Source organism: Dromiciops gliroides, chromosome 2, assembly GCF_019393635.1.
Source record: "Dromiciops gliroides isolate mDroGli1 chromosome 2, mDroGli1.pri, whole genome shotgun sequence".
Taxonomy (NCBI): Eukaryota; Metazoa; Chordata; class Mammalia; order Microbiotheria; family Microbiotheriidae; genus Dromiciops; species Dromiciops gliroides.
This window is the reverse complement of record NC_057862.1, coordinates 538,507,134-538,579,222: the sequence shown is the minus strand read 5'-3', so window position 1 is coordinate 538,579,222 and position 72,089 is coordinate 538,507,134. Positions and strand designations below refer to the sequence as shown.

General features: G+C 40.0%; 1 protein-coding gene across 1 annotated transcript; it reads left to right on the top strand.

The window, feature by feature from the left end:
* The first annotated feature begins 13,215 nt into the window (after positions 1–13,215).
* Positions 13,216–40,302, top strand: SLC18A1 (solute carrier family 18 member A1). The gene is made up of 16 exons (XM_043987928.1): positions 13,216–13,227; positions 14,856–14,967; positions 15,807–16,170; positions 16,632–16,690; positions 23,209–23,292; positions 23,937–24,029; positions 25,346–25,435; positions 25,811–25,854; positions 29,662–29,722; positions 29,805–29,900; positions 35,157–35,235; positions 36,515–36,566; positions 38,255–38,318; positions 38,772–38,891; positions 39,171–39,304; positions 40,189–40,302. The coding sequence occupies exons 1-16, from the start codon at positions 13,216–13,218 to the stop codon at positions 40,300–40,302; spliced, it is 1,578 nt and encodes a 525-aa protein (XP_043843863.1).
* Positions 40,303–72,089: the final 31,787 nt, after the last annotated feature.

Below are 72,089 nucleotides of genomic sequence, written 5' to 3'. Positions count from 1 at the left end.
GAGCTGTTGTCAGTTCAGTTTGATGAGATCTAAGTAAGGTTGCATGGCTTGGAAATTCTCTAGATGTAATATGGCTTATATGAGTGGCTGGCAGATGGGTGGGGAATATTGCAGTCTATATGAAAAGATGCCTGCTTGGTGATTATGGAGACTTAGTACATATACTAGAGATAATTTAAAACAGCTAAAAAAGTGATCTCTTTATTTGTCCCTGCTTGAATTTTTCAGCCTATTCTAGGTGTTCCAGGTTTTTGTGATCTGGATGGACCACTATGGTTTTCTGGATCACATCAAATGATGACATTATTTTGCCATCAAATGCTAGAATTATTTTGTCCTCACTAATACCAGTTCTTTTTCCCCAAAATCACATATGTATTTTTGACTGCAAAGAATTTCTATGAACAAGATGTAGAAAGATAAAATATCATGAGAGGGTAGCCCATTTGGAAGAATGATCCTACTGATATATTAGATACGTCTTTCCACAACAGAAGGCTATGGTGGATTTAAATATGATGTTGCAGAGATAAAGGTGAGCCATCTTTTTTAATTCCTTAAAAGTAACATCAGTAGCAGAGATCCACTGAAAATATATTTGTTTCTAGAGAAAATCTGTGTAGGTTGTAGTCAGAGCATAAAAGTACAGAACAGAATGGAGGCAATGGCCTACAAATCCTAAAAGGTTCTAAAGCCTTTATGGTTGTGTGTGTCCCCTATTGCCAAACTGGCTTCACCTTTCTTGGGTCCATTAATACCCTTCGCTATAACCTATTATATCCTACAAGAACTCTATTTCCTCTTACTTAAATTTGCATTTCTCCAATTTCATAAAGAGTTGACACTGTCACAGCTCTTAAATTACTAATGGACAGGGTTTTTTTGTTTGTTTGCTTTTTGTTTTGTTTTGTTTTGTTTTTAGTGAGGCAATTGGGGTTAGGTGACTTGCCCAGGGTCATGCAGCTAGTAAGTGTTAAGTGTCTGAGGCCGGATTTGAACTCAGGTACTCCTGACTCCAGGGCCAGTGCTCTATCCACTGTGCCACCTAGCTGCCCCTAATGGACAGTTTTTAATACAGATAACATACTGATTGGGGTTCCAGGATTAGATCACCATTCAAAGTAGAAAACAAAGTAAAAAAAATTTTTTTTTTGGTGAGGCAATGGGGGTTAAGTGACTTGCCCAGGGTCACACAGCTAGTAAGTGTCAAGTGTCTGAGGCCAGATTTGAACTCAGGTCCTCCTGAATCCAGGGCTGGTGCTTTATCCACTGCGCCACCTAGCCGTCCCCCAAAGTAAAAATTTTAAAGAAACACACACATACATTGGTAGGAGCTTGTGAACTATGGTTTTCATTGTATGCTGGCATTTCCTGTCCCCCCCCACACACACACATACAATGTCGCTCAAACCTGGGGTGGTGTTTGTAGGCTCTCCCAGATGAGAGCATCCCCTGGTGCTACATGTTAATTTGAGTTCATGAATGACTAAAACAAACAAAAACACTCTAAAACTGTATTGGCATACTGCATACTCCAAATAGCACCAGTCTCAGTCCAAACTGAGAGTTCTGAAAAGCCATCATTTTCCATTACATTGCACTAAGAAGAAGATTGAGTATCCTGGATCTGGGACCAGGAAGAACTTGGTTCAAATTCTACCTGGAATATTTACCTTTGTAACCACAGGCAAATTGCTTAACCACATAGAGCTATTGTGGGACTCAACTGAGATGATGTACATGAAATACTTTGTACATTTTAAAGGGCTATATAAATGTCAACTCTTTTTATTATTACCTTCCTAAACAAACAAACAAAAAAGGTTGTAGACCTGGGTTAGTTCCAATTTAGTGAACTGAATCTTCATGTACCTCTCTAACCAGTGGAAGATAAGAGGCAGAGTGAGCCCTTATAGTGAACCTTAGCCATTTGGTTTTCCCAACTCCATCCCTACTAATAGCATGAAGGGCTCAGAAGGGGAGGTAGAAGGACTGATTAATCTCTTTTGCAGGGTTTTTGTCCTCAATTCCCAGCATGCTTAGTCCATAGGTCTTAGTTCAGTCATATCCAACTCTATGTGACTCCACCATGGGGTGTTCTTGGCAAAGATACTGGAGTGGTTTGCCATTTCCTTCTCCAGTGATTCCCCATTTTTACATATAAGGAATTGAGGCAAATAGGGGTTAATTGACCTGTCCAGATTCATACAGATGGTAAATATCTGAGACCAGATTTAAACTCTTCCTGATTGCAGGCTTGGTGCTCTACCCATTGCATCACTTAGTTGTCTCTTTATTAGACCTATTCAAGGAATAAATAGAATTTGAGGGGTTGAAGGTTCATGGGACAAGATTGATTAAACAATTTCAGTCAGAGGTGCTCAAAAAAATTGAAAAAATACTGAGTCTACCAGATGCCAGCTTTAGAGTACCCATTCTCCTAGACATTTGAGGCTAAAGGTCAGGAATATGTGGTTTGAATTTCTAGAAGGGTGAAATATTTGCTTTTGGAGGCCCTTCCATCACAGAGCTCTATCTCCTTTGGCCTTTAGATGAACATGTCACCAAGTAGTATCTGAACACCATGACAGCATAAGCATTCTTTCTCTAGGTCAATTTTGCTGGTGTCTATTTGAGTCTGGTATCCTCTGGGTTACATGGTTTTGTTGTTGTTGTTGTTGTTGTTGTTTTGTTTTGTCTTTTGAAGATGAGGCACAATCATGAATTAGAGAATGAAGTGGGTGTGGCCATTGAGGGGGTACATTGTTGGTTGGGTTGGACACTGATGTAGGTCTAGGTTCCAATATGATATTTAATGAGCTCTGAGAGGGTTTTTGCTAGCTTAATTCTAGATAGTTTGATTCAAATGATATCAGCCATGTCCTTCATTAATTGATCCATGAGAGCTGACTGGTCATATTGGAGTTCATGAGAAAACATCGATTTCTGGAAAAATCCACATTAGTGCTCCCATGGGGTTTACAGAACCACTGGTTGGGAGATACTGAATAGAAGGTATCATAGAGTGCTTTTGAAACCCCCAGTCTCTACCCCTCCACATACACACACTTCATAGAAGACTTGTGTGAATTGATATGGGTAGCTAGGTGCCACAGTGGACTGAATGCCAAGCCTGGTGTCATGAATTTCTGAGTTCAAATCCAGCTTCAGACACTTATTAGCTGTGTGACCCTAGATTTAACCCTGTTTGCCTCACTTACCTCATCTGTAAAATGATCTGGAGAAGGAAATGGCAAAACACTCCAGTATTTTTTATAAGAAAACACCAAAAGAAGGTCACAAAGAATTAGGCATAACTGAAAATGACTAAACACCATCAACAAATGACACAGAATAAAATGAGAAAAATCTGAAAACCAATTTTAAAAAATTTAGGGGCAGCTAAATGGCGCAGTGGATAGAGCACCAGCCCTGGATTCAGGAGGACCTGAGTTCAAATCCAGCCTCAGACACTTTACAATTACTAGCTGTGTGACCCTGGGCAAGTCACTTAACCCCAAATGCCTCACCAACCCCCCCCCAAAAAATTTAAACAATTCCCTTCTCTCCCACCCCACCCCCAATTAACAAACATCAGGAAAACAATTTACAAATGACCACAACAATATAAAGGAAAATAACTGTGGAAAAACTTCAGAAGTCTAATTGATACAGTGACCAATCATGACTTCAGAAGACTGTTGATGACACATGCTATCAGCAGAAAGGTGATGGACTAGAGACCTGAGATGAACAAAACATTTTTCAGACATGGTCAGTATGTTGATATTTTTTATTTCACTATACTTCTTAGAAAGTTGGTTTCTTTTGGTGTTTCAGGGGAATCAGTAGGGACCAGTAGAAAAGCAAAAGAAAAAATAATAAAGACATCAGTGAAGCATTAAAAATACAGAAGAAAACAAAAAAGGAAGTTCAGAAGGAGATACAAACAATACACTTACTTATTAAATATAATATATCCTTAAAACCAATCATATAACAGAAGTTCCCCTGGTTCATGTGTAGTCTTTTTGTTGTTGTTGTTGTTGTTCTTTGTATATCAAAATATTCCTGTTGTTGTCCCTAAAGGGCTGTATTCTTAATCACAAAAGAGCCTAGTTCCTGCCTCAGGAAAGAATTTAGACCTGCATGTCTGACACCTCTATTTGGAGATAGTTCACCAAAGTTGTCAGTTCCCTCTACCAGAGTGGGGTCACATAATGAGGGTGGGAAAAGAGTGGGCTATGATGTTTAACCCCTGGGCAAGGAGACAGGTAATCAGGGGTCTGGTGAGAACTATTTCATTGGGGGTGCCAAAGTACTCCTTGAATCATTTTGTGTTTAGAAAACTTAAAGAGAAAAGATAATGAAGATATTCCATCAGTAATGGCAGTTGGAAACCAACACTAGTACCTTGGTGAATGGATCAATGAACTGGAAAGGGTTGGATATGAGAAGTGAAATCAAATGGGAACATTGATAGAAAATTGAAACACATAACAAAGTTGGGCATGATGAAGCAAAGTCTCAGTTATAGGGATCAGGTGACAGATGAGTTGATGCATGAGCTCAACAAAGAAAGCACATTCAGTTTGTTGAATCCAAGTGGTGTGTAGATGCATTTGATTTTCTAGGCTAACTTTATGTCAACTAGCTCTTTTATCTTATTTTTCCAGCCCACTCAAGTGGCCCTCATTAACCTTCATGGAAACTATACCCCAGTCTCTGTCAGCTAGGGGATAGATTAGTGATAGACATGGATGACAGACCCAAATTCAAATTTCTGTCTCATTTACTTACTAACTGTGTGACTTTGGGTCATAACTTAACCTTTCTCATACTCAATTTCCTCATCTATAAAATGAAGAAAATAATAGCATGGAGCTCATGGGGTTGTTGTAAGGTTAAAATGAGGACATGTTAAGTGTTTTTGCAATCCTGGCTACTCATGGGTGGTATAAGACTACAAGCTGCCACACACAAAAAGTCAAAGGCTCTTACATATATCTTCGCGGATCCTTCTCACTACCTATTGTCTAAGCAGATCCATAAGAGGATAGTTCAACCCAAACTACCACCTTCTTGCCATTGTTATAGTGGCCTGCTCTTGCCAGCCCCAAAAGGGTTGGAGACAAATTCTGTGTTTTATGGGGGATATGGTAGCTACCACTGGAGGGTAGGGGGGGGGTAGGGGAATACTGTCTTCTTTTAGAAGCTTTTTTTTTTAATCCCAAATGCAATGATTTAGAGTTGGATAGGACCTCAGAGACCCAACCACATCCCTTCAGAAAGGAGGAAATTAAAACCCAGAGAAGTAATCTGCCCAAAGTAGTCTAGATTGTATTCTAGTCTGAAAGGAAAGAGGGAACAGAAATTTAGGAGTTTGTTAATGAGAAAGGGGTAGATAGGTTAGTTAGAAAAACCAGCTGAAACCAAAACATCAAGTATATTTCTTGGGGAAACCCAGACATATTGACTCACCCACTTTATTTAATTGTTAGTGAGAAGTCTTCCTTCTCACTATTGAGGAAATGAATATCTTTCATACAGCATGAACTTAACTATTTGGCCCTAATTATAGGCCACATTTATAAAATACTTTAAAGATTGTGAGGTAGTTAACGTACATTATCTCATTTGATCTTCGCAACAACCCAGTGATGTAGTCACTATTATTTTGTTTTCCCTTAAAATCTTTTTTTAATTAACAAGCATTTATTTTCTCTTTCTCCCAGCCCCAATTAAAGAAAAGAAAAGGGGGGAAAAAAGCCCTTGTAGCAAATGTGCATAGTCAGGTTGCTATTATTATTCTCATTTTTTTGTTCAGTCATGCCTGACTTTTTGTGACCCCAATAGGGGTTTTCTTGGCAAAGATACTGGAATAGTTTGCTGGGAAGGCTCTACCCCAGGTTGGGCACAAATAGTACATGTTAATATTTGGAGCAAAGATGTCTCTAAATTTATGTATCTCATGGTTTTTCTTTGTTTGTTTTTTAGCTGCTGAAATTCTCTTTGCTTATGGAGCACTGCAACTTCTTTGATGTGGGTACACTATGCTGGTCAGTCCTGTGCCAGCATCTCCCATGTCTCACAATTGATAGCAAAGTTCTTCAGAGAGACCTTGAGAGTGTCCTTGTATTGCTTCTTCTGACCTCCATATGAGTACTTGCCTTGTGAGAGTTCTTCATAAAATAGTCTTTTAGGCAAAGATACCTTTGGCATTCAAACAATGTAGCAGCCCATCAGAGCTTTGCTCCTACAGTGGGGTTTGAATGCTCAAGACAGGTCCTCAGGGTCTAGTACATTACCTTGTCAGGTGATCTTAAGATTCTGTCTTAAATGATTCTGTCTCCTTGACATGGTTCCTGTGTGCTGTCCAGGTTTCACAGGCATACAACAATGAGGTCAGCACAAGCGCTCTGTAGATCTTCAGTTTGGTAGGCAGCCTAATCCCTCTTCTCTCCCATAGTTTCTTTTTGGGCCTACCTAACACTGGGCTAGCTCTGGCCACACAATCAGGAAAGGGTGGGGTAAGGAGGTCAAGTCTGAGGAGAGGACATCATTTTCTAATTCTTTTCCCTAGGTATTTAAGTTCCAGGTAATTATAAGTCTCCTTTAGGGCCTCAAAATTACTAGTCTCCAGAGACATTCTGGGAGGAAAGGTTGAGTCACTGTTATCAGTCATTACTTTCTACTTAAAGGACTTTTTATTTACAGAACTGTGTGCTGGGGTTGTGGAGGACTCAAAGCTGAAGATAAGATCTTGATTTACTGGTATTTACATTTTCGAGAATAGAATCAAGTTTTAACTAGAAACTAGTGTTGTTGGTTTTGTGTGTGTGTGTGTGTGTGGTGTTTTTTTTTTTCATGCAGAGGGGAAAGTATGTGCTCTCAAGTAAAAATTTTAACATAAATTCACTTGAGGGAAAAGAGCCTATGATGTGAGATATCCAGAGGGAGAGACAGAGATCCCAAGTCACCAGTTCCTCTGAGATGAGAATCCCAGAGACTGGGAATCTGCTGTCGTTGAGGCCTCTTCTAGTAGAAGAAACAGGAGGCTATCTCAATTGCTAAACTCAGCTCAGTATTTGAGGAAGAACAGGAAGCAAAATGTACACTGTCATGTGGACAGGGAGCAAGATCAGTCAGTCACCTAGCATTAAGTGGCTAGTGGGGAAAGGAATAAGCATTTATATAATACCTATTATGTGCCAGGCTCCATGCTAAGTATTATTTGGTTTAATTCCCCCAACAATCTTGGAAGGTGGGTGGTATTATTATTCCCATTTTATAGTTGAGGAAATTGAGGCAAACAGAGGATAATTGACTTGTCCAAAGTCTCAGCTAGTAAGTTCCTGAGCCAAGATTTAAATTCTGGTCTTCTTGACCTGAGGCTTTGAGCCTTATCCATTATTCCACCAGCGGCTACTGTTGGGTAAATTCATCAACTTAGTCACTGTCAATAAGCCAGCACCAGTAAGAGACAGATTTTACTACAGCTTATTCAATCAGTGAAGGTGGTACTGGCTAATGATTCCTGTACAATACCCCCCAAGATATAGCCTCTTTTACACCATTCAGTTACATAAATAATTCACAGAGATAGGTTCAATCGAATTTTACAGATAACAGAAAGAGATCAAGATTTCTCCATTATGAAAAATAGGAAACTGATCATTTAAAACAGGAGCCCTCATTGAAGTCAAGCTTATTTTTGCAAACTTCAGCAGGGTGCATGACACGCTCATTAAGCAAATGACAGCAAAAAGTTCAAGGTGGAGCCTGAGTCAGAGTTTTTCTTCTTAAATGACTTACTAAGTTCCAAGCACCGTGCTCAGTCCTTGCAATACAAAGAAAAGCCAAAAATGAAAACAAAAACAAAAACCTGTCCCTGCCCTCAAAAAGCTCACAGTCTAATGGAGAGATTTTGCAAACAAATATGTAATAATAAGAATATTTCTATAAGTGCTTTAATCTTTGCAGAGCACTTTGCAAATATGATCTCATTTTATCCTTACAACAAACCTGGGAGGTAGGTGCTATTATTATTTTCAATTTACAAATGAAGAGACTAAATCATACAGAAAATCTTAGAAGGAAGGCACTAAGATTAAGGACTGGGAAAGGCTTCTTGCAGAAGGTAGGACTTTAGCTGAGACTTGAAGAAAGCCAGGAAAACTAGGAACCAGAGGTAAGGAGGGATAGATTTCTGGATAAGAGGGGCAGTCAATATAAGAATGCTGGCAAGGTAGGAAAGGGCCAGGTTATAAAGGCTGAAGGCTTTAAAAGTTAAACAAAGGATTTTATATTTGATGCTGAAAAGAATAGATTCATTGGTGTTTATTGAAGAGGAAGTGACATAGTCAGACTTGACCTTTAGGAAACTCTTTTTGAATGGAAGATGGATTGTAGGAGGGAGAGACTTGAGGCTGGGAGACCAAAGGGAAACTGTTATAGTTATCCTTTCCACATCATGACTTTTCTGATCTTAGTTTTGCTATATCATGCATTGGCATAAAGAATTAAATGGAAATTTGGGGGGAGTTTTGTAGAAACTGCAGATGATACATCATGGCCAACAGATGACACAGAGCCTTTGACCAAATACTTAACCCAAATTTTAAAATAAGGTACTGTAAACACCCCATAAAAAAATTCAGTCTTCTTCTCTGGTATCAAGGTAGGGCCAAAAATTTTATGCAGATATTCCAGATGACAGGGGCACAGCACCCCTAACCACCCATGATGTGGAAGGGATAACTGTGTATAGTCTAACCATGAAGTAATGAGGGTGTGCACCAGGATGGCAGGATGGTGGCACTGTTACAGGAAAGAAAGAATCATAGAGAGGAGATTTTTTTGTTTGTTTGTTCTTTTTCAGGGCAGTGGGGGTTAAGTGACTTGCCCAGGGTCACACAGCTAGTAAATGTCAAGTGTCTGAGGCCGGATTTGAACTCAGGTACTCCTGAATCCAGGGCCGGTGCTTTATCCACTGTACCACCTAGCCACCCCTAGAGAGGAGATGTTTTGATGTTAGAATTGACAAGACTTGGCAACAGATTGTATATAGAGGCTGATAGAGAGAGGAAGGAGTTGAGGATGACACCTCCATTGTAATCCTGGGTGACAGAAGGATGGATGGTAGTGCCTTCAATAGTAAGAAAGTAAAGAAGCAAGGAGAGTCTGGAGGGGAAAGATAGCCAGTATAGTTTTGGTCATGTTGAGTTCAAGGTGGCTATACTACATCCAGTTTGAAATATCTAATAGGTATTTGATGTGAAAGTAGAGGTCAAGAGAGAGGTTAGGGCTAGAATAAATAGATCTGAGAGCATTTGCATAGAGATAATAATTGCATACAGGCTTGGTGCCTCAGTTTCCTTATCTATAAAATGAATGCATCAGACTTAATAGCCTCAAAGTTTTCTTTCAGCCTCATCTATGAGCCTCCCAAATGCATATATAAAGTTCTATTTTTTTTACTTTTTTAGTGATCTTTGCTGTATTTTCAGTCCATCCACTTTCCTTCCTCAACCCAGACCTAAAAATCCTCGATTATTATAATGAGCTCTTTTCAATTTGCTTCGAAGTGCCCAATTTACCTCACAGATTCCCCTTCCCCTTCTCCATCTATTCCAGATCCACACCCATGACATCAGGCAACTGTCTATGTCACATCACCCTAGTCCTCTTTTTGGTGGTCAAAGAAGGAAGCTATCTTTTGTTCCCCATATTCATTGAGTCTGGGACACGGACATCTGCTTGTTGATATAAGGGGAAAGACAAGCGGCTGGCTAAATATTTGACCAGCAACAGCAGCAGCAGGAGGAGGAAGTAATACGGAGTAATAGTGTAACTCCAGATCTAAGCAAGATAGTAATTTACTCAGCAAGGTTTGGCAGAGACTGCATTAATTAAAACCAGAGGTGAGTGTAATCCAGGCAAACATGTTGCCAGGCTTGGAAGGAAGAGACTCATCTGAGAATTACCTCAGCTGTTAGGTCATCCAAACCACTCCATGTACGTGGAGGGCTGGTAACTGAACATCTGAATTTTCTCTCATGTGGACCATCCAGTCCCTTGCTCTTACAACTAATTCTATCCAAGCAAATGGTTCAGTATGTATTGAGACTGAGTCTTGGAGCTCAATTTAAAACTACTGAAGAATGGTGAGAACTATTTCCAACATTGAGTTTCAAAGTGTGGAATACAATCCCTGTTCACCTCCACCTTTCCTCGAACTTCAACTCAGGCGTCACTTCCTAAGTAAAGCCTATCTTAATGTTATACCATTTGCTAGTGTCCTACTCTCCCTCAATATCATTGTATGTTTACCTTGTTGATGGTTTGTGTTCATATGCATACATCAGCAACTAACATGATTTGATCTGTGGGAATGACATTCAAGACAAGGCTTTACCATCTGCTTTGCTATTCACCTTAAGGAAGATGAGACCATTCCATCTAACTGGAACAGAAACCTTCCATATTTTTATTTATTTATTTATCTATCTATCTATCTATCTATCTATCTATCTATCTATCTATCTATCTATCTATCTATCTATCTATCATCTATCTATCTATCTATCCATCTATCTATCTATCCACCCATCCATCCATTCATTTATTTATCTATTCATCTATTTCTTTATTTGTTTATTCATTCATTCATTTATTTATTTATTGCAGGGGCAGTGAGGGTTAAGTGACTTGCCCAGGGTCACACAGCTAGTGAGTGTCAAATGTCTGAAGCCGGATTTGAACTCAGGTCCTCCTGAATCCAGGGCCAGTGCTTTATCCACTGTGCCCCCTAGTTGCCCCCTGGAAACCTTCCATATGTATTATCTCCCCCATTAGAATGTAAACATCTTGTGAGCAGGGGGTGACTGGCATTTCACTTTTCATCCCCAGGGGTCACACAGTTCTTTGCACATAGTAAGTGCCTAATAAATGCTTTAATCATTCATCTGCCAACATATTGTTTTTCCCCAGTAAAATGTAAACTCCTGAAAGGGAGGGCTGTTCCATTTCTGACTTTTTATGCCTTGGCACAAAGAGGAGTGAGGGAATAAACATTTGTTAAGCACCTTTTATGAGATGGGCACTATACTAAGTGCTTAACAAATATTTTTCTCATTTTTCATTATCTCACTTGATCCTCATGACAACCCTGTGAGGTAGGTGCCATTATTATTTCTGTTTTTTAGTTGAGGAAACTGAGGCAGACAGATTAAGTGACTTGCTCAGGATCACACCTAGGAAGCATCTGATTCTGGATTTTAACTCAGGTCTTTCTGACTCCAAGACCAGCATTCTCTGTCCACTGTCCACTCTGTCCAGCTGCCCAGATGCTTTATTAAGCTGCTTAATTATTGTTTATTGAGTGAATGAACTATTGATACTTGGAATCTCAAGAAATACATGCAGATACTACTGTGAGCCATATCTCCCTCCTCCCATTTTTAATTACTATCTTAAGAATAAACAAAACTCAGGGTGGCCCTGGATTCAGGAGGACCTGAGTTCAAATCCTGCGTCAGACACTTGACACTCATTAGCTGTGTGACCCTGGGCAAGTTACTTAACCCTCATTGCCCTGAAAACAAACAAACAAGCAAGCAAACGAATGAATGAATGAATGAATGAATGAATGAATGAATGAATGAATGAATAAACAAAACTCATGGCCATTTTCTGCTATACATCCCTCATTTCCACATCACACCATATTCTCCACTGGGACAAAAGAAAAGATAAGCACTAAGGAACAAGAAAGAAATCAAGTCAGACAGCACCTATAACATTCTTTCCCTACACTTCTCCACCACTACCAAGAGGAAGAATATATGTTAAACATTCTGTTCTTCAGAACCATGATTGTTCATTGCCATTTACTGTCTCAGCATTTGGGCTAGATTATGTTGAGGGCAACCAGCAGGCTTCAAACCCATGGTAAGTTAGGAGGATGTATACCTCAAGCGTACAAAGACTTCTTCCATTGGTGGAATGGATGGATGAGAACAATTTGTTCCAATAGCCATGAAAGTGGCTGAAGCAGGGGCTGTGGAGGACTTAGAGTTTGGTTAGACATCAGGGCCTGAGCCATCATCAGATGTCTTGCCACTGGACTCTGGAAGAGAGAGTGAGGCTGACAACTTAGTGCAACTCTGCCTCCCTTAAATCCAATTTATGCTCAAGTCAAGACATCACCCTATGATGTCATTGGTCCTCTTAGAAAATGAAGGACAAATGGATGAATGAATGAATGATTGTTTGTGTATATTGTTTTCTTGGTTCTGTTTTCTTCACCTACATGAAGGTGACCAGGGACTGAGCCTCAAAATATTTGTGAAGAAGAAACAGCAGAAACATAATAGCTGCTTTTGAATATTTGAAGGGTTCTCATGTGGAAGAAGGAATAAACTTAAGTCTATTTGGCCCCAGAGGGCAGACCTGGGTGCAGTCATGAAAGTTGCAGAGGTAGAGTTAAGCTCAAGAGAAGGGAACACTTCCATGAAATTAGTGATGTTTCAAAGTTCAATGATACTCTGGAAAGAGTGAGTCTTCTATCACTTGAGGTCTTCCAACGAGGTTTGGAAGATCAATTGTTAGACATGGGGGATCCCTGGGCAAATACAATTTGGACTAGATTATCTCCAACATCTCTTCCAGCTTTGGGATTTTGTAAACCATATCCTGGTCAGGTGTTTTGAGTGCACAGCTCAAGCTAATTGTTGGTTGGCAATTATTTGAAGACTTCTTTCATTCTTCTGCAAAATTGTATAGAAATTCATTTTCATCGGTTCACTGAACATCTGAATTTTCTCTCATGTGGACCGTCCAGTTCCTCAGTTATTGCCCTTGTGAAGGCAGTTGAGCCCTCAACTATTCTAAAACATCTCTATTCTAGAAACCTATATGGAGAGAGACTTGGGCAATGGTTGAGTCTGATGATAGATAAGCATTGATGAAAGCCAGCTGAGAGTCACTGTATCTTTGCTTAGGATAATCACTTTTTTTTTTCTTTTCCCTGGTCCTGCCTTCCTGCCTCTGACGTAGGATGCTGAGTCTAAAGGGAACCTGTTGGAGGTTCCAATTAATTCTTTGTGGAAGAAAGACACTCACTGACAGATAAAAGGCAATAATAAATCCATCCTTACTGCCAGTTTCACACAACCCAGTTTCTTCTATTAACAGCTAGTACTTCAGGTCACAATGTGCTTTAAGGTAAGAGTTTTATTCTTTTGGATAAAATGCTATCCCTGTTTGTGATTCCCCATCCAAAATACAAGAAGTATTTGACTTAAAATCTCTTGCTCTTTGACTCATTAACTAATTCACCTGTGTCTCCTTTATTTTGGGTATTTCTCATCTCTCACTTCTCTTTTCTTGTGTCTCTCTGTCTCTGTTTTATTTTGCTGTATTTCTTGGGCAACTTTTCTAAAGCCTGATCTCTACATATGATGAAAAGCATAACTGAATTCACGAAGTTCTCTGTAAACTTTATTTTTTTAACCAGGGAAAGGATTTTGATTCTGGCACTGAAGTTAATGTCATCATTGTCACATAGAGGATATAGACTGTTGGACTCGAAGTCAGAAAGGCTTTTGTTCAGATCCTCCCTCTGAGGTTTATTAGCTGTATGACCATGGACAAGTCACTTAACACCTCTTAGATTAGGTTATTTCACTTCTTAAATGAGAGGGATGAACTAGATGTCTTCTTAGGTCCCTTCTAGCTCTAAATCTATGATCTGGTATCAATCAGTTGGTAAATTAATTGATCCGGAAGGTATTTCGTAGTTTCAGGAATATTCTACTTTTCTGTCACTTTTTAGAACAGATGATATTTGCATTTAAGGAAAACAAATTATTTGGGGGATCTTAGGGGAAATCTAATGCAAGTATAAAGCTGTCTTATTCATTTAGATCCCTGGCCCAACAGCTGTTGTTAGTTCTTGACAAACCCTAACATTGATCTTATTTTTCATTTTAAAATTACATCTTTGATACCACCTCAATCATTAAGATAAAAAGACAAGGGAAATTAAATTTACCCCAGAAACTATTCAATCAGCAGATTTAATGTTTGATTATAAGGCAATAGAGGATAATGATATGAAATCTATTTACATTTAAAAAAACAAACCCTGACCATGAAATTCTGTATTTTAGCTACACTAAGTAACAGAATCTATCTGAGGAGGGTCTTATGGTAAAAATAAGGAGTGGAGATTCTTGGCCTCTGCTTGTAGCTTTCTTACTACCAAGCACCATGTTATAATGAGAAGAAAACTGGCCTGAGAGATGGATGCCCTGGATTTTAGTTCTAACTCTGCTACTAAGTAGCTGTGTGTCCTTGAGCAAACCATTTCCCTTCTCTAGGTCTTAGCTTCCTTATTTAAAGAATGGAATGGGAGAAGGGTAGATGAAATGACTGCTGGGATTCTCTCTAATGCCCACATTTGGTTAAGAATTTTTTGATCTAAGCCATTACTAATCTTACTCTCCTCAGAATGTAGAATTAGTCTGCAATAATTATTTACCAAGAGGGTACTCTGAGATGCAAGTAGAACAAATGGTAATTATGGAGGACAATTAGAAACTAGTATGCAGAAACAGCCAGAGTTTAGTTAAATATTTAAAAGCTAAGTATATAAACATAAAGTTAAACTAATGGACTTGGAATCCATTATACTTTGGCTAGATAGCTAACAGAGAATTTTGGCAGTATTCTATCTCTTTGTATTCCCACAAAGGAAATGGGAGACCTGTAGCTTTGATAGAATCAATTAGATTCTGGGGTGGTCATGACGGGAAAGACAACAGCACACTGGACTTTCTACTCTGTTCTAGGCTCTCTGTACTTCCTGCCGATGGCTGAAGGAGGGAAGAGAGTCCCGAAAGCTGGTGTTGGTAGTGGTATTTGTGGCGTTACTTCTGGATAACATGTTACTGACTGTGGTGGGTATGTTCTGGGGGCATCCATGGGCAGGGTGAAGTTATCCTACAGTCTTCTCTATGCTTGTTACATCTCTCACTACAGCAATACTGGCTCAGAGGTTGCTTGTGGCTTAGGAGGGAAGGATGAAGACTGGTGTTTCCTAAGTATCTCAGATGGAGAGAGTCAGCATCAAGGCAGATGGGTGTGAAGGGAACTTCAGAGACCAAAGATTAAAGAAAAGCCTGACACTAGGCAAAATTGTGGAGTTCACCAGTTACTCCATTGTCACACTTTTATTTCCCCTTCAATATCCTCCCAAGGTGCCCTGTAGATTTACACTATTTATGCACCCCTACCCTAGCTGCCTATTACTCCCAAATGCGGTATCCCAACAGAGATTACCTACCCTCTTCTCTGGATTTTTCCAGCTACCATCCATCAAATTACTTGTCGAGCTTCCTATTCCATTTTTGCTTTGTTTCCCTACTCCAAATTACAGCCCGACAGTCTGGTTTGACTTAATCTGTTCCATGCAGCGAGAAATGCCAATAGGTTATCACTTCTGGGTAACATACTTTTGAACAGTGGCCTCCTGGACATTCTATTAAAACATTTTATCTAAGCCTGAAGGAACAACCCTAAAGATGGATGTTTTTAGGCACACTGGCAGTTGGAATGGTTTCAGGTAGGCAAGCCCGTGTTGTAGGTACCCTTTCAAATCTCATCATGGAGATCTACTTTATATGCACAGGTAGCCTGTTTTTCCAGCTTTTCATCTGGACCAGATAGTAGCAGAATTACAACCTATCATGTCATCTGTCACCTACCCTGTCACCTACCATCTGTCTTTACTTGGATTCTAGTGCCCATCGTACCTACCTTCCTTTATGCAACTGAATTCAAAGGTGCTGGTGTAGCTGAGACCTTGCCCTTTGGCAGCAGCACCCCAGGGATTCTTCACAATTCGGACTTTTCTTCTATCTTCTCCTACTTTGATAATACAACAATGGTGGCTGAAGGAAGCAATCACTCAGAAAAGGAATGGATGAATGGTACTTTTGCCACCCTACCTCCACAAGTCACTGGACCCAGCATGGCACCTAGGAATAACTGTCTGCAAGGTACTGAATTCCTGGAGGAAGAGAACCTACGCGTTGGACTTCTGTTTGCCTCAAAGGCTATAATGCAGCTTCTGATCAACCCCTTTGTGGGGCTCCTTACAAACAGGTATATTTTAATGGGGACTCAAAATTCTCAAGGTGTTTGGGAGCTCAGACAAGGCAAAGATATTACCTATTTCTATCAAGAGACATTCTTTTTAAGCTAGAGGAAGAAATTGGGGAACTTCAGCTTTTATGGTCCCTGGGCAGAAAAGACAACTTTGAATATTTATAATAATGAAATGAAATATTCAAGTCATAAGCCTGACCCCCAGATCTGTTTGCAGTATGCAGTGGCTTGATGCTTTCCAAGCCCCTCTCCCCGAAAAGGTCAGCATGACAAGCCAGAATATATACTATAGATATAGATGGACAGACAGACAAATAGAGTTAGATATCCCTTATTATCATCATACTTATTCTTTTGCATTTTAAATGTACTTATGTTCATGCATGTAAATACCTACAAAATATACAAACTCACTCTAACATGAAATACTCTTAGAGTTGTTTTTGCTTCCCTCATAGGATTGGCTATCACATCCCCATGTTTGCCGGCTTTGTCATCATGTTTCTCTCTACAGTCAGTAAGTCCTGGGTTTCTCTGTCATCCTCCAATTCTATCTTGTGATCAAGAGGCAATGACGCAGGGTCAGATTACCTAAGAGAAGTATCAGGAATTTTAATTCAGGGTCCTTGAACACACAATCTGAACTTTTTGCTCTCTGTGTGTGTGTGTGTGTGTGTGTGTGTGTGTGTGTGTGTGTGTGTGTGTGTAGTGGGGAATGGAGGATGAGGTCAGGGCAGGAAGAGAATAACAAAGGGTTGCTACCTCTGAAAATCCATTCTGGCAATGTAGCATCTCAGAAATTTGGTAGGAGTTGCCCAATCCTGGAATAAAGGAGAGACACATTTAGGGATGGGAAGTGGGAGTTGAAAATGGGGAGGAGCAACAGGAACTCCATTACCTTTAACTTCGGAAATCATGATCACCACTAAAATGTACAACCTATGTGTCAGTTGTCTGTGTGTGCTCACATCTGTCTATATAATACCTTGGACAGGGTTAATATAAGATTATCACATCATTGGAAGGGACAAGTTACAGGTCTATATTTAAAGTGAAAGTTCATGAGCAGAGGATGGAATTATAGCTAATGGCAAATTTCCAGAGTCTACCAATAGTCAGGATAAAATTGACAAAGGTTATAGGCAACTGAAGTACAGTAAAAAATGAAATAGACAAATTATTTCTTAGAAATAAATATGGTATAAATTCCTAATAAAAGGGAGATTCAAGGAAGAGAAATCACTAAATGAAATAAATGGTAAGAAATGATAAGGGTCAAAAGCTGGCTGATCACTTTGTACTAGCCAAACTTTGATAACACCAAAGTACCACCAAGGGGACCTGACAGCGTTGTTGGTAAACTTGAAAAGTGAATGAGGTATAATAGATTGAGTCCTGTTCTTGGAGTCCAAAAGACCTGGGTTTGAATCCTATCTCATATACTTAAGGAGTTGAGCAAACATGGGCAAGTCTGTAATCATACTTGAGGCTGTTTCCTCATATGTATAATGGAGTTAATGATAGCAACACCTACTGCACAGGGTTGTGTGAAGGATTAAAGGAAATAATGTATGTAAACCTCTTTAGAAGCCTAAAAGCACTATATAAATGTGAATTAATTTTAGCTCCCCTTTAATCAATCCACCCTCTCCTATCTCTTTTTTGCCCCTCAGCTTCCTATGTTACTTTATCCATTTTCCTTTTTCACCTTCCCTCAAAAAATCAACTTTCAAAAACATTTATTTCTCACCTACTATGTTCAGAACTCTTTACCATTTTTACTTCTCTGTATCCTCAGAATTTAGCATAATGTCTCCTCCTCTTTTTTTTTTTTTGACCTGTAATTTCATTGGCATGGGGAACTCTTGGTGTAGAAATTACTTTCACTAATGCAGATCAATATCACTTGTAACTTATAGTATTGATAGTTACCTGGGGCACTTGAGAGGCTAACTAATTTAACCATATTCAAACAGCCAGACTGTGTCAAAACCTGAACTTAGGTCTTCCTAACTCCAAGGTTGGCTCTCTGTTCCCTTCTACCATGAAGCCTCTCTTCTCATTCATACTAGGTGCTTAGTAAATGTTTCTTTATTTAATTGAGCATTTACTGTGCCCTCGGAACTATACTAGTTACTATGAGGGGGGAAAGCATATCATTAAATCTCAGATGAGTAGTTTCAAATTCAAATGGTTTGTTCGTTTGGAGTTTGTAGCTCTTATTTATTGGTACTACTGGTCTCTCAAGCTCTATTTCTCTTTGATTTGTTGATGCAGTTACATATTATTCTCTGAGCAAAGGGACAGATAATATACCTTAGAGACTGCAAGAAACCTGATTTCCCAGTAGGCAGTAGCGCTGACAAGCTTACTAGATGTTAAGTGCCAATGCAGTTCAGAGAAATGGAAAAGTCAGGGGAAAATTTTACACAGAAGATGCAATTTAATTTGAGCCTTAAAGGACAGGTAAGATTAGAAATGGGTAGAGAAGGGGGAGAGGACATTCAAGATAGGATTAAAATGCCAGTGAATAAAGGAACTAACACTATGATGACTCTTAGGCTTTAAGTAATTTCAATAATAATAATAATAAAGAATAATTAAGCATGATGAACAAACAAATTTTAAATGTGCAGCAATACTTTAGGAAAAAATAGGCCTAACTTCAGAAAGCAATAATAATGATTAAAAAATAGGTATTTGTCCAATGTCAATCACTAGTCAATAAGTATTTACATACTTTCTATATTCCAGACACTCTGCTAAGCACTGGAGATACAAAAAATGTCAAATCAAATCAACAAATGTTTATTAAGCACCTATTATGGGCCAGGCACTGCTAAGTGCTAAAAATATTTTTTAAAAAGCAAAAAAAAAAGCAGTCCCTGCTCTCAAGAATTCAGTCTAATGGGGGAGACGTAAAAAAAACCAAACCAAACCCAAAAACCAACAACAGCAGTGTATAAACAAAATATGTACTGGAGAAACTAGAGATAATCTCAGAAGGAAAATGCTAGCATTAAGGAGACTGGACAAGACTTCTTGAAGAAAGTGGAGTTTTAGCTGAGACATGAAGGAAATCAAGTAAGCTAGGAGATGGAAACAAGGAGGGAGAGAAATCCAGACTTTAGGGACCAGACAATAAAAATGCCTAGAGTCAGGAGATGGAGGGCCTTTTTAGAGGAACAGCTGGGAGGCCAGTGTCAGCAGATTAAAGAATAGGAGGAGTGAAGTATAAGAAGCCCGAAAAGGTAGGAAAGGAATAAGTTATGAAAGGCTTTGAAAGCTAAATAGATGTGTGTGTATATATATACGTGTACATACATACTGGTTAAATACAGGTTAAAGCTTAATAGATATGTATGTGTATGTGTGTGTGTGTATGTGTGTATGTATATACCTACATGCACACACACACATACACATACATATGCATGTATGTATATAATATTTTTCCCAATTACATACTAAAACAATTTTTAAAACATTTAAAGTTTTGAGTTCCAAACTCTATTCCTTTCTCCCTCCCTTTCCCATCCCCTCCCTGAGACAGTTAGTAATCCAATATAGGTTATACATGTTCAATCACATAAAACATTTCATATTAGTCATTTTGTACAAGAAGACTCAAAAAAAATTTTTTAAGTATGAAAAAGGAGCAGGAAGGCAAGGAAGGCAGGCAGGCAGGCAGACAGGAAGGCAGGCAGGCAGGCAGGCAGGCAGGCAGGCAGGCAGGAAGGAAGGAAGGAAGGAAGGAAGGAAGGAAGGAAGGAAGGAAGGAAGGAAGGAAGGAAGGAAGGAAGGAAGGAAGGAAGGAAAGAAGGAAGAAAGGAAGGAAGGAAGGAAGGAAAGAGGGAAGGAAGTAACAAAGAAACGAAGAAAAAGAAAAATAGCATACTTCAGCCTGTATTCAGACAGTATCAGTTCTTTCTCTGGAGGCAGATAGCATGCTTCATCATTAGTCCTTTGGGATTGTCTTGGATCATTGTGTTGCTGAGGGAAAAACAAATCAAATTCATTCACAGTTCTTAGTTGTAAGGTAGAGGCTTTTATATTCTAGCCTGGAGGTAATAGGTAAATAGATAAACCAGAGTTTATAAAATTGGGCTCAGGGTTGGGGGGTGGCATGATCACACTATGATTTAGGAAGATTACTTTGATAACTGAGTAGAAGATGGATTGGAATGTAATAGTCCAAGTGTGAGGTGATGAGGTCCTTCACCAGGGTTGTGGCAGTGCCAGAGAAGAGAAGGGTAAGTATAAGAGAAATGCTGTGTAGGTAGAATCGACAGGACTTGGCAACAGATCAGGTGTGAAAGGTGAAGTTAGGACTCACCTATGATTCCTAGGTTGCCCAAGGCAAAAACATGGTCTTTGCTCTAAAGTAGCTCACATTTGAATATAACTGAAAGTGGTTTATCTCCAGATGGCTATAAAATAACTATGATCCCAGTTCAAAATCACAAGATGTTCCATGGATGATATCCACATAAACTCAAGCAGTGAATTGTTGATGAAGAAGTGTAAGTCAAATGGCTTAGTCATGCAGGATTTATTTATGGAAATAGAAGGGTTTATGATAGTGATTTGTGATCATACCATTGCCATCAGAAATGTAAAAAATGATACCCATTAGGGGCCCAGACATGATGATTGATGGAGATTGTGCAATGAAGTGATGGGCACTGTGCAACATATCACTGCAGGTCACAAAAATTTTATATCTATGGGATATTTAGAAAAATACAATCAGGTGGCTAGAATTATACACCAGAGAAGTTAACAGACAACAAATGCCCATACTACAAGTACAAATCCCAAAATATCCTTGGGAATTCAACAAATTGTACAGGAGCCAGAGTGCTATTGTCTCCAACCACTGAAACAACACATTGATCCTTAAAAATTTAAGACCATTCTTAATGGACGTCACCATACTATGTACTCAAAATCTCCAAACTACATGGAATGAAAATTTCTCAAAATATAGAGACCTTGTTGAAGAAATTAAAAGCAGATAGGAATAGGATGAGGTATATGTCATTTCTTCCAGACTATTGGAAGATTCATTAGGTTAGTTTACAGAAAAACTTATAATCTAATACTCTCATTCAGTTACATTTTATCCCATTGGATAATAGTGCACAGAACATTTAGTCATGAAAGAATAATAGCAGAATAGCAATATGTCTTCAAACCATTTCTATCTGAACTCCATCAAAAAGATGAGAATGAGATCGTAATAGTTTACACATGCAACATTTCAATATATTTTTATTGTTGTAATTTAATTTTGCATTTCCTAAATTTCCTCTGTAGTCATGTCCATCATCATTCTACAGAATAATCTGTTATAACTAAGAATTATTTTTTAAGAAAAGAGGGGAACATTTCAATAAAACTCATCAACACATAGAAAAAAAATCTGATGCATTATGGTCCATACGTATGGACCTCCACTTCTGCAAAGGATCAGGGAAAGGTCTCTTCTTATATATCATCTTTGGGAATGTTTATTCTTTATAAAATTACAGCATTCAGTTTCAATTGTTTCATGGTTATCCTTTTCATTTACATTGTGGATATTGTTTTCCTGGTTCTGCTTATTTCACTTCTTATGGCTTTCCATGATTCTCTGTATTCATCATTCCATTACATTGCTATACCACACTTTGTTTTTTTAAAATTATATTTTACTTTTTCCATTAGCAAAAATCTACCTTCCCCAACACCCAACTATTTGCCCCAGCTGAAAACAAAACCTATTACAAATATCTATAGTCAAGCAAAAGAAATTTCCTTATTGGTCATGTCTTAAAAAAAAAAAGACTCATTCTATACTCTGAGCTCTTTACCTCTCAGAAGGTGAGTAGTACATTTCATTATTAGTCTTGTGGAATCATGTACCACAATTTGTTTAACTATTCCCCCCACACCCATAACCATCAACTTTGATTCTATTTCTTTCCTATCATAAAAAAGTGCTGTTATAACTATGTTGGTATATATCTGCACTTTCTTTTTGTAAATTACCTCCTTGGTGTGTGCCTAACAATAGAATCTCTGGGTCAAAGGTCATAGGCATCTAATTCCTTTTATTTGCATAACTCCAAATTTCTTTCCAGAACAGTTTTACTAATTCACAAGTGCAGCAACAATTCCTCAGTTAACCTATCTCTCCACAAGACCTTGAACATTCTCTATTCCCATCTTTTATTTTTGTCAATTTGCTGAGTGTGAGGTAACATCATGGGTTTGTTTTGGTTTTCATTTCTATTATTATTTGTGGTTTGGATCATTCTGTCATATGATTCTTTTTTTTTCTTTTTTCTTTCATATGATTCTTCTTTTTTTGAGGGTTAAATGACTTGCCCAGGGTCACACAACTAGTAAGTATCAAGTGTTTGAACTCAGGTCCTCCTGAATCCAGGGCCAGTGCTTTATCCTCTGCACCACCTAGCTGCTCCCATGATTCTTACTTCTATAGTAATTTTTGTTACAAACACCTTTGAGTCCATTTCATCTTCATAACAACCTTGTGGGGATAAAAAGAGTAAGAATTATTATCTTATAAATGAGGAATCCAAGGCTCAAAAGTCACACCATTATTAAGTCGTAGAGCTGGAATTTTAACTCAGATCTTCTGGTTTCCTATTCAGTGTTCATTTCATTGGCTCCTCTTTGCTTTAAAGAATTGAACATAGGTCAGATAGGTCATTGTCATGGTCTCTTATTATATGCATTACATAAAGTAACAGTTGTTCTACTTTTCTCTCTAATTTTTTCATGTGAATATATCTCCCCTACAGTAGGTTAGAAGCTTCTTGTCTTGTATTGCTCACAGTTTATGGCAAAGGACTGCTCACATAAAAGAAACCAGTCCCCTTTGGTCTGACCTTGTTAAAAGCTCTTCCATTATGGAGCAAAGAATGGGCAAGAAGGCCACGTGATGTAGTGATTGTTCTTATAATGGCTCAAGGGCTTGGATCCATTTGCTGATTTGGCCATTCTTGGTGGTCTTTCTTCTCTGCCCAGTGTTTGCTTTTTCAGGCACTTACACACTTCTCTTCTTGGCCCGAACCCTTCAAGGCATTGGATCCTCTTTTTCATCAGTTGCAGGTAAATACAACACCTCCCTCATTCTTCCTCAACCTTCCCTTCCTGTCTTCTTTCCTTAGGCTGTAGGCTCCTCCTCCTTTTCCCTCAGTTACCTTTTCCAACCATGGAATTCAGGTCCTTACATATTAACGGTAGGAAAGGAGGTAGAGCCCTTCACGTCTCATGCAGAAGAAAGCATTGAATCTGGAGACAGAGGAAGACCTAGTTTTGAATTAACTGTGTGCTCTAGGGGAGTCATAACCTCTCTGGACCCCCACTTCCTCATCTTAAAATGAGGTGGTAGAGCTAAATGATTTCTGAGGGTCTCTGTCAGCTTTAAATCCTATGCTATGATGCAAAAGAAATCTTGATTCTGAAAAAGTGTTAGGGTAAAACCTAGTGGGGAAGTTTCAGGAATGGGATATTGGAATTCCCTTTTTTTTTTTCAAATTTAAGCTGACAGGATTGGCTTAAGGTAAAACTATGAAATTTACCTTCAGCATGCCTCCTTCTCCTGTCCTGCTCCAACCGATCCACTTCAGAATTTTTATTTTCAACATCCATCCCCTTCCCCTATTGTTCTTTCCTGATAACCTCTCCCATTCCACAACTTCTGAGGTTCCAGGAACCTGCTTTCTTATTCTTTTTTCCCCCTCTATCTACAGGACTTGGGATGCTGGCCAGTGTATACACAGATGATTATGAGAGAGGGAGTGCTATGGGCATTGCCCTGGGTGGTCTGGCTTTGGGGGTGTTAGGTAAATACCTCTTTATTTTCAAATATTGGTTAGAAAACTAATGCCTGATTGGGGCCTGGGGTATGACTGACTCATTACCATATTCACCAAGGTAGAGGTTGGTCCTGCATAGGATGGGTAGGTAAGTCAGGAGTAATAGTCTTCCCCTTCCCAATATTTTGAGTAATCTTCCCTGTTAAATAAAAACAAATAAAAATCCTTTTAAAGGGGGCAGCTAGGTTGCACAGTGGATAAAGCACTGAACCCAGGAGGACCTGGGTTCAAATCCGGCCTCAGACACTTGACACTTGCTAGCTGTGTGACCCTGGGCAAATCACTTAACCCTCATTACCTGCAAAAAAAGTAAAGAAATCCTTTTAAAAAGAAGAAATAGCCCATAAAACTATTGAATCCTGACCCTAAAACTCTGGATCTCTCCTCAAATTTCTTCCTTCTCCTAAGCAAGATCATGTTCCCCCAAATGATAAAACTCTTACTTAGTTACCCGTCTGACCCTGGCCAAGTTTTTTCCCCTCTTCAAGGCTCAATTTCTTCATTTGTAAAATGAACTTGATGTTTGTCAAGGTTCCTTTCAGGTCTAAATCTATAATTCACTGATCCTATGATTACTCCTAGGTCCCTTCCCCTTTTGCTTATCATTCCTGGTTGTTTTTTGTTGTTTTTTTAAACCAGAACACTTTCTAGCTTATTCCTTAAAGAATTTCTTCTTGTGGCAAGATCAGGGGACCTGAATCAGGAGACTGAGGTTTAAATTCTGCCTCTGCTTTTATTAGCTGTATGACCTTGAGAGCAAATACCCTCATCTTTCTGAGCCTTCAGTATCTCATCTATAAAATGAAAAAATTGGAAGATGAGCTCTAAGGTAGTTTACAGCAGTGGTATCAAATTCAAATAGAAATAGTGGACCATTAATCTGCAACATAAAAATCCCCTTTGGTTGCATACTGACTTATTTTTAAAATGTAATATTATCTATGTTTTGCTGTATTTTTATTTTGTTAAAAATGCCCCAATTACATTTTAATTTGAGGGAACTCTAGTGTTTTAGCCTACATATGGGCTTCATCTTTGACACCTCTTTTATAGCTATGGTAGTCTACAATCGAGCAAATAAGTAATTATTTGAAGATCTTCTACATGCCCAACAAACACTGTGTTCTATAAGAAGACATAGTCTCTGTACCCAAGGAACCTAAAGTCTAGTGGGGGTGTTGAAAGAGAGACATACATCTATTTACACAAACACAAAACACTATTAAGTGATACCTTTCAATCCAATCTTTGTTGTATCTGACTACTGTCCCTTTGCATTTCAGTGGGGGCTCCCTTTGGAAGCCTGATGTATGAATTTGTTGGCAAACCAGCTCCCTTCCTTATTCTGGCATTGCTTGCCCTGATGGATGGAGGTGAGTGAGCCATCCTTAAAGGTGATGGGTTAGAAACATTTTGTGTCATGGTGCCAGCCATAGGCTATATGAAATCTCTACTGGTAGATTTTTTTTTTTTTTTTTGGTGAGGCAATTGGGGTTAAGTGACTTGCCCAGGGTCACACAGCTAGTGTTAACTGTCTGAGGCCAGATTCAAACTCAGGTATTCCTGAATCCAGGACCGGTGCTCTATCCACTACGCCATCTAGCTGCCCCTCTACTGGTAGATTTTGACAAAAAGCAAGGCTAGAGCCATCCTGGGAAGAAGGAAGTAGGTCATTGAAACTGTTATTGACTGGTGCCTGCAGAAGTCTCACGAAAAATGTAGATACTGAGCTTTCTTTCCCCTTTTAGCTCTACAACTCTGCATTCTACAGCCCTCCAAGATCCGCCCTGAGGTAAGTGGTACTTGTATTATTGTTGTTGTTGCTATTACTATTCATTTCACTCTCATCTTTAATGTAGGGTGTTCAGATAGAAACTTCCTGGCTAAAGCCACTGTTCGTTCTGCTATTATTATTTTACATTTAATGTCCTGTGGACAATTTCACAGGTGCATAAAAGAACTGCTTTTTTGTAATTAAATAAAAATATTAGTATTGCATGGTGTGGTTGAAAGGAATCTAGCTCCATAGTCAGAGGACTTGGATTGAAAACCTGCCTCTGGCAGCACCTGTATGAACTTAGACAAGGCATTTAAACTCCTTTCGACTTACTTTACTCTTCTGTGAAAAGAGGGAATTGAACTAGGTGGTCTCTGAGTTCCCTCTGAATTTAGATATAAGATCCTTGAGGCTCACTAAAAGCATGTTTGTGACAATTCTAGTAGCAAATAGCATGACATTGTTGTTACTATTCGTCCCAGTAACAATCCATATTTATATAGCACTTTGCAGCTTATAAAGTGCTTTCCTTTCCCGACAAAACTCTTGTATGAGGGAGTGGGGGTGGGGGTGGGGGAATAATATGGTTACATTAATCAATCAATAAGCATTTATTAAGTGTCTACTATGTGCCAGGTACTGTGCTAACCTCTGGGAACACAAGCATTTTTCTGACCATATTATCATCCTCTGTTTATAGATAATGAAACTGAGGCTAACAGTTAGAAAGCTAATAAAGTCTTTAGAATCCAGGTCTTCTGACTACGTGTCGAATGCTCTTGCTTTTAGGTGTCTATCTTTGGCTACAAACTCTTCATTAATCATTGCAGGAGTCATTGCATTGGGTAGCTGATATGCTTAGAAGATCATACTAACTCAATCATTGCAGTTCTTATATCAAACCATGGGTGAATAGGGTGAAAAGAAGTGGAAGACTCTGATACTTGAGAGATGAGGAAAGTGGGGTTGAAAGTGTGTGTGTGTGTGTGTGTGTGTGTGTGTGTGTGTGTGTGTGTGTGTGTGTGTGTAGGAGGGCTTGGGGGGGGGTTGTTGTTGTTGTTGTTGTTGTTTTGCTTCTGGGGTAGCTTTAGATGAGAAAAGAAGAGAGTACAAGATTGTATAAATTTGTAGGTTACAGAAGGCCAGATTCCAGATGCCCTTGCTGAGAACTCCAGATCAGCACATATTGGTGTTACAACAACATGTGGGCTTATGTCATAACTCTGTGACATCTGATATCAATGCTGTTGTACCTCTAGGGGAAAGTCCCTGAGAGAAAGATCAGTGCTGAGCCGAGAAAAAGCTAGAAAATAAAGCACTAGTGAGGGTCTCATCTCTATTTTCATCCTTATTCTTCACCCAAGCTAGACAACTCTCTAAGGTTTTGCCCACGGTGTCCAGGAATCTATCGATTTTTTGAGATGATGACAACTCCAAGGAAAGAGATATTTTTCTTTTAGGATTCCAAGGATTGTAGCAAATGGTTGCAGAAAACATGGTATCTGGGTGAGGTAGTGCCTAGTGTAGCAGGGAGTGCAGATGTGACAAGCATTGGAAATAGCAGAGGGGTAAACTGACCACCCCTCTACAGAGGCTCAGGGAATTGGAATGGGTTCATTTGGTAAGGTAACTTAAATACCCTCCCCCTACCTTGAGGCTGGACCCAAGATAAAATTGTTCTCCAGTTTTCCTGGAGTTGTACCCTGCAGATAAAAGTGCCCCAAAGCGATTTATCAGGCTGTGTCTGGTAGGGAGTGACCTTTCCATGACTAATGGTTTGATGGGTATCAGTTCTTCCAGAGAGTACACCCAAGAAGCAAGACACCTAATAGAATATCCTGGGAAAAAACAAAACCCAAACAAACCACTGGACTGGGAGTCAGAAGTCCTGGGTTCTGCCGGTTCTGCCACTTATAAGCTATGGAACTTGGAAGATGTCAATGTTCCTGGCCTTCAGTTTTCTCCTTTTAAAATAAGAAGGTTGAATTACATGAACTCCAAGTTCCCTTCCTGCTGAAACATTCTATGATTCTAAAATGGCACATTGGAATGTCCGGAGGGCACAATAGCATTATTAAAATGCAAACCAGTTCCCTTCCTGGATTTTAACCTGGGCAGAATAGTAAGCAGCTAAGCGCAGGTCTTTGCGGGCTATCTACCTACACAGGAAACCTGAGACCTCAAAAAGCCAGAAGTTTAGACCCAAGCTCAGTGCCAATGGAGGCATTTGAATATAGAGAGGTCCAAGGACTTGAGTAGCAGCTTCTTCCAAGTGCCCCTCACATTGCCCTCTGGGATAATAGTAAATAACATTTATATAAGTCATGGTATACTTTATCTGCATGAATTCATTTGAATCTCACAACAACCTAGTTAGGTAGGCATTGCGGGTTTTATTGCTTTTTACAGTAGGTGGTATTATTCAGTTTCAGTCCTATTTGACTCTTTATGACCCATTGTGGAGTTTTCTCGGCAAAGATATTGCATTGCTCATAACACTTTTTCAGCTCACTTTAAGGATGAGAAAACTGAAACAAATAGACTTAAGTGACTTGCCCAGAGTCACATAGCTAGTAAATGTCTGAGGCCAAATTTGAATTCAGGTCTGCCTGATTCCAGTCCCAGTGCTCTATCCACTGTGCCATCTAGCTGTCCTTAGAGTAAGTAAGAGAAGTTAAAAGAATGAAAAAGCATTTAAGCACTTTCTTTGTGCCAAGCATTGTGCTAATGAACGCCAGGGATACAAATACAAAACAGAGATGATCTTTTTCCTCAAAGATCTTACATTTCAATAGAAGGCGAAAACACCAATAGGGTAGTAGTGGTCTAAGAGGGGCATTTTGTTTGGAAAGATACAAGGCTGGTGGTAGAGTTAGGGTAGAGTTAGGATAGAGATAGGAGTGGACAGACACACCCTTTCTAGGAACAATGGCAAGGATTGATTTGATTTTGGCTACAGAAAAGGAAAGAATATGGGAGGAGGAGGAGTGTTTGTCAGCTGAGGTAGAAGATGGCTGGGAGTAGGGCGGGGGAGGAAATGAATAGAAACCTGAGTTAGATCTACCTAATGTGGGTCACTGTTAGGCACTCACCAAGCAGGATCTCCCTGTGGTCATACAGCTCTTAAACTAGTAAATATCAAAGGCAGAATTTGTACCCAGGTCTATGTAATAACAACAACATCTCGCATTTATATATCACTTTAAGGTTTGAAGAGCACTTTACAAAAGTTATCTTATTTTGTCCTCACAACCATCCTGGGAGGTGCATTTTACAGATGAGGAAACTGAGGCAGATTTGTCACTTACAGCTAGTTTCTTAGGTTGGATCTGAACTTCCTGACTCCAGGCCCAGGACTCTATCCATTGCACCTTCTGGCTACCTGTAAGCAGCTATCTGACTCCCAAGTAGAGTACTCTATCCATTTTTTTCCATGTTGCTGCAGGAGTTCAGGACTAGACATTATCCTGGCTCTGTCACTAAGTAGCTATGCGACCTATTAGATCAGAAATTCTATGAGATTTAAAAGTCCTTCAGAGCTGGGACTAGGTGTTTTAAATCTTCACATACCTCATAGTATCTAGGAAGCCTGGCATCTTGTTCATAAGAGACGCCTACTAAACATTTGTTGAATAAATGAATGAAAGGATGCATGAATGACCAACCCTTCACTTAGTCACTCTGAGCTTCAGTTTGTTCATTGGTCAAATAGGAGTAATGTAGACTGTTTTGTGCACTTCATATAAAAATGGTGATAGATGTAGACTTGTTTGGAGAAAAACAAGATGCTATACAATCAGAAGGAATTTTTATTTCCTCCAGAGTTCCAAAGGCACTCCAATCCTAACTCTTCTGAGAGACCCTTACATCCTGGTGGCTGCAGGTAACCCTCCTTGTTGGGACAGAAAGGAAATTGGGGGTTTGGGCAGGGGCAGCTGGACAGCTCATTAGGACTTTGTCTGCAGGTTCCCTCTGCTTTGCCAACATGGGAGTGGCCATACTGGAGCCAACACTGCCTATATGGATGATGCAGACCATGTGTTCTCCCAAGTGGCAGTTGGGTAAGTATCAGACTCTCAGGCCATCTCAGTAATAGTGTGAAGGGGGTGGTGAGAGGAGTGAATTTCTTTTTTTGTCTTGACATTTCCCAAATGGTCCAGAAGTCAGTCTCACTAGCTGGACTCTGGGAGATGCATTGTTTCCTTTGATGGGACAGTAGAACTGTGTTTTCCTTGAACAGAATTCTCTTCTATGCTTGACATATGTGAGCTATATCTGAGTACAATGGGAAGGGAGGGAGGGAAGGAGGGAAGGAGGAACAGGACAAACAGGACAAATCTGGGCCCAGATTTTGGATTTTTGGAAAAGGAAGAAAAAATGAAGTGGTTCCTAACTGTGGGAAGGAACAACAAGGATTTGCCATAAAGTAACATGCCCCAGCCAATTCAAAGGTGAACATAAGGGCCAATGAGAAGGAGAATGGGGGACAAGGAGGTGTTTCCTGCTAACTAACAGAGTAAGGAGTACTAAGGCTTATATTCATATCAATAGCCCATTATTTATTTATTTTTCTCTACCTCTACTCACATCACTAAGTAATCTTCCTCTTTCCTTCTCCCCATCTCCTTTTATGTAATTGCACTTATGTGGCATAGTGGATAATGTACCGGACTTAGCATCAAGAATACCTGAGTTCAAATGCTGCCTCAGTTATTTACAAGTTGTGTGATCCTGGGCATGTCACTTAAACTCTTATAGAGCCTCAGTTTCCTCATGTATAAAATGGGGATAAATAATAGTACCTTCCTCACAGGATTGTTGTGAGGATCAAATGAAAGAATACGGGTAATGTTCTTTTCAAAGCTCAAAGTGTTTTACTAAAAATGCTAGCTTTTCTTCTTAGGCCTATTAGACCCTCCAATGACTCTGTTGTGACTTCTTTTTTTCTTCAGGGTAGACCTTGATTTTTTTTTGTAACTTCATCTTGCCTGTGTGAGAATGCCAGGGAAAGGGGATGGGATCCAGTGAGAAAGGGGTGATTTTTGCTGGTCTGGAACCCTGCTCTCCCTTAGGCAAGGCTGTGGATCCAGGGCTAGTAGATTCAATATCTCGGTGCCTCTGGTCCTTTGACTCTCTTTCAGGAAGAAACCTCTGTGATACCATTTGAGTCATAAATGGGGCTCCAGTCTTTTCCAGGAAGTCTGAGGAGGCAGAGGAACAGGGAAGGCTACATGCCAATTAGTCACAGCTGCTGAGAGTCAAGGGAGGTGGCAATGGGGAGGGTAGAAGCTGATAAAGATACCATGTTTGCTGAGTGCCCAATATAATGTCCCAAATCTAATTTTCCAGGGGGACAATGTGAGGTTAGGCTCCCATCTGTGCTCTCTACTTAACCCTCAATTGAATTTCCCTCACCAGAAGCTGGTTCTGGCCATGACCATTAATCCAGTTAGGTCCCTATTCAGGAGGTACCATTTGTACAGATGATATCCCTCCTGGCTCTTCTGGCTCCTGGTGGAGGGTGAGTGACAGATGCAAGCTTCACTGAACTGTGGCCACCCTGCTTGGGGACAAGTCATGGGAAGGTCTGAGAAAGCCTTTCAAAAAACCATAGAGTCATAGATACAGGCCATTTAATTCAACCCCCTCATTTTACAGATGAAGAAACTGAGGAGCAGGGAGGTGAAGAGACCTTCTCTTGGTCACACCAGGAGTAAGCATCAGAGATAGAATTTGGATCTGATTCCTGGAATGCCAGAGGCAGTGTTTTTATTTTAGACAAGCACATAGAATTCCAGAGCTGCAAGGGACCTCAGGTCTTTTCTTATGGATCCCTTTTGTCTTCCGGGGGAAGGCACTAAGCACCTGGGAGGGAAAGTCACTTGCTCAAGGTCCTACAGCAAGTAGTAAGTAATAGAACTAGAATCAGAACCCAGGAATAATTCCTGATTCCCAGTCCAATACTTTCCCCACCACATCACGCCACCTTTGGCCTTCTGCAATGATTTTGTGGAATGAGAAGGATGTTGGTACATTTGCAGACTGCCAAAGTAGGAAGTACTTACCTCTTAGAAACCCTTTCTCTAACATTTTGCCCTGAATACTGCCCAAGAGAAGCATGCCTGCAATAGTCAATTACACCTTCTGAGGCACACTAAAAAGCCTTTGCTTACCACTACAAAAGGTTTGCTGTGCAGCCTGTCCATGGCTATAAGTAGCATCCTCCCACTCTGGTGTCTCTTTATTCACTGAATGCTGGGCAAAAGGGAATGGATGACACATAGCAAGATGTTGCCAAACTGTTTGATGGCTAGATCTCAGGTTCACCGAGAAGGATGAAGCAATAACCTTGATGTCAGTGATGTATCTAAGAGACCAGAAGGTTTCCAGGAAGTAGTTTCACCCAAGGGGCAATAGAATGGCTGTTGCCTTTATTAAAAAGGGTAATTATTGTAGGCCAACAGATTCAGCTAAAACAGCTGTCATCTAGTGTAGACAAACCACACCTGAGGTACTTTGCTTCCTATCTGTTGAAAGTATATATTAAAAATAAATAAATCATACCCAGTAACTTGTAAAACATTTATCTCTGGCCTAATTATAATTTCAGCGGTTATTTATCTTTTAAAGTATTGCAATATTGGTTCCCTTTGAACCAGAGAGAAGTAGGAAATGGGACCCAATACATAGAGGAGAGAACCAGGCCCCTGATTTGGGCCTGCTTATTTATTCCTAGTATTTGTGATCCAAAAGGTCTTAATTTGCATTGAGGTGCTTGCTCTCCCCCCCCCCTCTCTCTCTCTCTCTCTCTCTCTCTCTCTCTCTCTCTCTCTCTCTCTCTCTCTCTCTCTCTCTCTCTCTCCCTCCCTCTCTCTCTCTCTCTCTCTCTCTCTCTCTCTCTCACCCCCTCCCTCCTTCCCTCTCTCCTTCTTGCTCTCCCAACACACACACACACACACACACACACTATCTTATTTCCTCATGAAAGTGCTAGAACCCAATAAAGGCTATTGAGTTCCAAGCATGGCTTAATGTGCTACTGCTTCTCCCAGCCTCAAATTCCAAGGTTTTGTCTTTCTCTGGGCTCTACTGCTGCTTTTTTGGGTCAATTCTGATTGTGAGAACACTGGACAGATGAGAGAAGTGTCATTTGCTCAAGACCCTGACACTTCCTGTAAGTATGTCTCCTTTTACCCCTATCTCTGGACACTCATCTGGTGGGTTGTGTGCCCTTGTATACAAGCATGGCCAGGAGAGAAAGTGGATAATAGTTTCCTGAAAATCTAATCCACACTGCTAGTGTTTGAAAAGTGGGATGTTGCTTAAAGCTCTGAGTTTTGCTGCTGCTGAGTCTACGGCATCACCTTCATAAATGGTGGTGTTCTTGAGGGCCTCAGGTCCAGGGACCTCAGAAGAAGAAAGAATAATGACTGGTCTTTGTGTAGTGCCTTTCCATTTATAAATTACTTTTACAATTCATATTTCATTTGATCCCCACAACCATGATGTGAAAAAGGAAATGCTCCTATTAGCCAAGCAATTATTAACTACCTGCTATTTTCCAGATGCTTTCTAGTGCCAAAAACAATTACTGCTTTCAAGGAGCTCAGTCTAATGGGGTGGGGGGAAGGATAGGGCAGCACAGACAATGTATAAACAACTATATACAAACAAAGTATATCCTGGAGAGATTGGAGATGATCTCAGAAGGAAGGCACTAACATTAAAGGGGGCTGGGCAAGGCTTCTTGAAGAAGGTGGGATTCTAGCTGAGACATGGAGGAAGCCAAGTAAGCCAGGAGATGAAGATGAAGAGAGAAAGAATTCCAGATTTTTAGCTAATAGCCAGTGAATATGCCCAGAGTCAGGAGATAGTGAGCTTTTTATTTTAGAGGAATAGCAAGAAGCTGGTCTTGCTACATTCTGAAGGTATAAGAAGCCTGCAAAGATAGAAGGGCACAGCTTATGAAGGGCATTAAAAGCCAAATAGAGAATTTTATATTTGACCCTGGAGGTAATAGGAAGCCAATGGAGTTGATTGAAGGGATGGGGTGACATGGTCAGACCTGTGCTATTATCACCCCTTTGCAGATTAGGAAACTGAGACTCTAAGAGGCCAGTGACTTTGGTTCCAGTTAACATCTGGACAATGACCAAAAAAAAAAATTATAAGGTTATGCAGATTGGATCCCTGAATCAATGTTCTTCCCATTATACAATGGTGATAGTTAACATGAATAATAAATAAGCTTTTTCCTCTGCCTCCTAAGCAGAAATGTTCTCTATTTCTTATCACTCATTTCTTTTTTTTTTTTTTTTTTTTTTGCGGGGCAATGGGGGTTAAGTGACTTGCCCAGGGTCACACAGCTAGTAAGTGTCAAGTGTCTGAGGCCGGATTTGAACTCAGGTACTCCTGAATCCAGGGCCGGTGCTTTATCCACTGTGCCACCTAGCCGCCCCCCACTCATTTTTTTTTTTTTTTTTTTTAGGCAATGGGGGTTAAGTGACTTGCCCAGGGTCACACAGCTAGTAAGTGTCAAGTGTCTGAGGTCGGATTTGAACTCGGGTACTCCTGAATCCAGAGCCGGTGCTTTAACCACTGCGCCATCTAGCTGCCCCCACTCATTTCTTTTTAATTTAATTTTTCCCCCAATTACATGTAAAGATTTTTTTTAGGTCCAAATTTTTCTCCCACCTTCTCTTCCCTCCCCACTCCCAAGGCCATCAAGCAGTCTGATAGAGGTTATACATTACAATCATGTTAAACATATTTCCATGTTTATGTCATGTTCTAAGAGAAAAGTCAAAACAAAAGAAAAAAACCTCAAGAAAGAATAAATAAAAATAATAACAAAAAAAACAACAATAAAAGTGAAAATAGTCTGCTTCAGTCTACATTCAGACTCCATAGTTCTTTCTTTGATTGTGGAGAGCATTTTCTACCATGAATCCTTTGGCATTGTCTTGGGTCATTGCATTGCTGAGAAGAGTTAAGTCTATCCCACCTATCACTGATTTTGCTTATGGTTTAAGACAAGAACTATGGTGCTAGAGTTATTGTCATCTTCCCTGTGTATCAGTCATCCTATGCCACAGGGCAAGGTATGGGTGGGAAGGCAACACATTCTTGCTTTTCACATAGGTCTCCTTTGTTGTATGGGGCCCAGTGTGGAAGACGATTTTGTGAAATAGAAAAAAAAAGTTTTTTCTAACTATCCTAGAGAACAAAGCATAGGGTAGGGGCATGTTTCCTTTGAGGGGGAAAGTTTCTATAGGAGCAAAATGAGAAAGCCCAAAGAAGTATTTCTCTCCCCATAGGTCTAGCCTTCCTGCCTGCCAGTGTATCCTATCTCATTGGCACCAACCTCTTTGGGGTCTTGGCCAACAAGATGGGTCGGTAAGTAACCTGTGGAGTTGGAGAGGATGTGGAAAAGAAAGATAGTGGTTGTAGCATCTGTTGAGGAGATCATGAAATAATGGAGAATTAGAACTGAAAGGGACAAAATTGGGAAAAGCTTCCCAACAACTTTGTTGTTGTTCAGTCATTTTAGTCATGTATGACTCTTCAGGACCCCATTTGAGGTTTTCTTGGCAAAGATACTGGACTGTTTTACCATTTCCTTCTTCAGCTCATTTCTACAGATGAAAAGCTGAGGCAAGCAGGGTTAAGTGATTTGCCCAGGGTCACACAGCTATTAAGTGTCTAACACCAGATTTGAACTCAGGAAGATGAGTCTCCTGACTTCCAGCCCTTCACCACCTAGCTGCCTTCTTAACTACTAGAACTATAGAAAAAATGGAGTCAGCTCCTTCATGAAGTACTGGGTTCTCCATCACTTGACATCTTCAAGCAAAGGGTGGATGGCCTTTAGTCTGAGATATACTACAACGGATTCTCGCTCAGCTACTGATAGTCTCTGAGGAACTTTTATCTTGGAAATTTTGGAGTTTCTTCTTCTCAACAGGATATTCCATCTTAGACTATCAAAGCCACCTTGTGTGTTATTGAAAGGAGGGTTGCATAAAGATGTAGAATTATTCCATTTATATATTTATTGAGCACCTGCTATGTTCATGGCACTGTACTAAGGTCTAAGGAGGGGCACAAAGGAAATATAAGATACAGTCCTTATTCTTTAGGACCTTGTGATTTAGGTGAGAGTAGGATGGCAGGTTGGGAAGGACATAATCATATGCAAAGGTCACTAACAACACAAGGCAGGACATGCCCAGCAAATGCCAAAGGGAGGAGTGTAGTCAGTTTATAGGGTGTCAAAAAGAAAAAGTACATCATGGGTTAAAGTGAACTGGGAAGGACTTATTAAGAACTCATCCTGGACCTTGAAGATTTAGATCAATGAGGGGAGAAGAGGGCATTTCCAGTAGGGAAAATGGCCAGAGCAAAGGAACTGGAGCCATTTTCTTAGCACAGATATCCACCATATCCCTTCTAGAAGGAAAAAGCGAGATGAGTATCCTTCTTCCCAACAGGTCAAGCAATATCTATATCTAGTTAGGTATAGAGATTTTTCTTTGTCTGTCTAGACAAGAAGTAGTTTCTAGAAATTGTTTCCAGAGAGTGTCCTTACTGACCATCCTTGGTTGTGACGGGACTGGGGTTGGGGCCGGAGGGGAATGATATCTCCCTAAAGTAGTTGCTTGCTTCCTTTTCATAGGTGGCTATGCTCTCTGATTGGGATGTTGGTAGTAGGTACCAGTCTGCTCTGTGTGAGTATAATTAGGAGTCTTTGGGCTAGAACAGCCCCTGGGTACCCAGCTTCAAAGCCAATTCTTTTCAGAAACAAGGCAGGACAACAAATGTCCATCTCCTATCTCCCCAGTAGAAAGACTTTCACTGAAACAAAGGCCTTATTCAGAGGCTCAAAAATGACACAGGTTGAAACTGGCTTGGGTAACCACAAACTATAATTCTCCTGTGACTATTCAACATGAGGCTTGAAGGTGGGAGGGGTGAGAAGATAAGAAGATGATGACATAGTGAAGGAAGAAAAGCCAGAATGACTGGGAATCAGTTTAGTATAGCCTGGGACCTATGTGTTAATGATGTTTCAGGTGTTGTCAGCCCTTCAGAGGAGGCATGCCAAGTTGTGCTTTAAACAGTCTCTCTGGAGACTAGAAGAATGGTGACAATTGCTGAAATAGAAAGGTCCCTTCTACCCCTAAGTAGTCCATGGAGACAACATTCCAACTAGATCAGAGAAATGGGAAAATGATTGTTCTTTTTAAAAGAATCTCCTTTTAAAATGCAAATATATCTGATAACAAGTTATCAGTCCTTAATACTTTACTTATTAGTTAATATGTCATCAGAGATTAGTTTACCTTCAAAAGAATGGGACAAAGATTAAGTATGGGGGAAGAGAGGGAACTAGCACTGAGAAGTGTGTGTGTGTGTGTGTGTGTGTGTGTGTGTGTGTGTGAATGTGTATATTGTTAAAAGTTCTAAATATTTTTATGTCATGGTGACTTTTGGCAATCTAGTGCAAGCTACAGCCATCTTTTCATAATAATATTTTTAGGGACAGCTAGGTGGCACAGTGGATAAAGCACTGGCCCTGAATTCAGGAGGACCTGAGTTCAAATCTGGCCTCAGATACTTGACATACTTACTAGCTATGTGACCCTGGGCAAGTCACTTAATCCTCATTGCCCCACAAAAAAAAAAAGAAGAAAAAAAAGAAAAAAAAATTTTAAATACATAAAACAAAACACATAGGATTATGAAAGAAGATAATTACACTAAAATAAAGTTTTTTGTTTTTGTTTTTACAATCTAAGTTCATGGACCTCTCCTCTGCCTCTCTTATTGAAATCTATCTATTGACCCCAGGATAAAAATCCTTACTATAGGCTATAGAGGTGGCACATCAAAGTTGAACTTTATCTATTCAACCATTTTTCCCAGGGTCATTTTAACTATACCATAAAAATATTTTTTATCTCATTTTTGGTATGAGTTTCCATAGGCTGCCAGTCCCTGGTCTGTGTAGTTCTCTTGGTCCAGTGTTTGCTAAAGACATGTCTATCCCCTCCCCCCCCGCCTCCCCCCAAATTAGGAACTTAATGAAACCTTTTTTTTGGGGGGGGGGCAATGAGGGTTAAGTGACTTGCCCAGAGTCACACAGCTAGTAAGTGTCAAGTGTCTGAGGTTGGATTTGAACTCAGGTCCTCCTGAATCTAGGGCTGGTGTTTTATCCACTGTGCCATCTAGCTGCCCCCTTAAAATTTTTTGGTGATATCAACAACAATGAAGAATAAGGAGGTGTGTAAAGGGTTAGCTGTGGGAAGAGTCTTTGGTACAGAGCTGCCTAGTCCCTTTATATAACCATCAGAACCCTTTGGATAACACTCATAGGGTGTCACACCCAAATACTCTCTTTTGTTTTTTGTCAAAGGTTCCTCTTGCTCAGAATATTTTTGGTCTCATTGGCCCCAATGGAGGACTAGGCTTTGCTATTGGTAAGATCTTTCTCTCAAAGATGGAAGCCAAGCATGCGATTCTTTTTTCCTCCTGTCTCCTTTCCCTCTGCTCCCTATCTCAGCTTTACTGGGCCTGGAAACTCATCTTGATAATGGGTTGGCTGGCTTCCCTGATCCTTCCTCTGATCCAGGCTGGGTGTACGGAGTGAATGACAGAGAAAGAAGAAATGAGGTGAAAGTAGGAGGAGAGAGTTGCTGTTTGGGAAAGGTCTTGTAATTCCTACCTGGGGAAGGGAAGGTGGAGGAAAGGAGGAAGGAAAGAATTAAGTGAGAAAGGGGATGGAGAAGAGGTAAAACGAAAGAGAGCCCAAGGAAAGAAGTGGAGCATATAGGCAAAATGCAGAAGAAAGAAGCCTGGGTAGGTCAGGAGGGTGATAGAAGCAGGTCAGGAGGGATGATAGTGACTAACTATGCTGTTTGCTTTGGCCATAGGCATGGTGGACTCTTCCATGATGCCCATCATGGGACACCTGGTGGACCTTCGCCACACATCTGTGTATGGGAGTGTCTATGCCATCGCTGATGTGGCTTTCTGTATGGGATTTGCTATTGGTATGACCCCTGTAGAGACAACAGTAGAGATCTGGTTCTCCATAAGCTCCTACCCCTTTTTATTTCCTCATTCCCACTTTGATTAAGTCAGTCAGTTAAACTGAGGTAGAGTATCCAAATGCATTCTTTGTTTCTCATGGCTGACTCACAGTCCTGGGACCTTCAACACATGCGGTCACCTCATTTCTGTATCCTTCCTTCTTCCCAACAGCACAGTGACTATCCTCTTTCTGGTCTGTCTGGTGGATTTACAATAAATGCTGGATTTAACCCTTGCAGGTCCATCTACTGGAGGTGCTATCGTCCATACTATTGGTTTTCCCTGGCTTATGGTCATCATTGGAGTCATCAACATTGCCTATGCCCCACTCTGCTACTACCTTCGAAACCCCCCAGCCAAGGAAGAAAAGATTGTAAGGAACTGATTTTAACCATGGGTGAAAGAGCAGTTATTTTCTCTTTTTCTTCTTTCCTTTATTCCTTTTCCTCATGTTTCTCTGCTTTCCTCCTTTGCTATTCTTTCTCTCTTCTCTCATGAACTTTTTTTCCCCCATCTTATAATAATTATGGGGAACGGCATCATGGATTACTGGGTAAAGAGTTGGCCTTGGGGCAGTCAGGTGGTACAGTGGATAAGGCACTGACCCTGGATTCAGGAGGACCTGAGTTCAAATCCAGCCTCAGACACCTGATACATACTAGCTGTGTGACCCTGGGCAAGTCACTTAACCCTCATTGCGCTGCAAAGAAAAAGGGAAAAAAAAAGTTGACCTTGTAGTGAGGAAGTTCTGGGATCAATCCCTGTCTCTGACACATACTAGTTGTGTGTGATCCATGGACAAATCATCTACTTTTTTAGTTCCCCAGGCAACTCATAACAGTAACTACACAGGAGTAGCTGAGATGTAGTAGTATATGAAATTTCCACGTTTGGGAACCCACGCTGATGAAATCACAGATCCACAATAACAGTTATTATGACAATAATAATTTGTTGAAGGTTTCTGTCTTTCTCCTTCAAGGTTCATCTTATTGCCTCTTCTTTTTTCTACCCCTACCTTCTATGCTTCTACAGAGCATAGAAGTACAACTCAGTGACTTCTGAAGGCTGACTACTAATCATGAATTTAGTTGAGCCTGAGTGGGTGCAGGAAGCTTGAAAAGGAGGATCTTGGGCTCTTTTCAGGCTTTGATGTAAAGACTCATTTTGCCAAGACTTTGGGGACAGTTGGAGGGTGGGTGGGAAATAAGGTATAGAAGACAAAGTGATATGTTTTTCTTCTGTCTCTTGCTACAGGCAATTTTGAACCAGGAATGTCCAATGGATACTAAGATCCATGGAATGCAGAAGTCCCAAAGGGAGTTTCCCCTGAGTGAGGGCAGTGAAGAGGAAGCAGAAAGTGAGGAATAGTGGGAAAAAAGATGACTTCTTCTCTGGGGACATGGTGGGCACTGACTGCTTCATATAGATGTCTCTTCCTCTTCTCCTTTCTGAGTTCAGTCTTGAAGGATACAGAAGGAAATGCTTTCTAAACACTCTGTCTGGGGCTCTTCTTTCCTTTCTATCATCACCTGGAAGGCAAAGAAGTTAGACCTGTGGCTTCAATAGAAGGCAAATGACTTTTCCTCTAGATACTCTGTTTGACTCATTTTTCCATTTAGGGGGTAGGGAGATGATTCCTACTTTACAAGGCTGTTATGAAGCCTATTAGATAATGAACAGTGCCATCCTTTGCTAAAGGTTGTTGGAGGAGGGTGCAGGAAAATCATTAATTATTAGAGGTAGCCAGAGAGCACAGCGTACCTCTGTTCTTATTGGGTTCCCAACCTAGTGTGGATTGCACTTTGCTTTTCACACATAGCACATTTCAGTTGAACTCCAGTCATTGACAAGATGGACCCAGGTACATTTGTTTTTGTTTGTTTGTTTGTTTTTGTTTTGTTTTGTTTTGTTTTTTGTGGGGCTATGGGGGGTTTTGTGACTTGCCCAGGGTCACACAGCCAGTAAGTGTCAAGTGTCTAAGGCCGGATTTGAACTCAGGTACTCCTGAATCCAGGGCCAGTGCTTTATCTACTACGCCACCTAGCTGCCCCCCATCTGTTTGTTTTTAAGGGGATGGGGGAGATATGTTATGAAATCCCTCTAGCTCAAGAAAACCCCAGGAACATTGGTATCTAGCAATTCTCCCAAAAGACCTTAGTTTCCCAGCAAGCATTCAAGATAACAAGGCATTAGATATAGAACAGGTTTTATTTAAACCAACCCCCCCCCCCCCGCCCAAACACATAAGAGGGTCATTCTAGAGCTCTTCATTTAGCTACTATCTGTCATTTGGGGTAAGTTATTTCACTCCCTGGGCCCGAGTCCCTTCACCTGTAAAATGAAGGATTTGAACTAGATGACCTCTAAGGTTTTTATGACTACAAATCTCAGATTTTAGGATCCCAAGGGTATGTTAAATCTTATCTTGTCATCCCTGAGTTGATCCTCAGGGTTGTAGTTTAGAAACTGGGAACTTGAATTAATGTTAGAACAAAGACTTTGTTCTGGGGCAGTTAACAAAGAGAATTCATTTATACCTTGTCCAGGGGCACAAGGAGAAAGGGGCTGCCTACTTTGCTCCTTGCCATGTAAAGCAGGGGCATTTCCAATGTGCTGCCTTCCTTTCTAGCCTTTGGCAGTTGTTTTTCTCATTTAATACGGTCCCATCAGGCCTTTTCTGGCTGGATTGAAAAGGCTGCTCATAGTTTTATTGTTTGTCTTATAAAAATAACAGTATTGACAGCTAGCATTTATATAGTGCCAACTATATGCCAGGCACCATGATAAGCACTTTACAAATATTATATCCTAGGGGGCAGCCAGGTGACACAGTGGATAGAGCACCAGCCCTGGAGTCAGTAGGACCTGATTTCAAATCTGGCCTCAGACACTTAACACTTATTAGTTGTGTGATCCTGGGCAAATCACTTAACCCCAATTGCCTCACCAAAAAAAAAAAAAAAAAACCAACCAAACAAACAAACAAAAAAACCCCAACACCCAAATTATTATATCCTAGTCATGAATCTACTTCTTTTTCTGTTTCTGAACTTATAGTTGTAAAATAGGATTCACCACCATGCGAGTGATATCATTATGCTAGAGCCCCTCACAGCTCATAGCCCTTATACTTTCATAATTTTCAGAGAATGGGGGATTTTGAGCTGGACAGGAACTTAGCAATGACCTTGTCAAAAGTCATTTGCCAACAAGTCACTTGAAGTGACTTGCCCAAGATCACATAAGTAGTAAGTACATGCTGGGATGAGAATATCTAAGTCTTTTGGCTTCACATCTAGTGCTCTTTCCATTAGACAGTTTGCTCCTTGCTGTTCCAGAATTTCATATACTAGAAGCCTTAACTTTAAGTATCTTGAGAAGTGGGGAAAAAAAAGATATCTAGAAATCTACACTGGAACACCATGATTTGTAATGAGAAATTTTTGACACCTGTTAATGAAAAATTAAAGGGGATATTAATAAAATTGAATGTAAGAAAACCATTGACTTGATAAATAAAAGGAGTTGGTTTTATGAAGAAACCAATAAAATAGATAATATGATTCTCTTTTTTTAAAAGAGAATTTTAAAATCACTAATATTAAAAATTAAAAGGGTACATACCATCAACAAAGATGAAATCAAAGCAAATATAAGGAGCTATTTTACCCAATTATATGCCAATAAATTTAACAATTTAAATGAAATGGAAGAATATTTACCAAAAACCCAGAATATTTATTACCTATCACATACTTGTCCTTTTAAGCTCTGTATAGAAAAAAAAACCTATGTGTATGAATATGATCATTATTAAGACTTTATCCCATGAACCTCTACAACATTTATTAAACACCTGCAATATGTATGGATTATAAGTGCTAAGGCATAAGACATGATTCTTGCCCTACAAGAGCTCACAATCTAGTTAAGAACACAAGACAGGAATGCATTAAAACAATACCAAGTAGCATACTTTAAGTGATAATAATAATACTAGTTAACATTTATATAGTGCTTTAAATTTGTAAAGGAATTTGCATATATTATCTCATTTTATTCTCACAATTACTCTGTGAGGTAGGAATATTATCTTGATTTTATAGATAAGTAAACTGAGGACCACACAGAGAGTGTGTAAGACAATTCTGCCCTCTCTTACTCCAAATGTATCTTTCTCTTGACTCTGCCAGGCTACTTCCCATAAGTACCCAATTACCCTTAATTGTACCATTATTAACAAATGAGTAGTAGGTACCAAGTAATACAGAAGAGGTTCAGAGGATAGATACTGTGATTCTGTGAGGCTGTGATCAATAAGGTCTAGAGCAACCAAAGTTTCATGGAGGAAAAAGGAGTCCAGCTGGGCTTGAAGAAAGGGTAGTATTGAAATATACAAGACTGAGGAGGGCATTCCAGGCAAGAATGAGTAAAGATAGGGAATTAGGAATATAAATGGCATATTTGGGAAACAATGAGGAGACAAATTTGGCTGTAGCAGAGGGTTTATGTAGGGAAATAGTGAGAAACAAGTTGGGAGAGGTAGGTAAGAACTAGACAAAAGAGTCTTAAATGTTAGGCTAAAATTTAGATTTGATCTTGTGAGTAGTAGGGTGCAATTGAGGATTTTAAGTAGGCTCATAGGGTGATAGAATTAATCGTTAATAAGAAAAATGCAAATCAAAACAATCCGGAAATATTACCTCACACCCATCAAATTAGCAAAGATGACAAAAGACTGGGATAGTAATGTTAGAGGGCTTGTGGAAATGCAGGCATACTAATGCATTGTTCGGAGAGCTACAAATCATGACAACCATTACTACGACCATTTTGAGAAGCATTTAGAATTATGCAGACAGAATGACTAGAAATTCCATGGTTAGGTGAATACTTCAAGGAAGTAATTGACAAAAAGACAGACTAAATATGCACCAAGATATTGTAATGATTAGGATGACGCCACCTACTGGAGACTTACTATAGGAAAGCTCCACCATGAGTAGAATGCCTCAGAGGGCAAGGCCATGTGGCTTTTCCTTGGCATCAGGAAGTAATGTTTGTGCATGGGTACTATCCACCAAGGCTACCAGCCAATCAACTTAAGGAGCCTCCCTTTTTTCTGGGAGGGGACAGGGAGGAGGAAGGAGGGCCTGCACAGAGAGGTCTCTCTCTTTTTGGTTCCTGAGGAAGTCACAGGAAAATTGAGGAAAGATAGGATTGCCATGCTGTTGGAATTCTGTTCTCAATCTTTCTCTTTCTACCTTTCAATAAACCCTTAAAAACTTAAACTCATTTTTATCAGTGATTTTAGTCAGTTTCCCCCAAAACTGGGGGAACAGATTAGAACCCACATTTAGAATCTTAAATTACACAATATTTTAGCAGCATTTCTTGTGGTAGGAGAGAACTCAAAAACAAAGTAGATGCCTATTGATTGGGGAATGGCTAAACAAATTGTGATAAATGAATGGAATGGAATATTATGGTGTTGTGAGAAATAATGAACATGATGAATACAGAGAAACATGGAAAGATTTGCACAAACTGTTGCAGACTGAAGTAGGCAATGCTAGCAAAACAATATACACAATGGGTACAACTATTTAAATGAAAAGAAGTAACCACATGAAAGCAATCAATAAATGAAAACTGTGAATTTATAAAGAACAACGTTGGCCCCCCAAAAAAGAGATATAAGAAGTTACCTTTACAGAGATAGGGAAATCCATGGGCATAGAACATTGCATATGACATCAAGTTATTTCTTGGTTTTGTTGTTGTTATATTAGTCGATTTTGCTGAATTTTTTCCCTAGTCTTCTTTTTCCTTTTTCTTTTAAAATTGGTTGTCATAATGATGACTCAGAGAAAGGAGAGTGGGATACAGGGGAAATCTAGTCAATGCAAATAAGGCAAGAGATATTAATAAAAATTCATTTAAAAAATAAATGTTCTATTCCAATCTTCTTGTCTTATAGATTAGTAGATGTTAGAAGGCATTTTATAGACTTAGAAAATGTTAATTGTCTTTCCCAAGGTCACAGAGGCAGCAGGTAGTAGAGTTGGGTTATTAACCCAGGTCCTCTGACTTCAAATCTATTCACATTTTTCCACAGATAGATAGTGGATGATTGTTGCATTTCTGAAAAATAGCCTGGGTTAGATTCCCTTCATAGATTCTTCCTCAGCTTCCTCTCTAATCTCTACCTAAGTATCAGTAATCATTTACAAGCTACATCAGAACAGAGATTCATCCGATTGTTTTCTAGCTCTGAGAATCTCTCTCCTGACTAAAGGTTTAGCAGTGGGACAATGTGTCTTCCTTTCCCTGTCTACCTCTCCCCTCCTTTTTTTGCGGGGCAACAGGGGTTAAGTGACTTGCCCAGGGTCACACAGCTAGTAAGTGTCAAGTGTCTGAGGCCAGATTTGAACTCAGGTACTCCTGAATCCAGGGCTGGTGCTTTATCCACTGTGCCACCTAGCCACCCCCTCCCCTCCTTTTTTTGACTAGAACTGTGATTTCATGAATAGGGGAAAGTTCTGATGAAGAAACCTCCTTGAACTGATGCAGATTGGTAACTGAACTACGGTTTATAGTCATAAAGAGTTGCCATTAACAACAAGACTTTCCCAGGCCATCAAGTCTGTATGGATCAAAAGTAGGGCTGGAATCCAGATCTAGATTCTGAGGTCAGAAATCCAAGGCTGGATTTCTGATAATTTGTCTGGGCTGGAATCAAAAAGGAAACGAGAGAAGAATTTGTTCAGTGAATGCACTATGTTATTATTGTTCATTCATATCATTCGAGGTTCCCACTTGGGGTTTTCTTGACAAAGATACTGGAGTGACTGACTTGCCATTTCCTTCTCCAGCTCATTTTATAGACAGAAAAACAGAGGCAGAGGGTAAAGTGACTTGTGCAGGGTCACAGAGCTAGTAAGCATTTGAGGCTGGATTTGAACTCAGGTCTTCCTGACTCCAGGCCTGGTACTCTACCCACTGTGCCACCTCGTTGCCCAACTACACTCTATAGTTCTACTTTATTGATGTGTTTTCAGATGCTAGAATGTATGCTCATTGATTAACTTGGCCTAATCAAAAACTAGATAGAGATAAACTAGCAGGATAGATAGCATTTGCTTTAGACTTTAGAAGGAATTCAAGGGTGGAATTTGGGCCCTGGCCAAGAGGCCTATGCCAGAGCGCAGGGAATCACCAGTCTGGTATGACTTTCTCTCACTGGAAGAGATCTCTAGGAGGTCCAGAGAACTACAGAGTGGTAAATTTCATGTATATTGGACTCCCCTTCCCCCTCCATTTTACAGATGAGGAAACTGAGGCTTATCAAGGTTAAGTGACTGGTCCAAGAAAGTAAACCACAGAGGTAGGAGTTGAAGCCAGAACCTGTGACTCCAGAGTCATGGGGCATCATGAAAGGTTTTCTATAACCAGTGACTGTGTTCCCTTCCTCAGTTACCTCCATGGCTACCTATTACTTCCAAGATCAAATATTTTTCTTTGACATTGAAAACTCTTCTTAACTTAACCTTTTTCTAACTTTTCAGCCTTTTTCTACCTTACTCCCTTCCAGACATGGGGATTAATGAATGAGTAGATATCTATTAGTTCATTTGTTTTGTTCTAGGCACTAGTCTAATCTGGGAACACTGATGCAAAGAGGTCCTTACTGTAGACACACCACTGCCCTACTTGCTGCTCCTCCCCAACAATGCTCCACTTCCATACCTTTGCACTAGTTGACACCCAGGCTTGAAATGGTCTCCCTTTTCATCTCTAGTAGAATCCTTGGCTTCCTTTAAGACTCAGCTCAAAAATGCAAATTAAAACAACTCTGAGGTACCACCTCACAGCTATTAGATTGGCTAATATGACAAAATTGGAACACTAATGCATTGTTGGTGGAGCTGTGAACTAATCCAACCATTCTGGAGAGCAATTTGGAACTATGCCCAGCTATGGGACTGTTCATACCCGCTGACTCAGTGGTACCACTGCTAGGTCTGTATCTCAAAGAGATCATAGAAGAGGGAAAAGGACCCACATGTACAAAAATATTTATAGCAGCTCTCTTTGTGGTGGCAAAGAATTGGAAATAGAGGGAATGCCCATCAATTGGGGGATGGCTAAACAAGTTGTGGTATATGAATGTAATTGAATACTATTGTGCTGTAAGAAACGATGAGCAGGAGGAGTTCAGAGAAACCTGGAAGGACTTAACATGAACCGATGCTGACTGAGAGGAGCAGAATCAGAAGAACATTGTATACAGTAACAGCAACATTGTGTGATGAACAGTGGTGATAGACTTGACTCTTCTCAGCAATGCAATGATCCAAAACAATTTCAAAAAACTTCATGAGAGAAAATGTTCTCAACATCTAGAAAAAAGAACTAAAAAGAACAGTGGATTATGAATGTAGATTGAACCATACTGTTTCTACTTTTGGGCTGTTTTTTTCCCCTTCTTTTTTGATGTTATTCCCTTGTGCTCTGATTCTTCTTTCACAATATGACTAATACAGAAATATGTTTAATGTGATTACACGTATATAACCTATATCAGATTGCTTCTCGACTTGGGGAGGAGGGAGGGAAGGAAGGGTGGGAGAAAAATTTGGAACTAAAAATCCTATGAAAACAAATGTTGAAAGCTATCCTTATATGTAACTGGGAAATAATAAAATACTTTTATTTTAAAAAACCAAACAAACCAAAAAACAAAAAACTCAGTTCAAATACTCAAATACTAGGAAGCCTTTCATGGTGCCCCAACTGCTAATACTTCTCATGCTAGGGTTACCTTCCACATATTCTGGAGGTATCTCATTTGGACCTATTTTTATACATATTCTCTAACCAAATTGGAATGCAAGCTTTTTGAGGGAAGAGATTGCTTTTCCTTTGCATCCCCAGTGCATAGTCCAGTAAGTAGCACATGGTAAATACTTAACTGGGGCAGCTAGGTGGCAGACAGAATGGATAGAGTTCCAGGTCTGGAGTCAGGATGACTCATTTTCCTGAGTTCGAATCTGGCCAGTCTCTTTCTTGATAATCTGTTGCCAAGGTCTGTCTATTTCACCTCTGCAACATCTCTCTAATATGTTCCCTCCTCTTCTCTAACATTACTCTGATGCCAGCTCTCATCACCTCATGACTAGATTGTTGCAATAGCCTTCCAGTAGGTCAGCCTGCCTCACATCTCTTCCCTCTCCAATACATTCTTCATTCATCTACAAAAGTGATTTTTCTAAAGCACAGGTTCTACTATATCACTCCCCTACTTAATAAACTTCAGCGGTTCCCTATTACTTTCTTTTTTTTTTAAATTTTCTTTTATTTTTTTTTTTTAGTGAGGCAATTGGGGTTAAGTGACTTGCCCAGGGTCACACAGCTAGTAAGTGTGTGTTAAGTGTCTGAGGCCAGATTTGAACTCAGGTACTCCTGACTCCAGGGCTGGTGCTCTATCCACTGCACCACCTAGCTGCCCCTCCCTATTACTTTCACAAAATCTTCTGTTTGGTGTTCAAAGTCCTTCACAACCAGTCACCCTTCCCCCTCTATCTTTCCACTACGATGACCCTCTTTTTAATTTTAAAAAATTTTTATTCATTCATACATTTATTTATTCATTTACTTATTTATCTATGTATATATTTATGTATGTATTCACTAATTCATTCATTTATTCATTCATTCCTTTCTTTTTTTGCTGGGCAATGAGGGTTAAGTGAATTGTCCAGGGTCACACAGCTAGTAAGTGTCAAGTGTCTGAGGTTGGATTTGAACTCAGGTCCTCCTGAATCCAGGGCTGGTGCTCTATCCACTTCACCACCTAGCTGCTCCCCACCATCCCACATCTAGTAAGTATCTGAGGCCAGACTCCAAGCCCAGCACGCTATCTATTGCACCACCTAGCTGCTAAGAGTAGTCATTAATGAATTTTGTTAATAGATAAAAAATATGAAAATGTCTCTAGTAAGACAGTCCCAGGGATCTGTCTTTGGAGCTATTTAACTTTCTTGGGATATAGGCTTCTTTAGAAATAATATGCTTGGGAAGGCAGGAATAGGCAGTGACTAGCCTGAGCTCTCTCCCAAACCCCTCCAAACACCTTTAAATAATTCCATAAAACAATTCCTGGAGTGGCAGAACCTACAGAAGGATGGGATGAAATACTTTTCCAGCCAAAGACAACTTAGAAGGTCAGTAGCAAAGGTCTATCACACCCAGGTGAGAATGGAGTACAGTCCAATACAGCTCCAGCCCCAGCAAACCAGGAGCAGACCTTGGAGCCACTAATCAGCTGTGGTACTAGCTGCTTCTGGAGCTCCTAGCCCACAAAGAATAAGGGGATAGAGCAACTGATTGGAAGAAGATTACAGGGGTCGCTTTGATAGCACTGAGGCAGGACTCTGTTGCTTTGCTCATATTCTCACATGTGGGTCACAGTTTTGGATGGTAGTTCCAGGGCAAGGAGGACAACTAGCACACCAGAGCTAGTGGCTTTAGGGGAACAGGGACCTTTGTCACAGTTCCAGGGCAGAAAAAAGTGCTAGTGGTCACTCACAGACCAGAATTAGCTAAAAGGGGAAATAATATATACACTCAATTGGCTATAGAAATCTATCTTACCCTACAGGAAAGTAGGAGGGGAAAGAGATAAGAGGAGTGTGTGTGTGTGGGGAGGGGGGGTTAGTGATACAAGGGAGGGCAGATTGGGGGATATGGTAATCAGAAGTGTTAATATGAATATATGGATCACCTGGATTTGATAGAGGTATCTTATTATCCAAAAGTATTTTTTATGAAACCCTAGGTTAATAGGAGCAAAATGTCCTTCAGCTGAACTCCAAACTGAACCCAGATAGCTAGCAGATAATAAGATAATAAGATGTCTTCTTTTCCCTCAGGATAGTAAGTCCCTATCGTATGGTGACATCTGGGTGTCCTCATCCTTGCCAAACCCTTTTTTTTTTTTTTGAATCCTGTAATCTTATCATGATGCTTCGGTATTTCCTCCATACTTGTTATAACTGAAATTGGTAAACTGCCTTTGCTTCTGTATCATAGTATTGAAACTGACAATGCCCTGTAATCAGTGAACAAAAAATCATATATACCCTCAGAAATGGGGAGTCTCGGAGCTCTCTTCTTAGGAGGGGAGTATCCATATGATCATGTGTTATATTTCTTGGGACAAAATATTAAATTTATATTATTTTTTTCTGTCTCTAATCTGATTATTATATTTGTAAGAGAACAGTTATAGATTTCATCTTTTCTTTTTTTCTTTTTATTTTTTTGTGAGGCAATTGGGGCTAAGTAACTTGCCCAGGGTCACACAGCTAGTAAGTGTTAAGTGTCTGAGACCGGATTTGAACTCAGGTCCTCCTGAACCTAGCTGCCCCTGATATCACATTTTCTGATCTGGTTAGATCTAGTTTTGATAGGAGATATTATAAGATATAATTTCTCTGATCTGTTTATTAATTTTGTAGGAGAGATTAAAGATGATTTCTATGATCTGTTTGTAGGAGACAGGCAGATACAAAAACTATATTTTAATATTCAACAGAAGCAAAACACTTTTGAAGAAGGGCAGGTGAAAGGAGAGTGAGAATAGAATAAACAGAGGCAGAAGGAATAAGATGGAGGGAAATACAGTTAGCAATCATAGCTGTGAAAAAAAATTTTGTAGCAAGTTTCTCTGATAAAGGATTCATTTCTCAAATATGTAGAGAACTAAGTCAAATTTATACAATAAGAGCCCCAATTGATACACGATCAAAAGATATAAACGGTTTTTAGATGAAATAATTAAAGCTATCTATAGCCATATGAAAAAATGCTCTAAATCCCTATTGATGGGATAAATGAAAATCAAAACAATTCTGAGGTATACCTATTAGATTGACTAATAGGACAGAAAAGGAAAATAACAAATGTTGGAGGGGATGTGGGGAAAATGAGACATTAATGCACTTTTGGTGGAGTTGTGAACTAATTTAGCCATTCTTTAGAGCAATTTGAAACTATGTCCAAAGGGCTATAAAACCATGCATACCCTTTCACCTAGTAATTCCACTACTAGGTCTGTATCCAAAAAGAGATAAAAAACAAAAAGATAAGGACCTATATATACAAAAATAATTCTAGGAGCTCTTTTCTGGTGGCAAAGAATGGGAATTTGATGGTATGCTCATAAATTGGGGAATGGCTGAACAAATTGTGCTATGTGATTGTGATGGGATACTATTGTGCTATAAGAAACGATGAACAGGATACTCTCAGAAAAAAACAACTTGGAAAGACTTACATGAGCTGATGCAAAATAAAATGTATTGTCTACAAACTAACAGTAAAATTAGTTTTAAAAACCAATGTTAAAAATTGTTTTTATGTATCATAGGGGAAAATAAAATTCTAAACAAATTTTTAAAAATTTAAAAGGAAATAATATACTTCATTATATATTAAAAAGGATAAATAGGAGAAAGAAGAAAAAAAAGATGACAGTTCAGAAAAGTCAACTCTGATTCGAGGAGGGCAAAGGGAGGAATAGAGATTTATTGATGATGGGGTGGGAAGGAGTACCTGGCATTGTGTTAAACTCTTTACAAATATTATGATATGACAAGGCCAGATGGCTTTCTTCCCAGTACTAGAATAGGCTTCTTTGATGTAGAATTTGCCACATGCTTTTCTACTCATTCCATCCCTCTAACTCCGTTTTTGCATGAAGTCATCATTGGTAATGTGGTTTGCCACTAGTAATTGGCCAGTAGACAATGATATCTTTGGCTACAGAAATCCATGAAATGGAAATTTTTGCTACATAAAGGACAAAATTCCTGGTAAGTCCGGGACTTAGAATTTGAATGTGTCTGAAAGTTCCATACTGATTTTCTGATGTTCATTTGGTAGAAAGAAACCTTTCTCAATAGCAAGACTAAAGAAGGAAGAAAACAAATATTCATTAAGCACTATGTGTCAGATACTGTGATAAGTGCTTAACAAATATTATCTCATTTAACAGGTTCTGTTACTCCCTTATTATAATTGAGGAAATTGAGACTGACAGTGGTTTAAGTGACTTGCCCAGAGTTGTAGAAGTGCTAAGCATTTGATGCTTGGTTTGAACTTAAATCTTCCTGACTTCAGGCCGTTATCTATCCACTGTGCCACTGGTTGGCACCAGGCAGATGAGGCTCTGTGGTAAATATGCAATACTCTCATTCGTCAGAGTGACCAAAAGTAGTCCAACTTGATTTTGAGCTGAAAATTCAAGGAATTCTAGGGCGAAATGTGGTTTTTCTTTTGCTATCCTTTGAAAAGGCAAATGGAAGTTTTGTTAATCCATTTGGATGACCTTAAGGGGACTGGAGGATTAATTTACATCTATATGGAGATAAACATTCCTTCTATCCATTACTTAACTCTGTCTAAGGCTTGCCTGCCAATACTTATACTTGCAAAAGAGAATAATAGACATTTATGATGTCATCTATAAAAAAAAACACTCTAAAGTTTGCAAGCCCTTTTAAATATACAGGATGTCCCAAAAGTGTTAGTGCAGTTTCAAGCTACTAAAGCATAAAATCTCACTAAGACTTTTGGGATACCCTGTATTCTCCCATCTGAGGCTCCTTATAACCTTGTGAAGTTGACCCTACCAGGTTTACTATCCACATTTTACAGGTGGGGACTGGGAGACATTAAATACTTGACCAGTGTCACAAAGCTGCTATGTGTCCAATGCAGGATTTGAACCCAGCTGTTATTGATTCCAAAAGCTGTGCCGTGCTTCCTTTCTATAAATGTGTTACATATGTGAGCTATTATGGTGATGATTACTTTACTTCTCAATGCTTTTGCTTGCTAATATTTGCCTTTCTATGATAGCACTCCACTTTGTCAGTTGCTGCCTTCTCTGCTCCTATGGCTGATGAAGTGACAAAAGTAGTGCATTCTGGGCCCTCTATAAATTCATGCTATTCAACCTGAGCTAGAATCTTATTATATTATATATTTCAATAGACTCCTAACTCTTAGGGACTGAGGCAGGATCTCAATTCCTACCTCTGGTTTCTCCCTTCTCTAATCCATCTTTTCTCAAATTGCTGAATCATCATAGTAATCTATGGCTCTGATGTTACTCCTCTACTCATAAACCCTCAGTGGTTCCCCATTATTTACCAAATCAAGCTCAAAGTCTTTATTCTATCATTCAAGGCCCTCCACAATCCTTTCTGATCTACCCTTTCTTCAGCCATATTTCAAATGCTTCTTGCCAATCAATAGGTTTTGTTAATCATGTCTATGAAAATCTCTAGTTCCGGCTTGACATATGGGTCCATAAATCTAAATAAATCTATGTTTTTCAGGTTCTCTGGAGCTATAATCCCTTATATCAGAAGGGAATTCCCTATTCTCCATTACTTGTTCCTGTTCTACTGTCTTCTCTCTCTTTGTTTTTGCTTCCAAGTGGATGAACAGCAAACAAACTGTCATGTGCTTATATTATTCCCCATTTACACCCAAAATGGAACCCTCCATCCCTTTGTCTTTGCTTATTACACATGAATGCAGTGAATGGGAACCCCAAGTACCCCTTTCCCCTATACTACCTGGGAAGTTACTTCCTTCCTTCAAGTGCCATCTCTTTCTTATAACATCACTTGAATCCCCATCTAAAGGTGACCTTTATCTCCTGAAATTTCTCATGATACTGGACTTGAAACTCAACTTTTTCTTTATCTTACTCTGCCTTGCATCAAATTTCTTAAGATCAATTTAGAGCTAAAAAAGACCTTAAAGATCCAAGCCTTCTTAAGCCTTTTTGTCTTGGACCCCTTTGGCAGTCTGGTGAAGACTTTGGATGCCCTTCTCAGAAAAATGTTTTTTAAATGCATAAAATAAAATACACAGGATTACAAAGGAGACCGACTATATTGAAATATAGTTTATCTATCTATCTACCTATGTATTTATACATATATACAATATTAATATATATTTGTATATAGATAACTGTATTTCAACATAACTATATTGTGCTTTAATAACTATACATGTGGGACAGCTAAGTGGCGCAGTGGATAGAGCACCGGCCCTGGAGTCAGGAGTACCTGAGTTCAAATCCGGCCTCAGACACTTAACACTTACTAGCTGTGTGACCCTGGGAAAGTCACTTAACCCCAATTGCCTCACTAAAAACAAACAAAAAACTATACATGTATCTCATTGTATCTCAAAATATTATATCATACTATACAATTTTATATTATACCATGTTATGTTATGTTATATTTTAAAGTTCACATACCCCTGCTTGTCCAGTTCCCTGTTTTATGGAAACTCAGGCCCAAAGAGTTGAAGTTACTTACCCCAAGCTACATGGGTAGCATGTTCCCAGGTTCTCTGAATCCAGAGCCTGGAATCTTTCTATCACACCACATTATTTATTCACATCATTTTCCCCTTATTAGACTGTAAGCTCCCTGAGAGGAGGACTTCCTTGCATTCCCGGTGCTTAGCACAGCATCTTGCTATTAATGCATAGTAGATGTTGAGAAAATGTTTGTTCAATTGAACCAGAGTCCTGTAATTCCTAGCATGAAAATGGTAATAGCTTATTGCTTCCAGCAGAGGTCAGTAAAATACAGCCTAACAGACACAGCACAATCCACAGGCCCCTTTCTGAGAAGCCTGAGGTAAAATTGTAAAGTGGTTGAAGTTTATCTTTAGTCCTTTCCCCTCCTCCCTTAGGGCCCAGACCTTTACCAATCAATCTCCTTTTTTTATTTCTCACTCCCCCCACATCAGAATAATAAAATCACAGAATCCAGGGAAGCAAGGGACCCCAGAAGTTATCCAATCCAACCAGTATAGAATCAAAATCTGTTCCATAGCATTCCAACGAGTAGTCACCCACTCTTTACTTAAACACCTCAGGTGATGGGAAACTCACTACCTCTTGATGTAGCCCATTCGACTTCTGACAGTCTTTTTTTTTTTTTTTGGTGAGGCTATTGGGGTTAAGTGACTTGCCCAGGGTCACACAGCTAGTAGTGTCAAGTGTCTGAAGCTGAATTTGAACTCAGATCCTCCTGAATCCAGGGCCGGTGCTTTATCCACTGCGCCACCTAGTTGCCCCGACTTCTGACAGTCTTAATTGTTAGGAAGATTTTACTCACATCAAACAAAATCAGATCCTCTGTAATTTCTGCCCATTGTTCCTAATTCCTCCCTTCTGGGCAAAGTGTAACATAGCAAATCCATCTTTCACATGGCAGCCTTTTGGATCTTCCTGGGACTTAAATTCTTCAGTTTAAAAATCCTTAGTTTCTTAAAAAAAAACAAAAACTACTTGAGTCCCATCATCATCCTTCTGGTTATCCTTCTCTGGACATTTAGCAGCTTGTCAATGTCCTTCCTGAAGAGACCTAAATTAGAATATTTATTAAACCCCTATGGGCAGCTAGGTGGCACAGTGGATAGAGTGCTGGCCCTGGAGTCAGGAAGACTCATTTTCTTGAGTTCTAATTTGGACACAGATTTTTTTGTTTTGGTTTGTTTTGGTTTTTTTGCGGGGCAATGGGGGTTAAGTGACTTGCCCAGGGTCACACAGCTAGTAAGTGTCAAGTGTCTGAGGCCGGCTTTGAACTCAGGTACTCCTGAATCCAGGGCCAGTGCTTTAACCACTGCGCCATCTAGCTGCCCCGACACAGATGTTTAATAGCTGTGTGATCCTGGGCAAGTCACTTAGCTTTGTCTGCCTCAGTTTCCTTATCTGTAAAATGAGCTGGAGAAGGAGATGGCAAAACCACTTCAGTTGTCTGTTGTTTGCCCTTCATTTTTTGAAGAGGATCAATGACATCAGGAGTTATGTCTTGACTTGTATGTGAATTGGATTTAAGTGAAGCAGAGTTATACAAAATTGTCAGCCTCACTCCCTTTTCCTGAGTCATCAAATTCCAGTAGCAAGATAAAAGTCAAGACAACTGATGATGGCCCAGGATACAGCGGATGACCTTGATGGCTTCAATGTCTGACCAAGCTCTAAGCACTCCACAGTGCCTGCTTCAGCTGCCTTCATGGTTTTGGAATGAATTGTTCTCATCTATTCATTCTGGAGGGGGAAGTCTTCATGTGCTTGGGGTAGACATCCCCCTAACTCACTAACAGCCTGGTTGGTTACTCTCAACCTGGTTTAGTTTGTCTGTCCAGATGGTTTACTGGGGTGTGGTCGCTGCTCATGCTACAACATCTTGGAGCCACAGGTGAGAGTTGGGTGAAGGTAAACACCAAAGATAGATGAGCAGCTTTGAAAAGGAATTGTCAGCCCTCATACCAAATGTGCTAGTTCTCCCTGAACACCCCATACGCTCAGTATCTCTGCCAAGAAAACCCCAAAAGGTGTCCTGAAGAGACAGATATGACTGAAAATGACTGAACTACAACAAATATATACCCTATGCTACCCACTGATTTGATGACTAAATAAATGGAGAGATAGGTTGTGTGACTGTGGTTATCAGTTGTCCTGAGTGAAGAAGGGAGGCCTTGATCTTACTGAAAGTGGACAATCACTCACCAATCAACAAGCATTTATTAATTGCTTACTAGGGGCCTGGTGCTTTACCAGGTACCAGGAATACAAAGCTACAATTAAACAATCCCTGTCCTCAAGGAGCTTACATTCTATCAAGGGAGACAAATAATCTAAACATGTAAGTATACAAAAAATGGAAAGGCAGTGTGGTATAGTGAGTACAGCTGGTCTCAGAGTCAGACCTGGGTTCAAGTCCTACCTTTGACTTTATGGCCCTGGGAAAGTTACTTAACACCTAAGTTCTACCAGGAACTCTCTGAAACTATAAATTGCAGAGTTGTTGGTGACCTGCATTAATCATATGAGGAAGTTTTCCCACTTGGGAGTTCCTCATTCCAATAAAATCACAGGCTCACTACCATTCCAAAATAAATATGAGAATTCTCGAGGAAAAGGCACTAACAGCTGGAGGGATCAGGAAAGGCAGACAAAAATATGAGACTGGAGCTGTGGAGAGCTTGAAAAAAAGAATTTTATTTAGAAATAGAGACCCAAACATAGAGCTAGAAATAGAGATTTTCATAGTTGTGATTGGCCATGCCATGGGACTGGATGAGATTACCAAAACAAGGGGTAGAAAAAGGAAGGACAAGGGTTGAGGACGGAAGAGTGGGGGCCACCCACATTTAAGGAGCAAGTGGAAAAATGAGAAGTCAGAAAGGAGATGAAGAAGGAGTGATCATAGAGGCAGTAGAACAGCAAGAATGTGTTGTTATAGAAGTTAAGGGAAGAGAGAGTATTGAGAAAGAGGGTAGGTAACAATGCTAAATAGGATAAGGGAAGCCAGTGTCACAGCACTGAAATCAGTAAAACCTGAGTTCAAATCTGGCTTCAGACACATACTAGCTATGTGATCCTGGGCAAGTCATTTAACTACTAACCACTATCTATCTCAGTTTCCTCAATTGTAGAATGGAAATAACACCAGCACCTACCTTGCAGGGTTGTTGTGAGGATCAAATGAGATATTTGTAAAAAGCACTTAGCATAGTACCTGGCCCATAGTAGGTACACTCTATAAATGTTTATTCATTTCCCTAAGGATGAAGGACCGAAAAAAAAAAGCTACTGGGTCTGGTGAAAACATCATCATTAGTGATCTTAGAGAGACCATTCTCAGTAGACAGAAGTTGTAGTACAAGAGATTGAACTGTGTGACTGGCTAGAAAGAGAAGTCAGGGAATGTAAGTTACTTTTCCTAGGAATTTTGCACTGCAGGGTCAGAGAGCTATAGGAGACAATAATCATGTGAGAGAATAGAAGAGCCAAAAGACAATTGGTTTTTATTTCTTCAGAATAGTGGAAACTGGGAACCTGAGTGTGTGTGTGTGTGTGTGTGTGTGTGTGTGAGAGAGAGACAAATGGTAAGAAGTCAGTGGGAAGGGATAGGACTAAAAATTAATGGTGCAAGGTACCAGGGAAATGGGATAGGATGATGAAGTGCAGAAAAGGTTTGCCTTGTCAAGAAAGAGGGCCACCTCCCCTTTGGAGATTAAGGGAAAGATGAAGAGGAGAAGTGAAGACATGGAAGTGAAGGAGGTCAGTTCTACTAAGCTTCATTCTGAATTTCACTGAATCAAATGACTCCATTTTTCTCAATAACAGAAGGGGCAAGATTATGTGATAAGAATGAGGCATGAAGGATACAGTTAGGGGTTTGAGAAAAGGAGTGCTTTGAGCATAGTGGCTACTTTAAAAAATGTCTGTTGAGGGGGCAGGTAGGTGGCACAGTGGATAAAGCACTGGCCCTGGATTCAGGAGGACCTGAGTTCAAATCCAGACTCAGACACTTGACACTTACTAGCTGTATGACCCTGGGCAAGTCACTTAAACCCCATTGCCCCCCCTAATATCTGTTGAGTTTTAAGAATAAAATGAGAACAGTCAATGTGAGTAAAAAGTTAATCAATAAGAAATGAATGAATGAGAAAGCATGTATTAACCTCTTCTGTGCTAAGCACTGTGGATACAATTACTGGAGGGGGGGTGGGGAACCAGATAGTTCCTGCCCTTAAGAAGCTTACATTCTTAAAGGGGAAGACAACACACAAAAAGGGGGTAATTACTAGGAAGGGATATTTTGTTCTGGGGCAGTAGAAAGACAGAAGAGCATATCACGGGACCAGAAGCATGTGAAGTTTAATCAAGGTGTGATGTTTACAGCCAAGCAGTAGTCAATGGAGTTGGACCCCAGGGTAGCCATAAACTCCAAAAATGATCAGATTAATTTCTCCAGGGACTGACGCCTGGATTCTGGGTAAATCTCTTAGGAAGCCTCTGATCTCAGCATCAGTATGGAGGATGATGGTCCAGATGCAAAGGAACTAGTCAGTGGCAGCAAGCAGCTCATGAGATGGCCTGGGTGACTGTGTAGCTGAAGCCAGGGTGTGAAATGAAGAAAAAGATTCTGATGCAGCAATTGAGGGCCCTGCTGAAGTTGGAGAATTTCTATCACATATCTCTATATGTATATGTAGATATACACAAAATGCCTATATCCAGACACATATACATAAAGACACACATTTACACACACACAAAAATACTATATGGAGTATAATGTACACCACATATAATATATGTACATATATTGTGTGCATACATATGCATACATACATGTATACATATATGTAGTTAGGATTTAACAATTTCCTCTAGCTGTAAACCCCCCTCCCCCTCACAGGAGGAGCAGAAGCAGAAATGGCTGAAAGATATTACCCTAGATTGGAGATCAGCCGGAGAAGACTGGTGTCAGGTCAAGAAACTGAAGGGTGCAGAAGAAGCCTTGCTCATTGTGAGCCCTTAATAAATGTTTGTTGAATTAAACTGAAGGAAGCCAGTAAAATTTCTTGGAGGTACCTGGTGAAATAGTGAATAGAGTGTTAGGTCTAGAGTCAGGAAGACCTGAGTTCAAATCTGGCCTTGGATAATTAGCTGTGTGACTCTGGGCAAGTCACTGTTTGCCTCAGTTTCCTCAACTGCAAAATGGAGAAAATAACAGCACCTACCTCTCAGGGTTGCTGTCAGATCAAAGGAGGCAATATTTATTTGTAAGGTGCTTAGCAAAATGTTTGGCACAGAGTAGGTGTTATATGAATGCTTCCCCTCCCTCTGTAGTTTTCAAACATTGCTGTAAGCATGTTGAGTCATGTGGGCCTATAACCTCATTTGCTGATGCCTGGCTAAAGTGAAAGATGCTTCTCTCCCTGTCCTCTATATTTTTGTTTTGGGACAAGTGATTCCACTGCTATCAGGAGCTCTCAAATTTAACTCCTCTCGTAATGTCCTAATCCCTTTTCCAATGGAGAATAATACCTGCTTTTCTAGAAGGCAGTCTGGGATAACAAGAGGTCAGGTTGAACAGCCAAGGATCACACAGGCAGTATGTGTGAAGAAAACACACCCAAACCCAGGGCTTTCAGAGCTGATGGCCACTTCTGTATCCATTAGACAATGCTGCCTCTTTGTGCTTTAGATTTTATTATCTCTTCTAAGTATTTCTGGAACTCCATGAGTACACATTTTCAGCAGAACCAAGTTTTAATTCAGGGATTGGTTTTTCTCATATCTTGTCCATTAGACTTGTTCTTACTAATTGAAGTGTGAAGTGACTTGATCATAATCTTGGAAATTGGAGTGGAGGGCTGATAAAGGTTTAACAATCAACTGTCTGGAAAAAAAATCCAACACTCTTTTAATTTGCATTATTAACATTTTCTCTATCACTTTCTTAAGTCTAGACAATCAACGAAATAATAAACCAAGCCCTGATTTTTAGTGTGTTGATTTCCTTTTCCTTTTCTTTTCTTTCTTTTTTTTTTTGTGGGGCAATGAGTATTAAGTGGCTTGCCCAAGATCACACAGCTAGAACGTGTAAAGTGTCTGAGGCTGGATTTGAACTCAGGCCCTCCTGAATCCAGGGCCAATGCCTTATCCACTGCACCACCTAGCTGCCCCTAGTGTGCTGATTTCTGATGTATAAATGTTCACACTGAAAATTTAACAATCAGCTTTCCCTTTAAGAAGCTTGCTCCAGAACCCCTCTGGTGGAGAGGGGGTGTTGGAACTAATATCATTTTGAATAAAAATAGTAAGTCTGTTATTGTTCTCAGTGTCTTGTTGTGGTCTCAGCTTCATTCCCAGTGTATACATAATATTTAAAGATACTATTTCTAAAAGACTATTGATGAAACATACTATCCACCTCTGGAGAAAGAACTGATATTGATGGAACAGACTGAAGCATGCTATTTTTCACTTTCTTTCATTTTTTTCTTTTAATCAATTTTTCTTATACAAAATGACAAATGTGGTAATGTTTTACATAATCATACATGTATAACCCATATCTGACTGCTTGCTGCCTCAGGGAGGGGGTAGGGGAAAGAGGGATAAAAACTGGAACCCAAAATTACAACTAAAATTGCTTATTACGTTAAAAAAAGATACTACTTCTAGGAGGCAGTTTGGCAAAGTGACAAGTCTGGGGATGTAGAATCAGAAGACCTGGATTTTAATCTCATCTTTGCCACTTCCTACTTGTGTGACCCTGGACAAGACACTTAACCTCCGTAGGCCTCAGTTTCTTCATCTATAAAATGTGGGGAGGGGTCCCTTCCAACTCTAAATCAGTGATGCTATAAAAAACTGAAGCGAGTCTATAAAACTGCCTATTAACACCACTTAGAGAAGAGCAGAGATGTCCAAGATTTAAGGAAAAAAGCCTCAGCAAAATCTCATAAAACACCCTTTTATGAGAGAGTATAAAAGGGTCACAAGAGATACAATTATTTCTTGTTAATCTAATATGTAATGAATGTTCTCTTACACTTAGTTAATTTTCTTCACATAATTGTGTTCCATTACAATAGTTCGATTTCTATTCATTATTGCTCAGACCATAAGTAGTGAATGAAGTGAGGAGTGAAGAGATTTCTCAAAGGCTATCACAGTGTTCGAGAGGGAGGCCTTTATTCAATGATGAGATGGTTGAAATACTACTGCAGGGTGAGAGCTATACCAGGATTAATATTCACTCCGCAAATGAAACCAGAAAACATAAAGAAGAGGCAGCTAAATGGGAGGCTGACTCACAGATTCTGAGAAGCAAATAAGTCTGAGGAGTTTGGTTCCATCCTTTGTTTCAAAGCAGCATCAAACTTCATTTCATGGGACATTTGATCATCTGACTTTGCAGTGCTCATGATGAAAATAATCCACGGGGAGGATAAAGGCAATTTTTTACAACCTCTTTTGCAAAGGATGAGGATGTTATCATGTGATGTAACTAGGGCCAGGAGGGAGGGACATGAGAAAAATAGCACTTTGTTTTACCTGAAGGTGTCTACATGGTGAATATACTGGACAGAGGGCTGGGCCTGGAGTCAGAAAGACTTGGGTTCAAATTTGAACTTAGATTCTTTTTTGGAGGGGGGAGGAGCAAAGATGGTTAAGTGACTTGCCCAGGATCACACTCCTGAATCCAGGGCCTGTGCTTTATCCACTGTGCCACCTAGCTGCCCCTGGCCTTAGATTCTTACTAGCTGTTTGACCCTAGGCTAGTCTCTTAACTTTTGTTTGCCTCAGTTTCCTCATCTATAAAATGGGTATAATAATTGTAAGATGTTGTGAGGATCAAATGAGACAATATTTATAAAGTACTTTGTGAACCTTAAAGTGAGATATAAATGCTCTATATTGTTTGAAGTCTTATTTACCTCATTTAATGATTTCTTCTCATACGTTTCAATTCAATAAACTTTTATTGAGGGCTTATTATGTATGAGACCCTATGTTGGGCACTATAAAAGGTAGAAAGAAGAAATAGGTTCCTGGCCTCAAATAGTTCATAATCTACCAGGAGAGAGAAGATATTTGCAAATAAATATGGTTGCAATATGTTAAGTACAGGTAGTGTTTCTGGGGTGAAAATAGTAGGAAAGGTAGATTGTGCATAGATCATGGAGAGCACTGAATGTCATGCTAAGGAATGTGGATTTTTTTTTTGGGTGAGGCAATTGGGGTTAAGTGACTTGCCCAGGGTCACACAGCTAGTAAGTGTTAAGTGTCTGAGGCCAGATTTTGAACTCAGGTCCTCCTTAATCCAGGGCCAGTGCTCTATCCATTGCACCACCTAGCTGCCTCAGGAATGTGGATTTAAGTCTTTAGGTAATGGGGAGCCATTGAAGGTTTTTGAGGGAGGGGTAAAAAAAGACTCATGGAAATCAAGGATTAGAAAACTTAATTGGGCAATAGTATATAGAATGAATTGGTGTTAGTAGAGACTGCAGTAAAGAAGAGAAGCCAATTAGAAAGCAATTGTAGTGGCAGAGGGTGAAGGAAAAGGGAGGAAAAAAAGGGGTCTGAAACAAATTCCTGGATGTGGAGTCAACGAAGAGAGGAAAAATCACTCAAATTTCTAGTGTGAGTAATTGGAAGGATGGTAATGCCTTTCATAGACATAGGAAAGTAAGGAAGTGTTATGGGGGAAAATGGGGTATGGGTTTGGGATAGGGGTAGGGGTTCTTAGGAATTCCTCTTTAAAGAATTACACCCTTTTGCACACAAAAGCAGTTAGAATAAAGTGGTAGTTTATTTAGGGGCAAGGGAAGGGAAGGAGGGGAAGGGAAACCATGAAAGAAATCCTTGGACTTCTCATGGGGAGATAGGTATGGAACAAAGCATGTGGCTCTGAGGTACCAGTCTCCTCGATCAGGAGACAGGCAGGTACTTTTATAGGGGGCTGATGGGGGTAGACCATCTGCCTGTGGAAAGTTCCTTTAGTGAGGGAGGACCATCCCCCACTGGTGGTGACTAAAGGAATTGGGTGAGGGGTGGCTATGGCTCTCTCTTCAGGACACAAAGGCCGCAGCCACACCCAAATTTATCTCCTCAGGGGCAATGGAGATCAGAATGAAGGGTGGAGATCCCCAAGCTAGCTCAGTCCGATTTGGTTCCGCTTATCTCTCTAGGTGTATCTGTCCTCTGGTTTAGTTTCTCAAAGAAAAGATTCCTCAATGTGCCCCAGAGAACTTCTGGTGGACTTTGGGCCCACAACAGAAAGAAAGCTGATTTGTAGGAAAAGAGTATGCAATCAGTTTTGGACATGTTGAAAATGAGTTGGTGGAGTCATGGTGTCCAGCAGAAAGTTGGAAATGAGGTCTGGAGCTTGAGTGAGCTTCCAACCCTGCCCCCTCCCCCACTTCAGCTCTTTTTTATGCATTGTCTTCCCCCAAAGAGACCATAAACTCCCTGAAGTTGGGGATTGTCTTTCCTTTTGCCTCTTTTTGAATCTTGGTACTTGACAGAATACCAGGCATATAAATACTTAATGAAAGCTCTTGACTTTACTCTCTACAGTTATGTAATAGTGACTGTGGAGGATGTAGACCAGTACATCATATATTTCCTGATGTTCATGGGCTTCCACACTAATTTGGGAGAGAAAACACCCTCCCACCCATATGTAAAGTTTGATTACAGTACAGAAAGTGCTAAATGAATAGTGAATGTTAATGAGAACTCAAAGAAAGCCCACAACTTCCCCAATCTAGGAGGACAAAGAAAACTATTCATACAAGAGCTGGGACTTCCTATGGACCCCAAAGGATGAGTAAGAGTTGAGTAATTTCATTAGATTCCCAAGCTCATAGAAATCAGATCTGGAAAAGGACCTTAAAGATCATCAAATTTATACACTCCTCCATTTTACAGATAAGGAAACTGAGGTATAGAGAAGTGAAGTGATCTTCCAAGGTCACACATATAGTAAGAGAGAGAGCCAAGGTTTAAACTTAGAACTTCTGATGACAAATGCAGAGCTCATAGAATGATGAACAGGTGTGAGTTGGGGGTGGGGTGGAAGCTATTGAAATGGTCATAGAAATGACAATAGCAAAGGTGGGAAAGTAAAAGGCACACGAAGGGGAATTTGGGAATATGAAGAAACAAATCTGTTTGGAGATGAAGGTCTGAGTTGGGAAAGAAGTTAAACATAAGTCTGAAAATATGGGTTGGGACAAGATTGTGGGGCAAGGGGAAGTTATTTGTCTAGATAAGACCTTTATCCTATCAACAAAGAGGAGTCATACAAGATTTTTGAGCTTTAGGAAAATTCAATTTGGCATCCTGCTCAGGATGTTTGGATAAGCAGGGGAGAGCTTGACTGGAGATAGTGAAAAGAATTAGGAGGTTACTTCAGAATTCCTGGCATAGTTCCTTTTCCTACCAGATAATTTGACAACACATTTTCAAAGCCAAATATGAAGAATCGTATATGCACACAATAGATAAGAGAGTTAGTTTTCTTGCTATTCTCATTAAAGACCTGCTCCATTTTCTTGATAAATGTCACATCTGTCAATTACATTTTATATCCCCATATGTCCATGTTGTTTTTCACCAATCTGTACCCTTTGAGAAGTCCTCATAAATAACATGAGGGTTAAATATCAAGCCCATCACTTGTCTTTTTAATTCTAGTAGAGGAGCTCACCATTTGCTCTTAATTTGACCACCAGGCAGTTAGGTTAAACTGGGCTAGGAATCAGAAAGACATGAATTCAAATCTAACCTCAGATATTAGTTGTGTGACTGTAAGTGAGCCATTTAATCTGTTTGCCTCAGTTTCCTCATTTGTAAAATAGGTATGATAATAATAGCACCTGTACCCCAGGGTTGTTGTGAGTGTCAAATAAGCTAATAGTTGTAAAGGGCTTAGCACAGTGCTATATACATGATTATTATTATTATTACCACCACCAAATCAAATAATCATAGCAGTTTAGAAGGGATTGTAAGAATCACCTAGTCCATATTGATATGAACAAGAATTTCCTCTACAATATATAAAATGAGTAGTTATCCAGGCTCCTTCTGAAGAACCTTCCTTTTAAGGAAACTCCTTTTTTTTGGATAGCTCTAGTTGTTAGGAAGTTTTTCTTTATGTTGACCCATATATAATCGATTTCTCTGTAATCTTATTCATTGTTCCTAGTTCAGCTCATTATGGCCAAACAGAATAAGTCTTTTTTTTTTCCTTCTATTTCTTTCATACCTGGCAGGCTTCAAATACTTGAAGACAGTTATCCTATTCTCATACTATCTGTGTTACCTTGAACAAGTTACTTTACCTCAATGGGCCCCACCTTCCTCATCTCTAAAATTAAATGATTAGATTGAATGATTCCTAATATCCTTCCAACTCTAAAAATTTTATAATCTCAATACATCCCCTTCCCCAAACTTCTAGGTATTAATTGTATACCCCTCTTTGGAGAGGTAGTTCCCAGTTGTCGGGATGGGACAGTATGAGATCTTGTAGTCCTGCAAGGTTTGGGGGGCACCAAGGTGTCAGACAGACAAAGGAGGAAGAGAGCCTTAACAGCAGAGAGGACCAGGCAGAAGGGCAGAAGCAGATAGAATTGCAGCCTGAGCATTAACAGATTTCCCTTTGCCTTTCCCTCCCCCTTCCCCATCAACTGTTAAATCAAATGGTTGAAGGGCATCTGCGTCCCCTCTCCTTCTCCCTCATCCTCATAGAAGTTTATCCTGTCATTATTTACACTGACCTTTTACTGTTGAAATGATATTTTTAAGCCTGATTAATCTTTTGATAAAATATTTGTTCTTCATTGTCTTGCACTGAGGATGTCTTTAAGTCTGAGAGGGCAAGGGGGCAGCACTGAGGAGGTTTGATTTTTCATGGAATCTGTTAAGTTAGCTCTCTGCTGTACCTGATTGTCAGTCAAAGGTACTGCCTGGGGGCAAGCCAATTTTATCACAACTTTTAAAACCCTTTAATCTCTCAAAGAACACAGAAAGAATTCTACATGCGCTCAGAGAAAATTATTTCTTCATTGTAACTGCATGTGAAGTTCACTAGGAACAGTGCTGTACTTGAAGCAGTCCCCATGTCCCTATGCTGGAGAAGGGCAGGGAGGCTAAAAATGAGAGCCCCGCACTAAGCCAATCCTAATAGGCAGTGAGAAGCTGGTCTGTGAGGAATCTGACTTGTGGGAGTCTAGAGGGAAAAAATACAGGCTTCAGCTCCACACTCTCACCTGAACACAGTTACCAGGATTGTGTTTTGATGGCAGCAATCCATACCCTAGAATTTTCCTGTGATACTTCTGATATGGGGAAACCGATAGGAGAAAGCACGTGGGTCCTTAGGATTCCTCTGTAAAGAATTACACTCTCGCACAAGACCTAATCAGGAATAAGAGAACAGGTTTATTGGGGTACAAGAGAAACCGGACAGGAGGAAGGTTTTGCCAGAACAAAACACTTTCCCCCCCCAACTGACTTGTGGGGTGCCATTTTATAGGGTTTAGATGGGGGGTGGGTAAGAGTCTCTTATTGGGTGAGGGGCTGGTGGTCTTCCCGCGTTGCGCTGTGGTAGGAAGAATCCCTCGTGAGAGATCTGGTGGTGGGTGTCAACTTTGTCCTGATGGGTCTAAGCAGTCTGCTGATGGGCGGTTCCAGGTGGTCTTCTCCTGGATTACCTCATCCAGATGCTTAGGAGGACTGGAATGTGGGGTGATGGTCCTGGAGCATGCTCAGTTCAATCTGTGCCGCTTATCTCCGTTAGGTGAGTGTGTGTGTCTTTGATTGTGTTCAAGGAGAGGCCTACTTGATTTCAAGGGAAAATCCCTGAGGTTTCAAGGAAAAAGTTCCTTGAACCCCCCAGAGAATTGTTGGGGTGACCGGGCCCATAATCCTCCCATGACACTTCTCTCCGCCCCCAATCTTGCCTCATTTTGTACTCTGCCCTTCAGGCCCCTGTTCCTTTCTCTTCAAGATAAGAGCTGATCTAACCTTCTCTCCCCACCTGGATAACTTTGTCTCTACCAACAGTGGCCTAAAGAATACAGAGGGTCAACTAGGTGGCACAGTGGATAAAGGGTTCAGCCTAGAGTCAGGAGAACTCATGTTCCTGATTTCAAATCTAGTCTCAGACACTTACTAGCTGTGTGACACTGGGCAAGTCACTTAACCCTGTTTGCCTCACTTTTCTCATCTGTAAAATGAGCTGGAAAAAGAAATGGCAAGCCACTCCAGTATCTTTGTGAAGAAAACCCCAAATGGGGTTACCAAGAACTGGACGTGACAGAAAAAACAACACTGAAGGATACAGTATTTTAACAAGAGTAATGATCATGTTGAAAGTCTTGAGCACCATGTTGTTGTTCTTGAAGAGGATCATGACATCAGGGAGGTGATGTCATGACTGGCGGTGAATTGGATTTGAGTGAGGCAGGGCTATACAAGGTCACCAGCCTCACTCTCTCCTCCAAAAAGCCATCTGGGTCCAGTGGCAAGACTTCTATCAGGACGACTGGAGATTACCCTAGATGTTTAAGGCAATCAGGGTTAAGTGACTTGCCCAGGGACACACAACTAGTAATGTTAAGTGTCAGGTCCTCCTGACTCTAGGACCAGTGGTCTATCCATTATACAGCCTAGTTGCCCTCAGGCACCATGTTAAACTGGAAGGAAAAATATGTGGGGCCTTTTGCTACCTTCTGAGTAAATCATATTTCTAACATCATTACAAAATGGGACAGAGTGTGCAAATCAGTCAGGTCTTGTTAATCATTCAGTCACAAAGCATTTAAGTGACTTCTATATGTCAATCACTGTGATGCCTTAGTTTCTTCATCTATAAAATAATATCACCTACCTCCCAGGTTGAATGTTGTGAAGACCAGATAAAATATTTGTAAAATGCATTGCAAAATTGAAAGTACCATTTGAATGCTTTCTTCTTGTTCTTCTTGGCTTCCTCCTCTTCCTTCTCCTCCTCCTCTTCCTCCTCCTCCTCCTTCTCCTCCTCTTCCTCCTCCTCATTCTTCTTCTTCTTTTCTTCTCCTCTTCTTCTTCTTCTTCTTCTTCTTCTTCTTCTTCTTCTTCTTCTTCTTCTTCTTCTTCTTCTTCTTCTTCTTCTCCTTCTCCTCTTCCTCCTCCTTCTTCTTCCTCACAATCCAGGCCTTTCCAGTCTGTACAAAGACCTAGAGGACAAAAGGAAGACTTCAAGGCTAATCAAAGGCAGAGCTAGTCACTGAAAAACCCTCTCTGAGACACAAAATCAGCTTGTGGCTGACATATCAATTGATTCTTGTTTGTACTTGACTAAAGAAAGACTGAGATGGACCTTTTTATTTCCACATTTCACCCCAACTCCCTCTCCCCCAGTGTCTAATTGCCAGTGCCCAGCATACAGACACTCAGTGAGTAGTATTTGCTGCCCAGCCCAACTTGGAAGTAACAAGGAGATGACAGATCATAGAATAATGAAGAGCATAGGATTTATGGCTGGAAGGGGCCTTAGTGATAAGCTAGTCTGACACCTTCATTTTGCAGACAGGGAATCTAAAGTTCAGATAGAGCTGGAGAGGCTGAGCTCTGAGTTTGAAGTCACATAAAGCCTGGGTTCTACAGCGAGTCTTCTTCCAATATATTAATTTTATCATTACAGGCAAGTCACAACCTCCATGAGCCTGAAATTCTTCATCTACAAAGTGGGAATAATAATATCTGAAGTACTCAACTCACAGGGCATTTAAAGTTAAACTAGATGTGTAAAGTGCTACGCAAACCTCAAGATACTATAAAAATGTCAGCTATTATTACTGTAATAATAATTAAGCAAAAAGTATATGTGTGTGGAGTACTTTGTAGGTGCCCCCACTGTGCTGAGTGATAAGGAAGGTGCCTGCTCACAAGGGATTATTAGGAAACAAATTGGTACTAAACCATGGGGTATATTGAATAGAAATGCAAAAGGAGTTCAGAGAAGGGACAAATCATCATGGCCTCAAGAAAAAGATGCTGAACTTGGGAGTCACAGGTGTTAGACCTGTCATTGCAATCTGGTGATACTGGCTCCTACACTGTTCCTTGAACAAGACATTCCATGCATTTTAAATGGCTGGCCCTCATGCTTGGATCTCTTTTCCTCTTCACCTCTGCCTCATGGCTTCCCTGGTTTTCTTCAAGTCCTAGCTAAAATCCCATCTTGTACAAGAAGGCTTTCCCAATCCATTAATTCCCTTAATGCTAGTGCTTTCCTCCTATTGTACATATCTATGAGCAAAGCAGAATCGCAATAGCTCAAAAGAAATTGTGCCAATTTAGAGATATCTCCACCCCAAATGTTCATGTGGATTATTTGTGCCCAACTTGTGGTAGAGCTTTTCAAGCTTATATTGGTGTGATCAGCCACAGTCGGATACACTCTACCATAACATCATGATGTCATTTGGGTCCTCTTTGAGAAGGAAGGACAACAACCAACCAGCTTGTTTGTACGTAGTTATTTGCATGTTGTCTCCTCCCTTAGATTGTGAACTCCTAAAGAGCAAGGACTGTCTTTTGCCTTTATTTGTATCACTAGCACTTAGCACAGTGCCTGGAACATAGTAGGCTCTAAATAAATGCTTGTTGATTGATTGTCTGGTTCTTGATCTTGGAAAGTTATTTCATTTTTCTGAGCCTCAGTTTCCTAACCTGCAAAATGTCCATAAGAATACTGGTAGTAACTAATAAATGGGGTTGTGAGGTTGTGAGTCTTGAATCACTATGTACATGTAAAATTGAGAATAATGAGACCTTTATAATAGGGGATTTGGAGCTTGATATAATTATTGGTCAGTGATATTGGTCACTCACCATGAAGGAACCCTGTTTCTCAGAGCTTCTTTCCTCATCTCTCTTTAGACAAATCATCTCTGTATCTCTGGTAGGTGAGTCATTTCTTCTGATTGTATTAGTTTTGACGGGCATCTCCATGGATCTCATGGATGCCAAATATCTTTCTCCTACTATCTTTTGGCCTTCAGTGATACAGCATTTCCTAGCATCTCATCTCTCATATGCAAATGCATAGCCAGTCAATAAATATTTATTAAGCATTTACTATATACCAGGGACTGTATTAAGTGCTAGGGACACACACAAAAAGACAGGACATAGTACTTGCCCTGGACTGTTTTAAATGGGTTGAACTAGTTTAAACTGGCTTAAGCTGTTTTGATCCAGTTTGAACAGGATTGACCTGAATTTAACTAGTTAGAACTGGTGTGAGTCAGTTGGAACTGATCAATTGAACTTTACTGAACCAGTCTGAATAAATTGAACCAATTTAAGCTAGTTTGAGCTGGGATTGAATTGGTTTGAACTGGATTAAACCAGACTGGTTTAAATTGGTTTGAACCAGTTCAAACATATATAGACTTCTTCAGTCCAGTTCCAACCAGTGTAATCCAGTTGAAACCTGTTCATTCCAAGTCCCCCCAAACTATATGATTTAGTGTTAGAAAAGTTCTTTTAAAGTCTTTATCTCTCTCTCTCTCTCTCTTTTTTTTTTTTTTTGCAGGGTGATTGGGGTTAAGTGACTTGCCCAGGGTCACACAGTGTCTGAGGCCGGATTTGAACTCAGGTACTCCTGAATCCAGGGCCAATGCTCTATCCACTGTGCCACCTAGCTGCCCCCAGTCTTTATCTCTTGACGAGAATCTGAACCCACCAAACTTTTTCTGAGGTTACTTCCAAAAAAGAAATAATAATTAAGAAAAAAAGTCCTTAGAAACTGTGTAGAAGCTGTATCTTCAATACCACTTGCAAGTGTGGGGTTAGAACCATACTGTTTGGCTCTGGTACCTCAACCAGGTACAAACACTTTTTTTTTTTTTTGTGGGGCAATGGGGGTTAAGTGACTTGCCCGAGGTCACACAGTTAGTAAGTGTCAAGTGTCTGAGGCAGGATTTGAACTCAGGTACTCCTGAATCCAGGGCCGGTGCTTTATCCACTGAGCCACCTAGCTGCCCCCAACAATTTTTGATTTAACCAAACAGAAGTGATTTGGAACAGGGCCTGTATACCTCCTTGAATCAATGGAATGTGTTTTATGAAATAAAGGGTCAATAATCTAAGCAAATTATACAAAAAGGAGAATATATCACTCTTTAGGGAAAAAGAGATTCTGAAAATCTGGATTCCAGAGGTGGAGCAAGCATGGTAACAAAGGGAAGACTGAACTGTGGCAGACATGGGAGATAACAAAGAAAGTCATTTTTTCTATAAAGCATCTCAGAATAGAAGACCCAGGCTGGAGAAAGTCACAAGGCATAGTCAGCTCTTTCCTTAACTTTTCCAATAACTTATCTATCCACAGGTACTATAATATAATATGCTATTTCATTGCCCAAGTATTTCCAGTAAATGGAATTTTGCCTCAACCACAGGAAGACCAGGGGCAACTAAAGACATATATAAATGTATGGCTAGATAGAGAGCCCAACCTTGGCTCTCTGCGTTAGGAATTTTTCCTACTGGGGAGGCGGGGGGGGGGGCGGCTTGAGCAATTGTGACTGAGCTTAGAAATTTTTGTCTAAAACATACTGAATGAGAGGAAACTCAAGTGGACCTTAGGGGCCAAGTTATTGCTCTCTATGCTTAAAATAAGCTAATTATTGTAACAGGGTGTTGCATCACTTTGCTCTACAAACTTCTTTGA

Coding starts and splice junctions, on each gene's coding strand:
- SLC18A1 (XM_043987928.1), top strand. Junction 16,691..23,208: donor CATGTTTCTCTCTACAGTCA/GTAAGTCCTGGG, acceptor TTCTCTGCCCAG/TGTTTGCTTTTTCAGGCACT. Junction 25,436..25,810: donor GCTTGCCCTGATGGATGGAG/GTGAGTGAGCCA, acceptor TTCCCCTTTTAG/CTCTACAACTCTGCATTCTA.